Below are 72,089 nucleotides of genomic sequence, written 5' to 3' on the forward strand. Positions count from 1 at the left end.
TACCTCTAGGCGTCACTCTGTCTGACATGTATGTTTGTAATAGAATGGTCAGACCATATGTCTAGTGTCCAATTGCTTTTAGGCGCCACTCTGTCTGACATGTATGTTATTATGTCTATGTCTGCTCTGGTACCCCAATGGTGGAACAAACTCCCTCACGACGCCAGGTCAGCGGAGTCAATCACCACCTTCCGAAGACACCTGAAACCCCACCTCTCCAAGGAATACCCAGGATAGGACAAAGTAATCCTTCTAACCCCCCCCCCTTAAAAGAGTTAGATGCACCATTGTAAAATGGTTGTTCCACTGGATATCATAAGGTGAATACACCAATTTGTAAGTCACTCTGGATAAGAGCGTTTGCTAAATGACTCAAATGCAAATGTAATTATACTGTTCACCTATCTTATACCTCTATATGTTATCCATGTGTGTAATTGTACTCCTACAATGCACACTCTAACTGCGTGTTGGTAATGTAGTTGTGTTAGCAAGGAAACTATACTTTGGTCCTATCCTGGGTATTCCTTGGAGAGGTGGGGTTTCAGGTGTCTTCGGAAGGTGGTGATTGACTCCGCTGACCTGGCGTCGTGAGGGAGTTTGTTCCACCATTGGGGTACCAGAGCAGACATAGACATAATAACATACATGTCAGACAGAGTGGCGCCTAAAAGCAATTGGACACTAGACATATGGTCTGACCATTCTATTACAAACATACATGTCAGACAGAGTGACGCCTAGAGGTAATTGGACACACTGGGATAGAGGGTCCAGCCACTATTATAAACAAATTGAAAGCAGATGGTGGTGAATGACTTCATAGGGGATGGACAATACTATGTGTGTATAAATAGAGTGGCTGGAGTTCTGAGAAAGGGTGTGTTCCGCGGGGTGTGTTCCGCGGGGACATGCCAGTGGGCTGTACAGTTGTAATAAAGAGCATGTTTGATTTTAAAAGTTCTGGTAAGCGTTGTATTTGAAAATGATTTTCCACGACATATTTGGCGAGCTTGCCAGGAGGGACAGGGACTGAGGAATGGCGTTCAGGGCTGGAGATAGTTTCTTTGGACAATCTGGCAAACAAGGGTGGCCGCCCAACTAGACGGTAAGCAAGTTCTTACAATAGTTGAAATGTTTGTGTAAGATTGCTTCAGAGATACTGTCTCAGCGAGAGGAGCGCCACGTAAGTCTCTCTTTCAAATTTCCTAAAATGAAACCAGTAAATACAAAAGAACTTTTAAATTCAATGAATTTGCATGTATGTGTAATTTGGGGAATGGTATTAAATATAAATGTATGCGCATGTATAGAGACTGAGTGAATAGGTGTTGTGAACTTTGCTTGTGTTAGATGTAGAGTGAGCATGCATGCGCTCGTTCAGATCAGACCGTTCGAATGTGTAGCTTAAATGATGCGGTTGTTTGCGCATCTGGCTGAGATGGCTGGTTAACATTTTTGAAAAGGTCTGCTTGGGTGGGATATTCACGGCGCGGCAGAAGGGTCTGTTGGTGAATATTTAGTAGTTAAATTAATATTTCATGGTTACCGCTTTGAAAGAAGGACTGAACGGATGAAATATTTAGAAGGCAGGAAGAACGTTAGCCCGATTGTGCGACGTTCAACTGCAAAAGTAGCTTATACGGTCAAAGCATAAATCAGTAGGTTGTAGGAAAACGTTAGCCCGATTGTGCGACGTTCAACTGCAAAAGTAGCTTATACGGTCAAAGCATAAATCAGTAGGTTGTAGGAAAACGTTAGCCCGATTGTGCGGCGTTCAACTGCAAAAGTAACTCATACGGTCAAAGCATAAATCAGTAGGTTGTAGGAAAACGTTGGCCCGATTGTGCGGCGTTCAACTGCAAAAGTAACTTATACGGTCAAAACATAAATCAGTAGTTAAATAAATATTCATAGTTTCCGCTCTGAAAGGAGGACTGTATGAGTGAAGTAGTAGGTGCAGGAAAAACGTTGGCCCGATTGTGCGGCGTTCAAATGCAAAAGAAATCCTGCGAATAAAAAACCGCTCTGTCTAGCTACCAGGGTTTGGTAATTCAGTAGGTCACGCCACAATACTACTCTAATAATAGAAGAAAAGATAAGTATTGGGGGTTGAATAGAATATGAAGACAAGCTGATCCGATTAGACAGTAGTCTCGTCATATTGTAGAAGTCTAGGCTTATGTAGGTGGAAGTGAATTAAGTCAATAAGGAAAGACAAGTTGTGTGTGTGTGTAGGCAGAACGTCCAGGAGAGGGAGCGCGCAGCTCTCCTGTGATAGAGTAGAGTTGATGAAGGGTGTCGTTAACTGCTATTAGGCAGAGGGAAAGAAGTTAAGAAACATCGAAGTAAAATAAGTTATAAGCAAGGATAAAAACACTGATGTGATAAAGTAGTAAGCGACCATAGTAAAATTACTAAAAAGGTATCAAAATAAATAATGAATAAAAATAATTAAAGAGGAGTTAACCGAATAGTATAATATGAATAGAACAGTGTGGTAACAAAACAGAAAGTAGAATCGTTGATAAAATGAAATTGTACTATAAAGTTAAAAACGAATCTAGGTTAGTTAAGATAAATAGTGATAAATAGTGAAATTCAGGACAGATTAAGGATTCACGAACGGTGTAACAAAGGAAGAGGAAAAAACAGGCCGTTGATCACTCTGTGTCTACAGAAGCTACGGTCTAAAAATAGCCTGCAGGGTAGACAGCGGTGCAAAATCGAGTGGCCAGGATAAAAAGGACAACAGGGGTGACTTGACTCACTAGTAAATTGACCATAGGATCAAACAATAAGAATATGGAGAAGAGGTAAGAAAGTAGAGACAAAATAAATAAATAAAGGTAATAGTAAGACGTTAGATAGAGATCTTAACGGAGCGGGCAGTGGACCTGTGTGGCTCAGTTGGTAGAGCATGGTGTTTGCAACGCCTGGGTTGAGTGTTCAATTCCCACGGGGGGACCAGGATGAATATGTATGAACTTTCCAATTTGTAAGTCGCTCTGGATAAGAGAGTCTGCTAAATGACTTATATGTAATGTAAATGTAATCATAAAATTGATTAGAGCTATAAGAATAGAATAAACCAAACGGATAAAATGAATAAATAATGATATCTGTAAAGGGAAAAAAAAAAACAGTGATATTTGAAGTACTGTACTAGAATAAGACATTAAGTCATCTGTAGTATTCAGAAATAATGTATGTACTGTATAGAGTAGGCTTCGATAAAAGAAATTAAGTGATGTGACAAATGAATTATTAATTGGAAAGGAGATTGGCTCTACCTCGGAAAAATAGTAAATAAAAGGTGTAGAAATACATGGGAGTATTTAGGAAAAATAAATAAATAAATAGTCGCATGGGACCAAAATGTGAAGCTCGATTTGTAGGCGTTCTGATGTCAACATTCTATCATCAGAAAATACATTGCGATGAGGTTGTGTGTGTGGTTCCTTTAGTCCTCGCAGACGTGCGGGTGATTGGCAGAACTATTGACAAGATCTAAGAACCAATAAGAAAATAGCTCTCTGTTTTGAATATGGATATAGCGGGTTATGGGGAAAATTAGTGTAAGGTGACACTAGAACTTAGTGCGGTAGCAGGAAATGCCGATATACGAGAGTTTATTTCCTTGTCAAATTAACAAACAACTAATCGGTTTGAGGTTAGTGTGAATGGAATTTTTACTTGGCGGTGTATTGTCTCTGAGCGAACAATGAGTGGTTCATAGAGATTACAGTTTATATGTGGTCAAGAAGAAGTATTAGATCACGTTTGACTTGACATATAGTAGAGTACAGATGGAATTTTAATTGTTAGACATTCTATACCGTCATTCTCTGAAAAATGTTAAGACGTTTATGGAATAAAAACTATTTGCAGATTAAAAGCTGACGTTGTGAAATTAACGATATGTATACTTTCTTTTCCAGGAAAGAAAAAAAAAGGGTTTAATCTTCTCTGGTCAAAATATCATTGGAGTCTGCATTACTGTGGAAAGCAGTTAATTAAAGTCAGACGCTTTAAAAATAAAAATATCTGGATAAGGCTAATAAATAGAGTTCTGGATAAGTGAGTCCAGTCCCTGTGTGCTATTGGCTATGGTTTACTAGTAAGTGCACCATGTACTGGGAATGAATATACATTAGTAGATTTATTGGAAGGGCTTTTTCCACTTCAGTTTCAATTTGGGTATGCAGAATGATGGAATTATTTTTTGAAAAATGTATTTAAGTTGTTCCTAAAGAAAGGGGAGTGGAAACATTTTAATGGTGTCAAAATGCCCTGATTCCTAAGAATTTCCTGTGAAAGACTGATCACCTTTTACTAGAAATTGTTGGAACAGGTGGGATTTAATTTTTAAATGATTAAAAGACACAAGACTCTATTCAAACTGTATAATTACTTTGAAAATCTATTATGTCCCTGGGAAAATTATGAAGAGTTGTACCCTTAAATTGAATAAGTTATTCAAATAGGTTTATTTTAATTTTTATTTTCGATATAACATGGGTTCATAGGTAAAACTATCAGTTCTTTGGGGTTATGGTCTTTGGGGGAATACACAAATGTGTTTTGTTCATTATGCATATAAAAAGTGTTGAAAGTTATTCTAAAAGGGTTTATTGGAGTGTGGGTTTCTGTAAGGGTTTTGTTGATAACTACATCATCTGTAATTCATCTGAGAGATCACCAGTAGAATAAGGGAGTTATCATAAGAAGGTGACGTCAGAATGCTTTAAGGCATGGGAGAGAATATCACCACAAGTGGGTGTGGAGATCAAACCCACCCTAACCGACTGAACAGTGAGGGACAACTGTGTCTGATGACCTGTGAACTGTATCTAAAAAAAAGACATGCTGAAATTATGTTATATTTGTTGGGAGAATAATGACTTAAGGTTATTGGGGTACTGATTTTTTTATTATCAGGCCACTCATGAGAGAAACTGAGACAAAAGGGCTATTGGGAAAATAGATAGTACTGGTATTTAAAGTGTTTAGTATAAATGTTAATTATTAAAGGGATGATGTGTATTGAATAGATGAGGTCATATTTGAGTTAAAGGTAACACTAAGGACTGTTATCCTGAATATTGGATTGGGAAAAGTATTTCAAAAAGAACTGTTTAGTTATTTGGATATAGAACTGTTTAACGTTAATAGGCCTAGGGAAGCTCTGGAAACTAATCCTGAGACAAGGTGGTTGACAAAACTTACAGAATTTTAGATTAAAGGTTTTTTGTTTCTTTCGTTTTATAATGTCATTAGAATTGGAATGATAAAATGTAATGTTTAATTGAATAAAAAGGTAGTCTGTTGTGCGAAGATACCCATGAATGAAGAAGAAAGACACCAACAATAACTTGGGCATAGAATGACACGGATGGATGTTTTCTCCAGGTTTCATTTCTTTACAAATAGTGATAATATTGCACATGTGCAATAATTATTATAATTTTTTTTTTTTTTTTTTTTTCTCTTTTTCTCGTTTGGTCAATTTATTTTTGTTTTGAGGAACATAAGGTTGTGTATATGTTCCTGAGGAGGGACTGATATAAATGATATATAAATTGACTTAAGGATGTTTTAAGTATGTATCAAACAATGGCAGTTATGGGTTAGGGGACTTATAAATGAAGGTAATGGTAGTAAAGGGGTGTTATTTCTAGAAATATGTATAAAAATAGAGATAATTCACAGAAAAGGAAAGACAGCTGGCTGTGTAAAATATAGGGACAATTCTAAAAGTAAATAGAACAATTCACATATCTAAAGATATGGTAAAAAGAATAAGTGGTGGCATTTTGAACATTAGAGCAAAAGTTTAAGAAACTTATGACATAGTTTTGTTAGGATTGGATATTCTTCCAACTGGAAGACGCTTGACTGATTACATGTTATTTTACAGCAGTTGCCGTAGGGACCATCATTTAACTATCATTATGAATATTTCTGTGGCAGGAGGCCAGGTATTGAGGCAGAATGTTTACATAGGGCTGTTATTAAAAATTAAGATTTAGTGATCTTGCTATAAGAAGGAAGTCTGTTGTCAGGGAATAACCCATGTGTTAGTGTGTATGTCCTCAGGAAAAAACAGCCAGAAATGGAAGGGCTTGGGCTGCATTCTGGAGATTGAGTGTACATCAAGATACACCAGGCTGGTGGTATACTTCTTACAACACTGCAGTGGTAAAGTTCTTTATGTCTCTCTTTGGTGGGTGCATAAGTCTCACGAGAAGTAAGGTCCAGCTGAATAATGGGTGAGCTTGAAAACACCATGACAGAGGATGTGGAATCAGAGAGAGAAAGAGAGAGAGATTAGATTCCACTATAGACATACTGGGTTGAGTTTGGAGGCTACATGTTTTATTTTTAATACATCATGTGAAAGAGAATGGATGATAGGATATTATACTCTAAACAAACATGTTAAAGGGATTGATATGAAAGCATATACAGTGTTGAATTAATTCAAGAAGAGAGAATGTTAATTGTAGGTTATGCACATGATTATCAGTTGAAATGGAGTAGATGGGAAACTAAGTAAAAATGACATGATTTGGGAACACCTCTCAGAACCTGTGGCCGAAAGGGGAAGACTGGGTGGAAGCATGAGGAAGCTTTTTAGGGCTTTTATTTTTGTGGAGTCCAGCAGAAAAGTATCCTGGAGGCATAGAGTCAGGTAAAGAGAGAGTGGGAATTGTCATGGTCTCAGATTTCAGTTTGCATGAATATATTTATGCATAACACATAACATTGTCAATGCTGTTATGTTTTGTCTGTTGTTTTCCAAGTCTTATGTTTAGGAAACCAGAAGGAGAGGGGTTCGCCAGCTTCAGCTGGAATGTCTGTTTGTTGTGTGATGAGTGATGGAAGTAAGAGGATGTATGGTGCAATCTTAGAACAGAGGCCATAAGTCTCTAAGTATGAATGCTTCACAGAAAGTAGGCAGAAACCTGAACCAGGATGAGAGGTTCTGCGTCTGATGATCCAAGGGGACCAGAAGGACCTCTCTCAGTGGTACCAGGAGATCTAGTCCACGTTGGAGGGATCCGGAGGAAGTGGGATCAACCGAGGAGAGATGGACCCTATGAGGTGGCCAAAGCAACAAGAACGGCCGTCCAAGTGAAAAGAAGCCAGACGTGGTACCATCTGAACCACTGCAGCTGAGTCCCAACAGAGAGAAGGATACAACCACATAGAGATGAGGACACTGAGGATGCTGATTCACCAGGAGGGAGCCTGGAGGGAGCAGGAGCAGCGGAAACGATTGAGATGCCAGGGAGGAGCCAAGAAAACAGTAAATCAAGTGAAAGCCAAAATATGACACGTGCACCGACTAATGCACCCAGAAGAGGAGGAGAGGCCTCACAAGGAACAGAATAAGAACGTTTCTTTCCTAAAATTGAAACCCTTCCAGATGGAAGCTAAGTCCGGCCTGAGGAGGGAGCTTCAGGTGAAGAAAGAGGAGGAAAAGTCCCGCAAGCTGAAGAAAATGGGGATTACCCCACAATTGACTTTTAAACTTTTGAATGGCCTCCTTTACAGACAATTGATGTTAGAACAACAAAAGAATAATGACATTGACATAATAGAAGCAACAGTGAATGCTAGTATAGAAACAACAGACTAATGCACAATCAAGATGTATGGTGGGAGCAGGAAGAGAAGAATGGAATCAGCCGAACAATCCAAAAAGACTGACAAGGTTAGAATCTATGTTCCACCTCAATGTATAACAGAAGCAGGAGAACTGAAGTCTATCTCAATCATAAGGATCAAACCCTTATCGGAGATTGCACTCTGTGGATGGACACATCACCAAACAAAGGGAGAAGTCGTTTGGGACCCGAAAGGATGTGACCTGACATGAATCAAAGAAAAAGACGAGTAGGTGCTCATCATGAACAAGATTGAACCAGTGGAAGGTGAAGACCTACCCCTGCACCTGAACAGGAAGAACCTGTGACAACAACAAGGGTGGCGGCTGCTGTGACGACCACAGTAGCTACCACTAGATGACATCGACTGCCCTTACCAAGCAGACCACCGTGCCAACAAAGCAACCTGAGACATCAGTCAGGAGAGTTTTTACTGATATTTGAAACTTTCTGATAAACTCTAATGATCTACCTCAAGATAAGAACATTGAAAAAGCAACAGAATTAGATATATCAGAATCAGAACCACTCAAGGACACTACATGAGAAGAAGTAGTGAAGAAGGAGTGATACGAATGGGCTAAGTATATGGCAAACAGACACAGAATGGACAATTGTATTTTGTGAAGAAAATCACCTTTGTCTGATCTTTTAATAGTCTCTGAACCAGCATCATGTAAAAACTGTGTAAGTTGTAAAAATGACTATTGTACCAATAGAAAGTATTCTATTCCCTTGTGTGACATAAAATGTAGGATTGTTCTGGGTAAGTACTAGGGGTAAAACTATGTTGAATGAGACCATGCTGGGAGACAATGATTGTGTTGTCTATAATATTAGAACTGAATTAAATGTACCTCAATTAGACAGAGGTACTGTGGTTAAAGGAAAATATGAATGTTTTTACAGCCATGACACCGAAGGAATTGATGTAGGAAACACCACTGTAGAATGTGATACTATTTGGGTTTTAGAGAATGTGGGAGTTCGTAAAAATAATGATAAAGGGTTGTGTGGTCACATAACTCAGGTTGCGCCATCTCTTAATATGTTGAAAAATCAAGACAGAGGTATTGCTGATAGTTTCTGGATGTGTGGAAAAAACTAACTGTTGAATGTATTGCCTGATGGATGGATTGGTCTTTGTGCCTTAGTTAGAGCAATTAAATAGGTTACTATTATTGAATCACTCCATGATGACTATGTTAAAACCTAGAGTTAAAAGGGTTTATGATAAGGATCCTGAGGTATACCTTAATGCAATTGGACTGCTTAGAGGTCTACTTAGGGATTTCAAGGCCAGAGAGGAGGTTAAATCAGGATTTGAATCTATATTTCTGTGGATAACACCAAATATGAACTTAGAATGGATTAATTATATATGATATAATCAACAGGGATTCATTAACTATACTTAATTGGCTCTTAGTGGAGAAGGGTGGAGTTTGTGTCATGTTTGCTAGGATGACCATCATGTTGGGAGGAGGGTTGTTGGCTTTGGGTATTGCATTTTGTTGTGTTATACCCCTGGTAAAGTCAATTGTGGTTCAGACAGCAGTTAAATAGATGTCTGTAAGGAGAGATGACCCTCCTGTGGTGATTGATCCTGTACCGAGTAGCCCAGGCAAGTATACTAATAAGTATGGAAAGCCTTGTAATGCGGTCGGTGGACCTTTGGACTGCCCCTTTGGGAATCCAAACTGTCTATATAGAGTAGTTCCTGGAGGTGGTTATGCTTGCCATGATCTTTGTAAGGATGGTCTACCTGTATATGCTGTATTTCCAAATTCATGTCTGCAAGGAGGATCATGTTGAAATGCTTAAATTTAGAATGATGTTGTGTCAATTTTCTTTTGTAACTGCATGTTGGTCTTTGATTTTTTCCTTATTCATTTATTATGATACTCCTTGTATTATTTTGATTTTCCACATAACTGAGATAACCTCAGGCAAGGCTAAGTACTTGCACGCACATGCTTCATCAAATCTGTAATATTTTATCTTTCTTAATTTTTACACCTAATTAGATCTTTTACTCTTATGTAAACTGGAGATGTTTGGTCTAGTTAGGTTTTTATTAATTTTTACATCTAATTAGATCTTTTACTCTTATGTCAACTGGAGATGTTTGGTCTAGTTCGGTTTTTATTACTGTTTCTAATTGGATCTTGTACTCCTATTTTAGTTTTAATCATTTGAGAATGTTTGGTCTAGTTGGTTTATGTGCTTTCTTCTGTTTTTGTATTTTCTTGTATATCGTAGGTATTTTCATTTACTATCCCAAAGTCATGTTTCTATTATTTATGTGGCTAATTAGCCCCAGAGGTGGGATTGTAGGAGTACAATTACACACATGGATAACATATAGAGGTATAAGATAGGTGAACAGTATAATTACATTTGCATTTGGGTCATTTAGCAGACGCTCTTGTCCAGAGTGACTTACAACTTGGTGTATTCACCTTATGATATCCAGTGGAACAACCATTTTACAATGGTGCATCTAACTCTTTTAAGGGGGGGGGGGGTTAGAAGGATTACTTTGTCCTATCCTGGGTATTCCTTGGAGAGGTGGGGTTTCAGGTGTCTTCGGAAGGTGGTGATTGACTCCGCTGACCTGGCGTCGTGAGGGAGTTTGTTCCACCATTGGGGTACCAGAGCAGACATAGACATAATAACATACATGTCAGACAGAGTGGCGCCTAAAAGCAATTGGACACTAGACATATGGTCTGACCATTCTATTACAAACATACATGTCAGACAGAGTGACGCCTAGAGGTAATTGGACACACTGGGATAGAGGGTCCAGCCACTATTATAAACAAATTGAAAGCAGATGGTGGTGAATGACTTCATAGGGGATGGACAATACTATGTGTGTATAAATAGAGTGGCTGGAGTTCTGAGAAAGGGTGTGTTCCGCGGGGTGTGTTCCGAGGGGACATGCCAGTGGGCTGTACAGTTGTAATAAAGAGCATGTTTGATTTTAAAAGTTCTGGTAAGCGTTGTATTTGAAAATGATTTTCCACGACACATGTTAATAATTTGATATTGATGTTATCATATTTCAGGAGCATTTGACCCATTTCATTGTGTCTGGTGCATCAGGTGAGATGTGTATATTGTTTTTCAAGTTTGAGGACACGTGTTTTTTTCACATATTCACAGTGTATATATATATATATATTGTGTTGTTCTAGATGAGCCAAAGAAGCCTTTGGAGAAAGAGCCTGACAGTCAGAATACAACTGCAGGTGAGTGTTCCTCTGTAACACAGAGCAGATTATATTGAAGGAGAGCTGTTGCTTCCACTGGCTCTCTGTTGGGTAGTCATCAAATGATTCTCAGTTATAAATGTCATTAACTATGTCTTTCATTTTATTTATAAGATGATGTGAAGCAGGATGTCGACAACGAAAACCCCAACCATGACAACACTCACACATGGCTCTTCCCAGGTGAGTGAGTCCACGTGATCATTGTGTGGTACAGTAACACTCTGTTATTAAGCTTAAAAACATGAAATAATATCATAGCCAATATCAATGGGTAAAACTGTGTTCAACCATTACAAATATTTTTGCATCTCTGACAAGTGATTGTTGCAGTCAAATTCCACTTGACCGTTGAGTAGCCCACCTGGCTGGCATGACAATGAACTGTGCGAAATGTGTCCTCCATTTGCAATTCAAGTGTATAGTGTTTCTTACCATGCCCCTGTTCTGACAGGGGCATGATAATGGCCCATTCTAAATCACAAAACTAATTTAAAATATATATATATTATTTTGTTAATGTAAAGACAAGATTAAATTGAGAATAGTCTGATGGGAGAGAATAGTATCACTTGTGAATGATGCCCAGCGTGTGCAGTCTATAAGGCAAGAAAAGGTGCTTGAATTTTTTGGTGACTTTTTCAAATCAGAGTTACATGTATCATGTAGCCTATAACCCATATGTATGTTTTGATATGGTTTTCTCTTCTGGATGTATCGACCAACGGCCTGTAAGGTCCTGACAGATACAGTATATACATGTTTTGTCCAGTATTCAGCCCAACTAAAAAGCTTTGACTTCTGGAGAACACAGAATCCAGTAAATATCTATTTGAGGACCAACCATCCATCAAATCTTCAGTAAGAAGTACTTTCCCTGTATAATGCTGAATATTATTGTTGATACATTTCAAAGTTAAACAAATGACTTTACACATTAACACAATACATCAAGATCAAATCAGAATGGCTGCTTCAGTTCCACGTCTTCTCCAGCGATGTCTAGAAAAATGGGACCTGGAGAAAGGTTGTGGGACGAAATGCCTCATAGGTTTGACCTATTTATATCATGGAGAGAGAAATCCTGACAAAGGAGGAGGCCATAGCCAACACCATCAAGGAGGAGGAGCTCTACCACAGTCTCATACATGAAATTCATCCAAACCACATGCACTCTGGCATATATACCTTCTCAGTAAGGAAGCAAGGGGGAAGCTTCTGATCAGAGGAATAACAGTCAGATGAAAACATGTTGAGTTCAAAGAGAACAATCCTTTCAGTTTGAAGTCGTGCATGGCTGACCAGAACTCAATTCAAGTTACAATTAAAAAACCACCTGAATCAGCAGTTGATAGTGTTGTGACTGAGTTTCTGGCTGAAGCTGTATGCAAGGAGGTGGGGAGGGTGATGAGGCACATGATAAGATACAAGGGTCAACTCACAAACTGCTCCAATGGAGATTGTTTTGTTTATGTTGAAACAGCCCCCATCACTTCCATAACACAGCCTGAAAAGAATGGCCCTCATTTGATCAAAGTATTTTATGATGAACAATGCCCTGCTCGTAGACAGGACTGGCAGACACAAACCCACTGTAGAGGGGGTCAGGAGATGGTTGAGTACAGTCCCACTGTAGAGGTGGTCAGGAGATGGTTGAGTACAGTCCCACTGTAGAGGGGGTCAGGAGATGGTTGAGTACAGTCCCACTGTAGAGGGGGTCAGGAGATGGTTGAGTACAGTCCGACTGTAGAGGGGGTCAGGAGATGGTTGAGTACAGTCCCACTGTAGAGGGGGTCAGGAGATGGTTGAGTACAGTCCCACTGTAGAGGGAGTCAGGAGATGGTTGAGTACAGTCCCACTGTAGAGGGGGTCAGGAGATGGTTGAGTACAGTCCCACTGTAGAGGGGGTCAGGAGATGGTTGAGTACAGTCCCACTGTAGAGGGGGTCAGGAGATGGTTGAGTACAGTCCCACTGTAGAGGAGGTCAGGAGATGGTTGAATCTGGCAAAGTGGCTACTAAGCCGAGTGACAATCGGCACCAAATAAAAACAGGATAAGGGTCCCCGAAGGAAGTGCAACTCTCTGGGGAATACAATTGAAGACAGCCAAACATCAATGTTGGCCATCATTCAAACAATCCGGAACCAACAAACACCCAAGATGCCCAGAGTACCAAGCTCCCCATCAGACTGGAGGTAGAACACCTGCAGAAAAGAAGACTGATATGGAGGATGTCATTCAGGGAGAGGTGGAGAAAAGTCCCCCTAATGAGCCTCAATAATCATTGATAAATGGTGAAACATGAATGAATGAAATCATCTAGGTGTGAGTAGTTTATATTACCGGGTTCAGAGAAGGACATTCTGTGAATGTGAGTATAACCTCTGTCACTGACATGGCTTTTCAAGAGAATGTGCAATCTGCAGATAATCTCACCTTAATGCAAACTCTTGATACATGTCACAAACAAAACACGCCTTCAAGACAGAAACTCAGTTCCCTTAACCCAGTGATTAGAAAACATCGTACCGTGAACCGTTTTCAAACCGTTCATCAGGTTAACGTGCTCTGGGACCCATCGTTCCAAGCCTACAGAAAGTCAGTTGTAATGTGTACGCTTAGATTTGGGAAGCACATACAGGGAGAGCAAATAAATAGAACACAGTACAAAACAACAAACACGAAAAGTGTACTGACATGAAACAGAAAACGAGTCATTGGTGCTTGAGGAAAGAACCAAGAGGAGTGACAGATATAGGGGAGGTAATCAGGAAGGTGATTGCGTCTAGGTGAGTGTCATGTAGCGCAGGTGCTTGTAACGATGGTGGCAGGTGTGCATATTGATGAGACAACTGGCAAAGTCGAGCGCCGGGGAGGGGGAGCGGGAGTAAACGTGACAGTACCCCTTCCCTAACGTGCGGCTCCAGCCGCCGGACGACACCAACCAGAGGGATGGTCCCGAGGACCAGGAGCAGGCCGGTCGCTTCTGCAGAAGCGCGGGAACCTGTAGAGCCGGCTTTGGTGCGAGAACCTGTAAAATGTACAGTCGTGGCCAAAAGTTTTGAGAATGACACAAATATTAATTTTCACAAAGTCTGCTGCCTCAGTTTGTATGATGGACCGTCTCCTAAAGTTGATTCAGCTGCGGGATCGGGGCACCACCAGTACAGAGCTTGCTCAGGAATGGCAGCAGGCAGGTGTGAGTGCATCTGCACGCACAGTGAGGCGAAGACTTTTGGAGGATGGCCTGGTGTCAAGAAGGGCAGTAAATAAGCCACTTATCTCCTTTCTGAATGTTTGGGGCATCCGGAAAAAGCAAAGGGAGTAGGCCCACTCACAATTTTGCCTAAGAACACAGCCATGAATAAAGAATGGTACCAATACATCCTCTATGAGCAACTTCTCCCAACCATCCAGGAACAGTTTGGTGACGAACAATGCCTTTTCCAGCATGATGGAGCACCTTGCCATAAGGCAAAAGTGATAACTAAGTGGCTCGGGGAACAAAACATCGATATTTTGGGTCCATGGTCAGGAAACTCCCCAGACCTTAATCCCATTGAGAACTTGTGGTCAATTCTCAAGAGGCGGGTGGACAAACAAAAAACCCACAAATTCTGACAAACTCCAAGCATTGATTATGCAAGAATGGGCTGCCATCAGTCAGGATGTGGCCCAGAAGTTAATTGACAGCATGCCAGGGCGGATTGCAGAGGTCTTGAAAAAGAAGGGTCAACACTGCAAATATTGACTCTTTGCATCAACTTCATGTAATTGTCAATAAAAGCCTTTGACACTAATGAAATGCTTGTAATTATACTTCAGTATTCCATAGTAACATCTGACAAAACTATCTAAAGACACTGAAGCAGCAAACTTTGTGAAAATTTATATTTGTGTCATTCTCAAAACTTTTGGCCACGACTGTACATCATTTTCTTTAGGAATGTAGTGAAGTAAAAGTAATGTAAATTACAGATACCCCAAAAAACTACTTAAGTAGTACTTTCAAATATTTTTACTTAAGTACTTTACACCACTGGTCCTATATGAGTGCTAGTCCTCTTAGACAATCTTTATCTATTGTTATTGTTCAATGTATCTAGAACTCAAACCTCAAGACAGTTTATTTTATTTTGTTTCTGTCTAAAGGAATTTGTAAGTGGTTTTCGTAATAATGCACATAACGTTGTCCTAAATAAAACTTTCTTGACATCCTTAGCATGTACTTTGGTGAAAATGTCCTGTGGACAATTGAAGAGCAGGGATGGTAGATACGTGTATCCATACATTCCAGGGGTACTTGACATTGCGGTGTTCAACAAGAACGGGGTAAGTTCAAATCTGTGTTTTAGTTAAGCTATACAGGAAGTAACAACTGCAGGAGAGCAATGGATGCAATCCACACAGAATTACTTGAATTAAAATAATACCACTACATACAGTGCATTCGGAAAGTATTCAGACCCCTTGACTTTTTCCACATTTTGATACGTTACAGTCTCATTCTAAAATTAATTAAATAGTTGTTTACCCCTCATCAATCTACACACAATACCCCATAGTGACAAAGCAAAAAAACATTTTGAGAAATAAGAAATAAAAAATGGAAATATCACATTTACATAAGTATTCAGACCCATTACTCAGTACTTTGTTGAAGCACCTTTGGCAGCGATTACAGCCTCGAGTCTTCTTGGGTATAACCCTACACACCTGTATATGGAGGGTTTCTCCCATCCTTTCAAGCTCGGTCAGGTTGGATGGGGAGTAGCTACACAGCTATTTTCAGGTCTCTCTATGGATGTTCGATCGAGTTCAAGTCCAGGCTCTGGCTGGGCCACTCAAGGACATTCAGAGACTTGTCCCGAATCCACTCCTGCTTTGTCTTGGCTGTGTGCTTAGGGTCGTTATCCTGTTGGAAGGTGAACCTTCGCCCAAGTCTGAAGTCCTGAGCGCCCTGGAGCAGGTTTACATCAAGGATCCCGCTGTACTTTGCTCCGTTCATCTTTCCCTCGATCCTGACTAGTCTCCCAGTCCCTTCCGCTGAAAAACATCCCCACAGCAAGATGCTGCCACCACCATGCTTCACCGTAGGGATGGTGCCAGGTTTCCTCCAGACGTGATGCTTGGCATTCAGGCCAAAGAGTTCAATCTTGGTTTTATCAGACCAGAGAATCTTGTTTGTCATGGTCTGAGAGTCTTTTAGGTGCCTTTTGGCAAACTCCAAGCGGGCTGTCATGTTCCTTTTACTGAGGAGTGGCTTCTGTCTGGCCACTGTATCATAAATGCTTGATTGGTGGAGTGCTGCAGCAATGGCTGTCCTTCTGGAAGGTTCTCCCATCTCCACACAGGAACTCCAGAGCTCTATCAGAGTGATCATCAGGTTCTTGTCACCTCCCTGACCAACTCCCTTCTCCCCCGATTGCTCAGTTTGGCCAGGCGGCCAGCTCTAGGAAGAGTCTTGGTGGTTCTAAACTTCTGCCATTTAAGAATGATGGAGGCCATTATGTTCCTGGGGACCTTCAATGGTGTAGAAATGTTTTGGTATTTTTTTAACACAATCCTGTCTCGGGTGCTCTACGGACAATTCCTTCGACCTCATGCCTTGTGCACTGTGAACTGTGGGACCTTATACAGACAGGTGTGTGCCTTTCCAAATAATGTCCAATCAATAGAATTTTCCACAGGTGGAATCAAGTTATAGAAACATCTCAAGGATGATAGATGGAAACAGGATGCACTTGAGCTCAATTTTGAGTCTCATAGCAAAGAGTCTGAATACTTATGTAAAGAAGGTATTGCTGCTTTTTAAATTTGTTTTATACATTTGCTAACATTTCTAAAAACCTGTTTTCACTTTGTTATTGTGGGGTATTGTGTGTAGATTGATGAGGATTTTATTTGTTTAATCCATTTGAGAAAAATGGTGTAATGTAACAAAATGTGGAAAAAGTCAAGGGGTCTGAATACCTTCCGAATGCACTGTATATTCTGTATTGATCATTTGACTTGCCTTTTTCCAACTTTAAATAGCTTTTTGCCTTTCTTTCCCACAGACTGCCATTGCCAACAGTGGAGAGGACAAGCCAATGGAATTTGATAAGAATGAGGTGGTAATGATGAACAACAGTTCAATCACCCTCTATAAATGCCAAAATCTGAAAATGAACATAATTTACATTGATTCTACACAGGTGAGCTCTGTAATTTCACATTATTTAGAGGTTGATTATAACAACTTACACATTTGTCTTTTTATTTATGGGTTTAATCCCGTATTGTTAGGATGCAACTGATTAAACAATATCCCTCCCCATTCCCTCTCAGCAGAAGGCTGGAACTGAGTCTAATGGTGAAGAACCCTCAGTTAAGGAGAGATGTTCCCATTACATTGTCACAGGTAGATAGTTGACATTCCTCTTTTCCATCAATTTCAAGTATCTTTCAAGGGCACATAAAGAATAGCACTAAATCATATTCATTAATTTTGAATTCTGTACACCTTTTAACCTCTGTCTGGCCTTTGTAGAGATGAGGAATGAGGTTGTGACAACTGCACCTTTGAATTCAACCATCATCCCAGGTGAGTACTGAGATGGCTAATTTTCACGATGAACATTGAGAGACCAATGTCAATCCCTTGAGAATTCGTTTTTTGATGTTTTTATATTCTGGACGCCTGCTTGGAAATTAAATTCGGGGAAAGACTACATAACTACATTCAGTATTTTTATTGATTATGTCATGGAAATAACTTTATTCTCTCTAATACCACCATTATAGACGGAGACCATCCTGATACAAACCGTGGTGACACTGATTTGATCTGGAAAATCATTGGTGAGTGTTTACGCAAATCTATCACCACAGCCTCCTCTGTATGAGCAAATGACAAGTAAATCTGACCTCAAAACAATGCTACCAAGATCAACTACTGTTAGAAGGTTATTTTTAAACCTTTTCATTTGTGTGAATATGTCAACATATGATGACTACATTTTGTTTTTCAGTTGGTGTTGTTGCTGTTGCTGTCATTGCTGGTCTGCTCTTTTTTTGTGTGTATGAATCTTGGCGAGACAAACAGTGGTGAGTATCCTATATAACTGTTTTTATAACAGCTTTATAACTGTTTTTGTCTTTAAGTCAATTAGAATTGTTGCAGAGGGTATATGATAGTTATGAGACTAGTTCTCTCTGTCTTACTACTAGGGTTTAAAGTCAGACCAATGGGGTCCTTGCAGGTCACAAACAGGATGAGAACAGCCTGGAACTTGCAGGACACTTACAAACTACAGTCTTGTCGGACATTTTGTAAAGTTACTGTTGTTTATCAAACATTATCATAATTTCTTATTAATGTAATAATCTCATCTTTAGCAACCAAGGCCACAGAGACATGGAAGAGGTTCAGGGCAATCCAGAACCAAACTCCATTCCTCTGATGCAGAATGAGCAACGTTATTCCAGGTAAACCTTTATACATCACTTTGATGATCTGTATGATAGTCTCACTGTCTTCAGCTGTTGCTATGGGTCATATTAGTTTCTGTCTCTATAGAACAGGGCTCTCCAACCCTGATCCTGGAGAGCTACTGTCCTGTAGGATTTCCCTCCAACCCTTATCTAGCACACCTGATTCTAATAATTATCTCAGGGATGGGCAACTGGAGGCCTGCGGACCCCCGTTTTACTGTTGACAGCTAGAATACACAAGGTACAATTAAAAAATGTGGTTGTTCATCAGGAGTTTTCCTCTTGTCATGTCAGTCATTGAAAATCACTCAATCACTAAATTTTTTTGATTGGTAAATAAATCTCACCAGCTACGTAAACTTGTAGTAAACATCGTCAAATTGCTGACAGGGGGGGTGGGCATTGATTTTGTAAGTCACTGTCACTTAGATATCATATTGACATGCATACATTTCTCTCCACCCTAAGGCAAAAATAGTAGAATTGCATGCAATTAGTTATAAAATTGCAAATCTTCTCTCCTCCATATGGCAAAATGTGTAGAATTGCAGCAAACTTGCTTTAAATATCAAATCAAATTTTATTTGTCACATACACATGGTTAGCAGATGTTAATGCGAGTGTAGCGAAATGCTTGTGCTTCTAGTTCCGACAATGCAGTAATAACCAACGAGTAATCTAACCTAACAATTTCACAACAGCTACCTTATACACACAAGTGTAAAGAGATGAAGAATATGTACATAAAGATATATGAATGAGTGATGGTACAGAACGGCATAGGCAAGATGCAGTAGATGGTATCGAGTACAGTATATACATATGAGATGAGTAATGTAGGGTCTGTAAACATTATATTAAGTGGCATTGTTTAAAGTGGCTAGTGACACATTTTTTTTAATCAATTTTTCCATTTATTAAAGTGCCTGGAGTTGAGTCACTATGTTAGCAGCAGCCACTCAATGTTAGTGGTGACTGTTTAACAGTCTGATGGCCTTGAGATAGAAGCTGTTTTTCAGTCTCTCGGTCCCTGCTTTGATGCACCTGTACTGACCTCGCCTTCTGGATGATAGCGGGGTGAACAGGCAGTGGTTCGGGTGGTTGTTGTCCTTGATGATCTTTATGGCCTTCCTGTGACATCGGGTGGTGTAGGTGTCCTGGAGTGCAGGTAGTTTGCCCCCGGTGATGCATTGTGCAGACCTCACTACCCTCTGGAGAGCCTTGCGGTTGTAGGCGGAGCAGTTGCCGTACCAGGCGGTGATACAGCCTGACAGGATGCTCTCGATTGTGCATCTGTAAAAGTTTGTGAGTGCTTTTGGTGACAAGCCAAATTTCTTCAGCCTCCTGAGGTTGAAGAGGCGCTGCTGCGCCTTCTTCACAACGCTGTCTGTGTGGGTGGACCAATTCAGTTTGTCCGTGATGTGTACGCCGAGGAACTTAAAACTTTCTACCCTCTCCACTACTGTCCCGTCGATGTGGATATGGGGGTGCTCCCTCTGCTGTTTCCTGAAGTCCACGATCATCTCCTTTGTTTTGTTGACATTGAGTGTGAGGTTATTATCCTTTTCCTCTGCAAAATGTTCTCTAATCCCCATAGCAAAATGTTGCTTAGGGCCGGCTCTGACTGCATGTGTGAGTGTGAATGTGGGTACGCAGACCCACGAGCCACTGTGGTCCCTCATAATGAATTCAGATTTTTGTGGCCCCCTGTAACGAACGTCGTCGGGAGAAGGAGAAGAGGACCAAGGTGCAGCGTGGTAAGTATTCATAATACTTTTAATAAATACAAACACCTGAACAAAAACAACAAAACGACAGACGAACAGTTCTGCAAGGTGCAATACACAAAACAGAAAACAACTACCCACAAACACAGGTGGGAACAGGCTACCTAAGTATGGTTCTCAATCAGAGACAACGATTGACAGCTGCCTCTGATTGGGAACCATACCAGGCCAAACACATAGAAAAGGACAACATAGAACAAAACATAGAATGCCCACCCCAACTCACGCCCTGACCAAACCAAAATAGAGACATAAACAAGGACCTAAGGTCAGGGCGTGACAGTACCCCCCCCCCCCCCAAAAGGTGCGGACTCCGGCTACAAAACCTGAACCTATAGGGGAGGGTCTGGGCCTTTCACCGTGGTGGCGGCTCTGGTGCGGGATGTAGACCCCGCTCCACCTCTGGCTTGTCCCACTTAGGTGGCGCCTCTAGAGCGGGGACCCTCGCCACCGACCACGAACTGGGGACCCTAGCAGCGGGCCCCAGACAGGAGGGCGACTCTGGCAGCTCCGGACAGGAGGGCGACTCTGGCAACTCCGGACAGGAGGGCGACTCTGGCAACTCCGGACAGGAGGGCGACTCTGGCAGCTCCGGACAGGAGGGTGACTCTGGCAGCTCCGGACAGGAGGGCGAATCTGGCAGCTCCGGACAGGAGGGCGAATCTGGCAGCTCCGGACAGGAGGGCGACTGGCAGCTCCGGACAGGAGGGCGACTCTGGCTGCTCCGGACAGGAGGGCGACTCTGGCTGCTCCGGACAGGAGGGCGACTCTGGCTGCTCCGAACAGGAGGGCGAATCTGGCTGCTCCGGACAGGAGGGAGACTCTGGCTGCTCCGGACTAGAGAGCGTCGCTGGAGGCTCCGGACTAGAGGGCGTCGCTGGCGGCTCCGGACTAGAGGGCGACGCTGGAGGCTCCGGACTAGAGGGTGTCGCTGGAGGCCTCGTGCCATAACTCCTCACTGGAGGCTTCGTGCCATGGATCATCACTGGAGGCTTTGTGCCATGGATCATCACTGGAGGCTTCGTACCATGGATCACCACTGGAGGCTTCGTGCCATGGGTCATCACTGGAGGCTTCTTGCCATGGATCATCACTGGAGGCTTCGTGCCATAGATCATCACTGGAGGCTTCTTGCCATGGATCATCACTGGAGGCTTTGTGCCATGGATCATCACTGGAGGCTTCGTACCATGGATCACCACTGGAGGCTTCGTGCCATGGGTCATCACTGGAGGCTTCTTGCCATGGATCATCACTGGAGGCTTCGTGCCATAGATCATCACTGGAGGCTTCTTGCCATGGATCATCCCTGGAGGCTTCGTGCCATGGATCATCCCTGCAGGCTTCGTGCCATGGATCATCACTGGAGGCTTCTTGCCATGGATCATCACTGGAGGCTTCTTGCCATGGATCATCACTGGAGGCTTCGTGCCATGGATCATCACTGGAGGCTTCGTGACATGGATCATCACTGGAGGCTTCTTGCCATGGATCATCACTGGAGTGGAGAGACACACAGGAGGCCTGGCTCTGGGAGAAGGCACAGGCTGAGGATACATGCAGGAGGGTTAGGGCTTAGCACAGGCACAGGACTCACCAGGCTTGGGAGACATGCAGGAGGCCTTGTCCTTGGCCGAGGCACCGGATACACTGGGCCGTGGAGGCGCACTGGAGGCCTGGAGAGCAGGGCTGGCACACTCCGTCCTGGCTCGATGCCCACTCTCGCCCGGCCGATGCGAGGAGCTGCGATGTAAAGTACCGGGCTGTGAACGTGCACTGGAGACACCGTGCGCTCCACCGCATAACATGGTGCCTGACCAGTACGACGCTCCACCCGGTAAGCACGAGGAATTGGCTCAGGTCTCCTACCTGAATCCGCCAATCTCCCCGTGTTCCCCCCCCAAAAAAAATTCTGGGGCTGCCTCTCGTGCACTTTTCCTCGAGCCAACTCCTCGTAGCATCGCCGCTCCGCTTTGGCTGCCTCCAGCTCCTCTTTAGGACGGCGATACTCTCCCGGCTGTGCCCAGGGTCCCTTGCCGTCCAAGATTTCCTCCCATGTCCAGGAGTCCATTCTTCCACGCTGCTTGGTCCGTTGGTGGTGGGTAGTTCTGTAACGAACGTCGTCGGGAGAAGGAGAAGAGGACCAAGGTGCAGCGTGGTAAGTATTCATAATACTTTTAATAAATACGAACACTTGAACAAAAACAACAAAACGACAAACGAACAGTTCTGCAAGGTGCAATACACAAAACAGAAAACAACTACCCACAAACACAGGTGGGAACAGGCTACCTAAGTATGGTTCTCAATCAGAGACAACGATTGACAGCTGCCTCTGATTGGGAACCATACCAGGCCAAACACATAGAAAAGGACAACATAGAACAAAACATAGAATGCCCACCCCAACTCACGCCCTGACCAAACCAAAATAGAGACATAAACAAGGAACTAAGGTCAGGGCGTGACACCCCCATCAAAGTTGCTCATCCCTGAAAGCTGATTAAAAAGCTGCATCAGGTTAGTTACAACTGGGGTTGGAGAGAGAACCTACAGGAGGGTAGCGCTCCAGGAACAGGGTTGGAAAGCCCTGCTATAGAAGGCAAAGGAAGAATTACTCAATAGATCTGCATGGCATTTCTTTTATCTTTTTTTTTCTTTTTATAAATTTTACCCCCTTTTCTCCCCAATTTCGTGGTATCCAATTGTTACTAATTACTATCTTGTCTCATCGCTACAACTCCCGTACGGGCTCGGGAGAGACGGAGGTCGAAAGCCATGCGTCCTCCGAAACACAACCCAACCAAGCCAAGCCGCACTCCTTCTTAACACAGCGCGCCTCCAACCCGGAAGCCAGCCGCACCAATGTGTCGGAGGAAACACTGTGCACCTGGCTACCTTGGTTAGCAGGCACTGCGCCCGGCCCGCCACAGGAGTCGCTGGTGCGCGATGAGACAAGGATACCGGCCAAACCCTCCCTAACCCGGACAATTGTGCGTCGCCCCACGGACCTCCCGGTCACGGCCGGCTGCGACAGAGCCTGGGCGCGAACCCAGAGTCTCTGGTGGCACAGCTAGCGCTGCGATGCAGTGCCCTAGACCACTGCGCCACCCGGGAGGCCCTTGGTGGCATTTCTTAATACCGGTAATGTCTATTGGCAAGCAACAACTTTCACCAACAACCCTGCCTTTAGAGCCCTTTCCAGGCAAGACATAACATATTCAAGTCAGAAGGGCAACTGGTGTATTTTTGACTGGTGTAATGTATCGTAGATGATTCCACTTGTACCTGTGGGTATCTGACTGAACCTTTGGTACATGTTTTATCACAGAGACATCAGAAAGCCTGATGACGGTGAGACTGTTGAAGCTGTGGTTGTTCCCAGGTTAGTTAGAATACCTCTATTACTTATTTATACTCTATTCTGTCCTGGATCAGTTTGACTTGCTTATCCTTTCAGTCATGCTCATCATAATCTCACTTTCAGTGACCAAGGAGGTGAGCCAGGAGAGGAGAGCAGGCAGCCCATGGACAATGAAGAGACAGGCGCTGACAACCCTCTGCTGAATGGAGATGCCAGGTAAACTGTACCACATGACTAATCACCTGTCAGTCCTCTGTAATGTAGACTATGGAGAACATTTGTATCCTTCCCAGTCGAGATCCTTAAATCATCATCAATGTAATAATCTCAACTTTAGTGGCCAAGGAGAGGAAGGTGTTCTAGGAATGGAGGATGGAAAGCCGTCAGACAATGACAGAGCAGACACTGAAACCTGTCAGAAGACACATGCTGATTCCCCCACACTGAATATACCCAAGGTTGTTAGGTAAATTCTCCACATGAGGACTCCTTTGATAGATCTTCATTATCAATCTCATTTCTCCCTTCAGAATTGATCCCATGTATCATGTTAGTCTCTGCCTCTATGGAGGACAGTGTTGTTTGTGCTGGATCAAGAGTTTTAATCCTGATGATAGCCCTGTTATTGCTCCCACAGTGTTAACAGCCAGACTGATGACCCACAGCTTCTGGGTCAACCTCAGAGCAATGGACGCGTGCCATATAGAAGGTGAGAATGTGTATTTATCTGTGTGTAAAGTTGCATGGGATGGTAGAGGAGGTTAAATAACTGGTTGAGGTCATGTTTCCTGATCCAGTCTGTATCTTACTCCACAGGGAATCACACCTGACCAATGGGGCCCCAGGTCAGGGTGCTGGTGAGACTTCACCCCTCTGCAAGTGAGTCACTCCTCTGTCATTTAGGTCATGAACACGTAGACCATGTGTACCCCTCTCCAACAGATGCACCCCCAGGGGGGGGCAGGACCGAGTTTGAGAAACACTGTTATCTGTTATCTCTATAGGGGACAGTATTATGGTGGATCATGAATGTGAATGTTGATGTCTTATTTCTCCAACAGGGTTAACGATGAGACTGAGGAAGTGAATCCTGGTGCACAGAGTCCAGGACCTCCTCAGATGAATGAAGGACCTCCCATGTCTAACAGAGCTGCTGAGGAGACCACTGCTCTATTGGACAAACAGGCCATGGACAAGGACCAAGTCACCAAACCTCCTGAGTTAATAGTAAGTACTGTTAATGTCCTCTGACAACTGGTGAACTGTTTGGCTTGGTATCTAAAATGACGGGGCTCGTTGTCTTTTAGCTCCAACATATTTGTAACTCTTGTGTTTTTCCCAAGGACAAAGGACCTAATGACATGGAGGAGAACTGTAGCAAACGGTGGACGTTTGTGTAGCAAAAGAAAACCTAATAAGATACAGTAATATATGATATACAGTACTTATTATAAGATACAGTAATATATGATATACAGTACTTATTATAAGATACACATACATATGTGACTTGCTTCATCATAATCAGTCATGCCAACCCCAAGACACATTCTGACCAGTGTGTTTTACTGCACATTGATTTTCAGAAACCTCAACAATTTATTAAGTTAATTCTCTATGTGACAGGTATAATGTGGATTGGTTAGGAAATGTGTTCAAGTGAAATCAGTTAAAATTCCAAAACAGCCCAGGACTTGTAGATAACTAAAATTACAAAATTATTATAATCTGAAAATGAGTGTGATTTATGACTGATTATGATACAGCATGTCACATATTAGCTATACAACATTATAAAGATATGAAAGGATGGTATGATCATACTTACGCTAGTATTGTTTACTATACATACAAGCAAATATCAATCACATACACATGGGAAGATGCATAAAACATAAACCTCTTTTAGTAGAGACATTTCCAAGGTCCTGAGGTCTCAATGTCTTGTGGACATGTCAAATAGCTAAACATTGACCGGCGTTATTTACACTATATATACACAAAAGTATGTGGACACCCCTTCAAATGAGTGGATATGTCTATTTCAGCCACACCCGTTGCTGACAGGTGTATAAAATCGAGCACACAGCCATGCAATCTCCATCGACAAACATTAGCAGTAGAATGGCCTTACTGAAGAGCTCAGTGACTTTCAATGTGGCACCATCATAGGATGCTACCTTTCCTACAAGTCAGTTCATAAAATTTCTGCCCTGCTAGAGCTGCCCTGGCCACCTGTAAGGGCTGTTATTGTGGAGCATCATTGGCTCAGCCATGAAGTGGTAGGCCACACAAGCTCACAGAACGGGACCACCAGGTGCTGAAGCACGTATTGCATAAAAATAGTCTGTCCTCGGTTGCAACACTCACTACAGAGTTCCAAACTGCCTCTGGAAGCAACGTCAGCACAATTGTTCGTCATGAGCTTCATGAATTGGGTTTCCATGACCGAACAGCCGCACACAAGCCTAAGTTCACCATGCGCAATGCCAAGCGTCGGCTGAAGTGGTGTAAGGCTTGCCGCCATTGGACTCTGGAGCAGTGGAAACGCGTTCTTGCTTCACCATTTGTTAGTCCATCAGACGAATCTGGGTTTGGCAGATTCCAGGAAAACTACCTGCCCCAATGCATAGTGCCAACTGTAACGTTGGGTAGAGGAGGAATAGTGGTCTTGGGCTGTTTTTCATGGTTCGGGCTAGGCCCCTTAGTTCCAGTGAAGGGAAATCTTAACACTACAGCATACAATGACATTATAGATGATTCTGTGCTTCCAACTTTATGGCAACAGTTTGGGGAAGGCCCTTTCCTGTTTCAGCATGACAATGCCTCCATGGACAAAGCGAGGTACATACAAAATGATTTGTTGAGATCTGTGTGGAAGAACTTGATTGGCCTGCATAGCCCTGACCTCAACCCCGTCGACCACCTTTGGGATGAATTGGAACGCCAACTGCGAGCCAGGCCTAATCGCCCAACATCAGTGCCCGACCTCACTAATGCTCTTGTGGCTGAATGGTCCCTGCAGCAATGTTCCAACATCTAGAGGAAAGCCTTCTCAGAAGAGTGGAGACAATTATAGCAGCAAAGGGGGGACCAACTCCATATTAAAACCCATGATTTTGGAATGAGATGTTTGACGAGCAGGTGTCCACATACTTTTGGTCATGTAGTGTAGAAGAGACATCATTATCACAGGGCCCAGTCTAAGATGCTCTATTTTACTGAAGCATTTTTTCATTATTTGAGAGTTACAGCATGTTAGTTTTAAAATAACTTGCATAATTTGTCCCAACTTCACAGACATTTAACATAAACCGACACCTGTAATCCTACTTTCAGTAAAGAAAGTTGATGTTCCATTTTCCTTTAGAGACTAGAGTCCTCAAACTCAACTCTGGACCTCGAAACAAGTTCCACTGCATTTAGTCATTCTTCCCCTCTAATCAGGGACTGATTTAGACCTGTGACCCCAGTGTAGTGCAATTAATTATCAGGTATTACAGAAAACCAGCAGGCTCCGGACCTCGTAGGGTAAGAGTTGAGTACCCCTGCTCTAGAAGATACTACAACAGACTTTATTTAAACCACCGTTTTCATAGGAAATCATGATTGGTCAGTTTAAACAGGTAACACTTCATATGGATGTTCTCTTTATAATGCATTACAGGAGCATTAATAACACCTTCTATTCATAATGCATCAGGATGCACAACATAGGTGCTAATAACTGCTCATGAACATCTATAACTGCATAAAGCATTATCACCAGGATGTGTAATACCTTATGAAGCAAAGTATTACTATGCCAGATGCCATATTTGAAAAGCACATTAGGATCATTATATTATACATTCTGTGCTCATTAAGTGGTAGGCTATATTCTAATTTCACTGCATACCCTCTTACACCTATGTAACTCTGTCTTGCGTACTTAAAGGGATAGTCCACCCAAATTACAAAACTACATGTTGTTGTTCTTACCCTGTAAGCAGTCTATGGACAAGATAAGAAAGCAATCCATGCTTTGGTTTTGTTTACTGTACTTGGTTAGAAATATGCATTTTAGCATTTGTGGCACAAATCCAAGTCAATAACCCTGTTAAAATCCTTTTTTGAAAATCATCCTAAAGTGTCAACATTTGATTGTGTAGCTCAATTAAGTCATTTTAAGATGATTTTGAAATGAAGCATGAAAACAATGCAAGAAAGGGGATATTGGCCTCACATTACTTGACATGGGATTTGATCTAAAAACTTTGCATTTGAAGACAGTGGTCAGGTAAACAAAACCAAAGCATGGATTGCTGTCTGAGCTTTTCCATAGACTGCTTACGGTGTCACGTCGTGTATGTAGGTGGCAGGGAAGTCAAGCGCAGGAGAATTAAACTTGGTATAAATGGAGTATTTTAATAACTTAAAACATAAACTCCAAAACCAAAGTCCATAATAAAATAAATGTGGGTACAAGAACCCATCGCACACCAATCCATAGAACATGAACATAACAATAAACAATCTGACAAGGACATGAGGGGAAACAGAGGGTTAAATACATAACAATTAATGAATGGGATTGGAACCAGGTGTGTAAGAAGACCAAACAAAACCAATGGAAAATGAAACATAGATCAATGATGGCTAGAAGACTGGTGACATCGATCGCCGAGCACCGCTCGAACAAGGAGAGGCATTGACTTCGGCAGAAGTTGTGACATACGGGGTAAAGAAAGAAAATTATATTTTGTAATTTGGGTGAACTATCCCTTTAACAGGAGTGCGGAACTCCTACGTGAAGTCGTTACAGTATAGCCCTCTGACACAATTTCCTAAAGAGCATTTTGTGTAGGTCATACCACTTAGCTTCATAATCATAAGGCATTATGCTGCCTGCTTAAAATGCTGTAGGAATATATAGACATGTATTAGCAGCCATTAGTGCCTATTTCATGCAATATGATGTATAATGCATAGATTAGAAGGTGTTATAAATGCAATTATAACACATTATGAAGAGGGTATTCATAGGAAGTGTTATCCACAGGTCCTGCGGAAGGAACTGTACCCCACATCCCCACCTACTAGTGACATTGTGAAAAATAGCACACCTTTAGACAGTAATTGTGTAGCTATGTTGACATTTGTGTTCACCGTTTAATTAGAATGTTTATCACATTGAGAGTATCTGTCAGGTCAAATGACTTAGGCGAATGACAACCACATACATTGAGACCTTATAACCTTAGTGTCAGAAAAGGTTCATTTTCTTCACATTTGAATTATGGTTGTTTACTTACCTGTAATGTATTTGATATGTCATGTCTGTGGGTTGATCTCATATATTTATGAATGGCTTTCGCCTGATGCTTTTTATGGTTAGTTACCTTACACATGTATTTAGTTTCATTTCCTTATTACATTTTCATTACCATTTTATAGTACTATGCATTTTGACAGTTGGATTGATATGATCTGCTCATACATTGCCATACACGTGAGTGAGTTAAGACTATTGTTTAATGAACGACTCAGGTCTGATAGATACAATTGTCCCTCATACTCTCATGTATTATTTGTAACAAACGTTCTGCATGCATTTGTATGAGGAAACCTCCATTATTGTCATTTTCATATCTACTTTTTAGCCTGCAAGTTTAGGAAGACTATTCTGCAGAGTTTTGTGTTTTATATAATAGAAATGTAGAACCCAAGATTACTTCTTAGTATTATAATATGCGTTTAATTCCTTTTATCATTTAAACATTCCTTTCCAGCTTGTGGTCGTGTTTTCTTCAAATGAGACACTGGAGGAGAGGGAAAGATCAAACTGATGATTTATTTAGTCTTGTGTCACTCTTGTTTTTATTTTTTCAAGTTCATGCAGAGACACACACAGACACACACAGACACACACACACACACACACACACACACACACACACACACACACACACACACACACACACACACACACACACACACACACACACACACACACACACACACACACACACACACACACACACACGTGCCACACTAAGGCTCCTGGTTTCTACAGTAGCTACCGTAGCTAACGTAGACCCTCACAGATGTGATCATGTACACAACTGTACTGAGTCCAAAGTACTGTCTTTATTGGATGTCTGATGTGTTCACCCGTAACACACAGTAGACAATGATGGTATGGTACAGTATGTGGAAGATAATGAGTTTACTGATATGGACAATTCCCATACATTTTGTCTGTGGTAGTGATACATATTATGTACTCCACTTCTTCATACAGATGGACTGAAGGACAGACAGACAGGTGGGCTGAGTTTGCCTGTGTAGACGGTTGATAGATTGGTACATGATGCCTCTCCCTCAGTAGTTTCCCTGTGTAGGCGGTTGATAGATTGGTATATGATGCCTCTCCCTCAGTAGTTTCACTGTGTAGGCGGTTGATAGATTGGTACATGGTGCCTCTCCCTCAGTAGTTTGCCTGTGTAGACGGTTGATAGATTGGTACATGATGCCTCTCCCTCAGTTTCCCTGTGTAGACAGTTGATAGATTGGTACATGATGCCTCTCCCTCAGTTTCCCTGTGTAGACAGTTGATAGATTGGTGCATGATGCCTCTCCCTCAGTAGTTTCCCTGTGTAGACAGTTGATAGATTGGTACATGATGCCTCTCCCTCAGTTTCCCTGTGTAGACAGTTGATAGATTGGTGCATGATGCCTCTCCCTCAGTTTCCCTGTGTAGACAGTTGATAGATTGGTGCATGATGCCTCTCCCTCAGTTTCCCTGTGTAGACAGTTGATAGATTGGTGCATGATGCCTCTCCCTCAGTTTCCCTGTGTAGACAGTTGATAGATTGGTGCATGATGCCTCTCCCTCAGTTTCCCTGTGTAGACAGTTGATAGATTGGTGCATGATGCCTCTCCCTCAGTTTCCCTGTGTAGACAGTTGATAGATTGGTGCATGATGCCTCTCCCTCAGTTTCCCTGTGTAGACAGTTGATAGATTGGTGCATGATGCAAAAATATGAATGCAAAATGTAAAGTGTTGGTCTCATGGTTCATGAGCTGAAATAAAAAATCCCACAAAAGCTGATTTCTCAAAAATGTTGTGCACAAATTTGTTTACATCCCTATTAGTGAGCATTTCTCCTTTGCCAAGATAATCCATCCATCTGACAAATGTGGCATATCAAGAACCTGATTAAACAGCAGTGGTGGAAAACGTATCCAATTGTCATACTTGAGTGAAAGTATAGATACCTTAATAGAAAGTTACTGAAGTAAAAGTGAAAGTCAGCCAGTAAAATACTACTTGAGTAAAAGTCTAAATGTATTTGGCTTTAAATATACTTAAGTATCAAAAGTAAACATATTTGCTGAAAAAGTACTTCATTGTCAAAAGTAAAAGTATAAATCATTCAAAAGTTCTATTATTTAGCAAATCAGACAGAACAATTGTCTTGTTTTTTGAATTTTCAGATAGCCAGGGGCACACTCCAACACTCAGACATTATTTACAAAAGATGCATTTGTGTTTAGTGAGTCCACCAGACCAGAGGCAGTATGGATGACCGCGTGTTCTCTTGATAAGTGTGTGAATTTGACTATTTTCCTGTCCTGCTAAGCATTCAAAATGTAATGAGTACTTTTGGGTGTCATGGAAAATGTATGGAGTAAAAAGTACAATATTTTCTTTAGGACTGTAGTGAAGTAAAAGTAAAAGTTGTCAACTTTTATCAACAAAAAAATAATATTAAAGTAAAGTACAGATACAGATACAAATATTTTTTAAGTATATATTTTTTTACACCACTTTTAAACAGCATGATCATTACACAGGTGCACCTTGTGCTGGGGACAATAAAAGGCCACTCTAAAATGTGCAGTTTTGTAACACAACACAATGCCACAGATGTCCCAAGTTTTGAGGGAGAGTGCAATTGGCATGCTGACTGCAGGATTGTCCACCAGAGCTGTTGCCAGAGAATTTAATGTTAATTTCTCTACTCATAAGCCGACTCCAACATCGTTTTAGAGAATTTGGCAGTACATCCAACCGGCCTCACAACCGCAGACCATGTGTATGGCGTCATGTGGGCGAACAGTTTTCTGATGTCAATGTTGTGAACAGAGTGCCCCATGGTGGCGGTGGGGTTATGGTATGGGCAGGCATAAGCTACGGAATGAACACAATTGCATTTTATCAATGGCAATTTGAATGCACAGAGATACCCTGACGAGATCCTGAGGCCCATTGTCGTGCCATTCATCCGCAGCCATCACCTCATTTTTCAGAATTATAATGCACAGCCCCATGTCGCAAGAATCTGTACACAAATCATGGAAGCTGAAAATGTGCATACTCACCAGACATGTCACCCATTTACCATGTTTGGGATGCCATGGATCGACGTGTACAACAGCGTGTTCCAGTTCCCGCCAATATCCAGCAACTTAGCACAGTCATTGAAGAGGAGTGGGACAACATTCCACAGGCCACAATCAACAGCCTGATAAACTCTATGTGAAGGAGATGTGTTGCGCTGCATGAGGCAAATGGTGGCCACTTCAGATACTGACTGGTTTCTGATCCACGCCCCTCCCTTTTTTAAAGGTATCTGTGACCATCAAATGCACATCTGTATTTCCAGTCATGTTAAATCCATAGAATAGAATGAATTTATTTCAATTGACTGATTTCCTTCTATGAACTGTAACTCAATAAAATCTTAGAAATTGTTGTGTGTTGCATTTATATTTTTGTTCAGTATAAGAGACAGGGCATTGGGTGAGGGGTTATCCCACCCTGGAGCTCCAGTATTTCATTGGCTTGAGGGTGTAGATGTGTAAATCAAACCAGGGTTGCAATTGGAGTGATATGATTATAACTACAACTTCACACCAAGTCCTTTAAAATATTTAGCATGTTTGATTACCTATTCAAATCAAAATGTCCTTGTGCACGTAGTGTTCATCTAACTCCATGTCTTTATAAATCACAACTTTGAACACTTTGAGCAACGAGGCACAATAAATAAAGGTACAGCCCATATCAGTTACCTATTGAGAAAGTTATACCAAAGACAGTACAGTATGAAGATAGGCTAAAATTGCTTCTTCAACAGAAATCCCTGATCACACTTGAAGGTGATGTCATGGCGACGTTGGCTAGCTGAGCTCATGCACAGAAACACGTCATCGGGTCTAACGGTCGTCCCGCGCCATGTGCAGGCCGCCAAATCAAAGGCACTCTTTTGATATAAAGTCATTTTTTATGAAAATAGTTGGAGGAATAACATGTTGAAATACTTAAGACATTGGCTCAAATCTAGGTTGTGCATTTGAATTTCGAGAAAATGAACAGCTAAGGAAGAATTTTTCTCTTCTCTCATTGACTTCTCAAACCCGAATCCCCGGCCTGGTCTACTGATACCGCGATGTTGCGTATCAAGGTTTAGAAACTGTGGTGATACAGTCACTTATAACTCCTCCTGTTTTCTAAACGGAACTTACTGAAGCAGAAAGAAGAGAAGAAACTTGTTTTACAGAACCAGCAAGCAAGAGGCAGCTCTAAACAGACCACAGACTAAATGTATCCATTCAGCCGGGTTGTTTTTTTGGTGCTCCCGTATCAAGGTAAAGACTAAGTTGAAACAGTATTTGCACTTTAACATTGCTACATTGCTATAAAACTCCCTGAAGGCAGAACGTTCTCTTACTGTATTGTGTCACCTGGGCGAGGTCGGCTAGCAACCCGTTAGCCTCATACACAACCTGTTTGTACCTGTGATTTGTTTAACTGTATTAGGATCTCAAACATTGGAAGCTGCAGTCTATCTCTATTTCATTGTGTTTGTGTTTAAGGACGTTTGTTAGTAACATTAAAGTAATGTTACATAGAAAGTTGTACTAAATGAATGTCTTCTTCCGTAGCTTACTTAGCATGCTCTCCCATCAAGAAAATAGACAGGTGTGAAGATTTGAGGACAGGAAATGGATATCTGTACCTATATGAAACTCCGGCTGGATCTGAAATTGAGGTGTACTCAAACAATGTTAGTGGAGATCTTATAGGTTTATGCAGGATTTGTACTACAGACTTTGTCTTGACTTTGTCCAACTTCCCCCAAGTGCACACTTGCACACTTCCCGACATGGATTTCACAACGTTGGAAAGTCCCTGCAGCTAATGTTTACACCAATCCAATGCTTTTAACCATCCCTCGAAGTTTACACGTGTACACTTTGGGGAAAAGGGTGTAGAATCAGAACACAAACTGTATATGTTGGTATTTTTTGGGGATAATAAGTACTATGTTGTATGACAAAACAGGGCTTTTTGATTCAAACCTCAATTCCTTTCTTTCTTTTCTTATGTGATTTCCCACAGACTCTAATAGCCTACCGTGGCATGAACAAGCCTTTTGAAGCAAATTTTTCTGATAAGGTGATAAGAGTGAACAACAGTGCTGTCATCCTCTCTGAATGCCTGAACCTGTCATTCACATTCTTTCATGTTCTCCAGGTGAGTCCTGTTATTATTTCACACAATTGAGATGATTCGATTGTAGAAAATAATTTTAGAGATACTTACTTCCCCTGTGTCTTCTCTTAAGGGCATGGTTGAGGTGTGCCATTTGCATTACATTGTTGCAGGTAAAGAATGATTTTCCTATTTTCTTTCATTTGAAACTTCTTGCAGTTTCATATTGGTACACATATCCAGGTATCTTATAAGAGCCCATACAGACGCCCACATTATTATATTTATTTGTCTGTCCAGAAGAGGAATTAGTTTGTGACACCTCCACATTTTAATTTGACTGGCGTCAGGTAGCCTAGCGCTTAACAGCGCTGGACCAGTAACCAAAAGGATTCTGGTTCAAATCCCGAGCTGACTTGGCAAAACATCTGTTGATGTGCCCTTGAGCAAGGCAGTTAACTCTAATTTCTCTGGATAAGAGTGTCTGCTAAAATGTAAAAAATGTAGACTGACAATTCACCTGACATTTTAATTTACAATCCGACTGACACCCCGGGTGAGTACTCTAATATCAGCAAACTAATATCACCTCTTTGTCTGTAGAGAGGGAGCAGGAGGCTGTGACAACTATCAATCTGACTGACACCTCGGACGACACATCAGGTAAGTACTCTTAACTAATATAAAGACAGCTCATTACTGTCTATAGCATCTCCATCTGTAATAAAGTACATATTCAATTGAAATGACTTTACTCTCTGATTAAACTCAGGAAATGGAGACAAAGCCAAAGTCACTAGCCACACAAAGGAAATCACTGGTGAGTGTTTCCATATTGTTTCTTTTGTTTGACATTCTACTGTCACCACAGCTTCTTCTTCTTTTTCTTCTGAAGCCTATTATGGACAAATGCGATAAGACAAACAAACCCCTAACTAAATCAGCAAGAGTTTTTGAACACTCTGGGTTCAGAATGTGGACTAGTTGATGTCTGGCGTGAGATCAAACCTCAAGCCAAAGATGATACTTTTCTAATGTACCCAACTCATATTCCAGAATAGACTACTTATTTTTTCCCAAAAGCTATCTGCTGTAAACAGTTGCTCTATTGGTACGTTTGACTTATCCAATCATGCCAAAATATATTTATCTGTGAACCTGAGCAGCTTTGTTCCTCTATCCAGAAATTAGAAACGTAATACATCTCTAATGGCAGATTCAAATTTCAGAGCAGAAATGCATTGTGGGATTGTGAATTACATACAAGATAACAGTGACCCTACTGTATATTAAATGCTTCCCCTGTATGGGAGGCGGCAAAACCTACCCGAAGTGGTCAAATTATTTCATATGCCTCATTTAAGAAAAAGAACAGTGAGAAGTTGTGTGACATTAAGAAAGATGCAAACAATTGCACACAAGGTTTTCTACTGAGAATTGGAGGCAGGTAAGTCTTGAAGCAAACTAAATCTTTAACAAACTCGCCATATCAATGATAACATGTTCCATGTTAGACAAAAACATATGAAAATGATAACCAAGTAAGCTTCTTGCCTATCAATTAAAAAAGGAGCAACCAGAATACATGTTACACTCCCCTCTTTAGTAAAATTAAAGACCACATCCGTTGGTCCACTCTCCCATAACAATGATGGGAGGATAAACATAATAATGGTCAAATCTGAGTCTATGGGGTCTGGGTCTGGGTCTGCCCAATTTCCAACTTTACTATTGGTCAGCCCAAACTCACAAATTGTTGTCTGGGACTTTGGGCAGATATGACTCCCTATGGGTTCAGATTGAATATCAATCTCGCCATCCTTTACCTCTGAATCAGTTTCATCATATTTGTGATGACAGTAAGTACACATTAATGGCACTTGGGTATTTCAAACACGTTTTTTTTTATATGCTCCTATTTCTTGTTGCCCAATGTGTTCTTAAAAGTCGGCCTTCATGATTGGTGCCCGCTGGGTCATAGGAGGTTCGCAGACTTGTTCCATAGTGGATTAAAAACAATGAAGGGATTTATCCAAATCCATCCCGAATATAACATCCCTGGTACACATTTGTTTTCAGTGCCTTCAAATCAGAAATGTTATCTTTATATTTATCAAAGAATTAAAGCTGAGATCTCAGTTATCAGAAGTTAAGAATTAATAACCACATCTATATTAGCAAGTAATACTTGCTAAGATGTATTGTACATTATCCAAACATTATGAATCCTCCTTGGTTTCACTTCAAAGGATGTGGGGAAATGACTTAGGCACGGAATTTGATGAGAAGGTATGACTTGAGATCTGTAATAAGATCCACTTCCCATTCACTAGTCCCAATATTAAGGAGACTAACTACAAATGAATGTTCATGTGTTAGCTTACCCCTGTTGAATTAAACTGTATGTTCCCAGACACCAAATTGCTTAAAATGTAAGACAGAGAAAGTACTTTTTTCCATCTATTCTGGCATTGCAATAAGCTAATCGATTTCTGGTGCTCTATTCATACTCAGATCATTTAGATATGGCATTGGTACAATCCAGTGGCGGTTGGTGCTGTTTATGATGAGGGAGGACGATAAACATTTGTATTGGCCTTATTTCTATTACAGCATATTGGATGACTGTCATTCATATTCCATTCACCCAGCTCAATGTAACATTGATAGATTTAGGCTCCTACATGATACTCTAATTTTCCCTATAGCCTTTATGAATTTGCTACAACCTAGCATATGAATGAAAGTTTACAATGTAGGTGCACAGGTCAAGATACATTTTAGTAATCAAGATGACAGACAGTGACACATTCAATACCGCCGTGCACACTCTGGCCTGCATCTAGCTGATCTAGGGTGTAATCATTAGTCCAACAGTTGCAAACAAGAGTTTCTATTGGACAAATTCAGGTATGTTTATCCCAGTTTTGTTCCATTTGCTCCCGTTTAAGAAATATTTTTCAACAGAATCGGCTGAATGAATACACCCCGATCAAACGCAAAAACAGTTCACTTTCATAGGAGCCAGATCGTTGTATAATTCCTTCTCGCATCTATGCCCTCTCCATTTTATGCACTGCAGTGCTAGCTAGCTAGCTGTAGCTTTTTTCATCAGTACTAGATTAATTATCTGATCCTTTGATTGGGTGAGCAACATGTCAGTTCATGCTGCAAGAGCTCTAATAGGTTGGAGGATGTCTTCCGGAAGTTGTCATAGTTTCTGTGTAAGTCTATGGAAGTGGATGAGAACCACGAGCCTCCTAGGTTTAGTATTGAAGTCAGTGTTCCCAGAGGAGGAAGGACACTAGCTGTCCTCTGGCTACACCATGGTGCTACCTTACAGAGTGCTGTTGAGGCTACTGTAGACCTTCATTGCAAAACAGTGGATATATTTAGTATAGTTTTATCTAAAAAGGATCACTTTTTGAAGGTTACAATATTTTTATTAATATGAAATTATATCAAATCAAATCATGCTGAATACTGCGCTTGATTCAGACAAGATAAGGTTGCTGACAACTTACTTTGCAAATAAATGTATTCTTGTGTGTTGGAAAAATGACAACCCACCCACTTTTCATCTGTGGCTAAAACAAGTTGCAAACTTCTTGCCATTAGAAAAATGAATAATGGACTTACAGAACTGCAGATCCACATTCTTGAAAGTATAGTTTTTATTGAAAAAAGCTCTTAAAATAGTACTTCTATTTCATATTTTATCTACATTTATTGCACTAGTTGTTTGAAAATCTCTGAAAATGTGTCTGCATTAACAACACTAACAGTATTATGATATTACAGTATATCTGCTGCTATCAATAGCTAAGTTGTAATACTAACTGCTTTATTTAGTTTGTATGGAATGTATTTTCTGTTAGTCTTTATAATTGTTTATTTATTATACAGTTGAAGTTGGAAGTTTACATACACCATAGCCAAATACATTTAAACTGTGTTTTTCACAATTCCTGACATTTAAAAAATCCCCGTATTAGGTCAGTTAGGATCACCACAATATTTTAAGAATGTGAAATGTCCGAATAATAGTAGAGAGAATGATTTATTTCAGCTTTTATTTCTTTCATCACATTCCCAGTGGGTCAGAAGTTTACATACACTCAATTAGTATTTAGTAGCATTGCCTTTTGTCACGTTCCTGACCTTATTTCCTTTGTTTTGTCTTTGTTTAGTATGGTCAGGACGTGAGTTGGGGTGGGCATTCTATGTTATGTGTTTCTATGTTGGGTTCATTTTCAATTAGCCTGATATGGTTCTCAATCAGGGGCAGGTGTTTTACGTTTCCTCTGATTGAGAACCATATTAAGGTAGGCTGTTCTCACTGTTTGTTTGTGGGTGATTGTTCCTGTGTCAGTGTTTGTGCCACACGGGACTGTTTCGTTCGTTAGTGTGTTCCTTCCTGTTCGTGCGTTCTTGTTTTATGTTCTCAAGTACAGGTCTGTTCACGTCGTTTTGTTATTTTGTCAAGTGTTCTTCGTGTTCGTCTTTCACAAATAAATATACTATGGATACATACCACGCTGCATATTGGTCCGATCCTTGCTCATCCTCAGACGAGGAGGAGGACGAGCGTTACAGAATCACCCACCTACCAAGGACCAAGCAGCGGGGTAACAGGCAGCGGCAGCAGGAGCAGAGTCTGGATTACACTACGTGGGAGGAGATCGACAGGTGGGCGATCGACCCAAGGAGAATGCCGGAGGCCGCCTGGGATTCTCTGGAGCAGTGTGAGGAGGGATACCGGCGAATGGAGGCAGCACGACGACGCGGTAGGAAGCCTGTGAGTCAGCCCAAAATATTTCTTGGGGGGGGGGGGCCTACAAGGGAGTGTGGCGAAGTCAGGTAGGAGACCTGTGCCAACTCCCCGAGCTTACCATGGAGAGCGAAAGTACGGGCAGACACCGTGTTATGCGGTAAAGCGCACGGTGTCTCCTGTACGTGTGCTTAGCCCGGTGCGGGTTATTCCACCTCCCCGCACTGGCCGGGCTAGATTGAGCATTGAGCCAGGTGCCATGAAGCCGGCTCAACGCATCTGGTCTCCAGTGCGTCTCCTCGGGCCGGCATACATGGCACCAGCCTTACGCATGGTGTCCCCGGTTCGCCAACACAGCCCAGTGCGGGTTATTCCACCTCCCCGCACTGGTCGGGCTACGGGGAGCATTCAACCAGGTAAGGTTGGGCAGGCTCGGTGCTCAAGGGAGCCAGTACGCCTGCACGGTCCGGTATATCCGGCGCCACCTCCTCGCCCCAGCCCAGTACCACCAGTGCCAACACCACGCACCAGGCTTCCTGTGCGTCTCCAGAGCCCTGTTCCTCCTCCACGCACTCTCCCTGTGGTGCGTGTCTCCAGCCCAGTACCTCCAGTTCCGGCACCACGCACCAAGCTTCCTGTGCGTTTCCAGAGCCCTGTGCGCCCTGTTGCTGCTCCCCGCACTAGCCTTAAGGTGCGTGTCCTTAGCCCGGTACCACCAGTTCCGGCACCACGCACCAGGCCTACTGTGCGCCTCAGCCGGCCAGAGTCTGCCGTCTGCCCAGTTCCGCCTGCATTGCCCGTCTGCCCAGAGCCGCCTGCACTGCCCGTCTGCCCAGAGCCGCCTGCACTGCCCGTCTGCCCAGTGCCGTCTGCGCTATCCGTCTGCCCAGCGCCGTCTGAACCGCCCGTCTGTCCTGAGCCTTCAAAGCCGCCCGTCTGTCCTGAGCCTTCAAAGCCGCCCGTCTGTCCTGAGCCTTCAGAGCCGTCCGTCAGTCAGGAGCCGCTAGAGCTGTTCGCCAGACAGGAGCGGCCAGAGCCGCCCGCCAGACAGGAGTGGCCAGAGCCGCCCGCCAGACAGGAGCGGCCAGAGCCGCCCGCCGGCCATGACCTGCCAGTGCCGTCAGCCGGCCATGACCTGCCAGAGCCGTCACTCAGTCCGGTGCTGCCCCTCAGTCCGGTGCTGCCCCTTAATCCAGTGGGTTAATATGGTGGGTAGCCATTAGGAGGAGGCCACGGAAGCGGGGATTAACTATGGTGGGGTGGGGACCACGTCCAGAGCCAGAGCCGCCACCGTGGACAGATGCCCACCCAAACCCTCCCCTATAGGTTCAGTTTTGCGGCCGGAGTCCGCACCTTGGGGGGGAGGGGGGGGGGGGGGGGGGGTACTGTCACGTTCCTGACCTTATTTCCTTTGTTTTGTCTTTGTTTAGTATGGTCAGGACGTGAGTTGGGGTGGGCATTCTATGTTATGTGTTTCTATGTTGGGTTCATTTTCAATTAGCCTGATATGGTTCTCAATCAGGGGCAGGTGTTTTACGTTTCCTCTGATTGAGAACCATATTAAGGTAGGCTGTTCTCACTGTTTGTTTGTGGGTGATTGTTCCTGTGTCAGTGTTTGTGCCACACGGGACTGTTTCGTTCGTTAGTGTGTTCCTTCCTGTTCGTGCGTTCTTGTTTTATGTTCTCAAGTACAGGTCTGTTCACGTCGTTTTGTTATTTTGTCAAGTGTTCTTCGTGTTCGTCTTTCACAAATAAATATACTATGGATACATACCACGCTGCATATTGGTCCGATCCTTGCTCATCCTCAGACGAGGAGGGGGACGAGCGTTACACCTTTAAATTGTTTAGCTTGGGTCAAACGTTTCGGGTAGCCTTCCATAAGCTTCCCACAATAAGTTGGGTGAATTTTGGCCCATTCCTCCTGACACCTGAGTCAGGTGTGTAGGCCTCCTTGCTCGCACATGCTTTTTCAGTTCTGCCCACAAATATTCTATAGGATTGAGGTCAGGGCTTTGTGATGGCCACTCCAATACCTTGACTTTGTTGTCCTTAAGCCATTTTGCCTCAACTTGTGAAGTATGCTTGGGGTCATTGTCCATTTGGAAGACCCATTTGCGACCAAGCTTTAACTTCCTGACTGATGTCTTGAGATGTTGCTTCAATATATCTACATCATTTTCTGCCTCATGATGCCATCTATTTTGTGACGTGCACCAGTCCCTCCTGCAGCAAAGCACCCCCACAACATGATGCTGCCACCCCCGTGCTTCACGGTTGGGATGGTGTTCTTCGGCTTGCAAGCCTCCCCCCTTTTTCCTCCAAACATAAGGATGGTCATTATGGCCAAACAGTTCTATTTTTGTTTCATCAGACCAGAGGACATTTCTCCAAAAAGTACGATCTTTGTCCCCATATGCAGTTGCCAACCGTAGTCTGGATTTTTTTATGGCGGTTTTGGAACACTGGCTTCTTCCTTGCTGAGCGGCCTTTCAGGTTATGTCGATATAGGACTCGTTTTACTGTGGATATAGATACTTTTGTACCTGTTTCCTCCAGCATTTTCACAAGGTCCTTTGCTGTTGTTCTGGGATTGATTTGCACTTTTCGCACCAAAGTACATTCATCTCTAGGAGACAGAACGCGTCTCCTTCCTGAGCGGTATGACGGCTGCGTGGTCCCATGGTGTTTATACTTGCGTACTATTGTTTGTACAGATGAACGTGGTACCTTCAGGCATTTGGAAATTGCTCCCAAGGATGAACCAGACTTGTGGAGGTCTACAATTTATTTTCTGAGGTCTTGGCTGATTTCTTTTGATTTTCCCATGATGTCAAGCAAAGAGGCACTGAGTTTGAAGGTAGGCCTTGACATACATCCACAGGTACACCTCCAATTGACTCAAATTATGTCAATTAGCCTATCAGAAGCTTCTAAAGCCATGACATAATTTTCTGGAATTTTCCAAGCTGTTTAAAGGCACAGTCAACTTAGTGTATGTAAACTTCTGACCCACTGGAATTGTGATACAGTGAAATAATCTGTCTGTAAACAATTGTTGGAAAAATTACTTGTGTCATGCACAAAGTAGATGTCCTAACCGACTTGTTAACAAGAAATTTGTGGAGTGGTTGAAAAACAAGTTTTAATGACTCCAACCTAAGTGCATGTAAACTTCCGACTTCAACTGTATATATATATATATATATATATATATATATATATATATATATATATATATATATATATATATATATACATACACACACACACAGTATGTGTCATGTTTTGTTCCTTTACATGATACTTCTATAGCACAGTTTAACAGGATCTCAACAACTGACGTAGACAGCTTTTTGTTTTTCAGCTGGTGTTCTGGTTTTCTTGGTTCTGCTGCTGGGCATTGCTGGTTTCTTAGCGTACAGATATGGCTACATTCCTTGGAGAAACAAACATCCGTGAGTACCTTTCATGACCTGCAGCAACAATAGTGCTCAGAGTGTACAGCCAGTCAGCTGAGCTGTCCAAAGTTAATTCAGAGAGGATAAACTTATGATTTAGGACTGAACGCAACATTTCCTTTGTTCATCACACACCACATCAGATTTCCTCTTGCACAGCTAGCTCGGCTGGGTCGGGACTACCTTAACACCAACAGGGAAAACCAGAGGTGAGTCAGACTGACTGAGGACATTTTTAGTAGTTACGTGGTTTAATGTGCTGAAGTGTTTCATGATACATTACTAAATATCAGTTATCATGCCAGACAACAGCTTAGAGCAGCAAGAAGTAAGACGTGTTGTTGTTTTAACTTCTCTAAGGGACAACGGAGATCCTGATGATCCAGCTGCTGAGGACGCTGAGTCTCTCCGATCTGCGCTTGTCGTTGGCAGGTTAGACAGCCTATCTATTGAATGTCATGTTTATGCTCCTACTATACTTCATGTCTTCCTCAATCTATAACTGCATTTGTCCCTTTGAACCATCAGGGACCAGGGGGATGGGGTGGAAGAGGAGAGGGGGCCACCACACAGTCAGGAGACACATGTTGAGTCCTCTCTGCTGAATGGGCATCTTGTGAACAGGTTAACCTTTCTCTGAGAAAGACCCTCATTACTTCATTACCGGTTGGGTCTCATTATCCTCAGTCAGTGCTGATCCCATGAGTCATTGATCCCACAGGTTTAATAGAAGGACCAGTTTGTTTAACACATGATCCTTATATTCTAATACCTGTAATACCTAATGAGCATGGTAAATGCTCATGCATGTTAAAAAAATGTTTAGCAGTCAAGGAGAGAGAGGTGAGCCAAGCGAGAGGTTCGTTCAGCCAATGGGCAGTGAGGGAACAGATACTGAATTCTCTCAGAAGAGACATGCTGGATTTCCTCTGGTCAATGGAAACCATAAGGCCAGGTAAACTTTACCACATGATGAATACCTTGATAGATCTTCATTGAATGATACAGATGTAGTATCTTAATTTGAGCCAGTTTGCTACAGCAGGAAAATAATCCTGCAGCAACAGGAAATGTGAATTGTTATGTGGGTTGATACATTTTTCATGAGGGCAAATCAAATCAATTTTAAAGTGGAAATTACCAACTTTAGAAGCAAACAAAAGAGTGATCAAATTAAGATCGTACCTCTGTAATCTCACAATGGGTCATTTAATAACGTTTGTCTTGTGGTGGATCAATGATGATGTCAGGTAAACTTGACTACATATTGATACATCCACAACTCATTGGGTATAATGTCACCAACCCCATTTTCCCACTGTTCATGTTAGCCTCTTTCTCTTTAGGGGACAGTATTATGGTGGATCATGAATGTGAATGTTGATGTCTTATTTCTCCAACAGGGTTAACGATGAGACTAAGGAAGTGACTCCTGGTGCACAGAGTCCAGGACCTCCTCAGATGAATGGAGGACCTCCCATGTCTGACAGGTGATATTGTAACTATTGCTAAAGTAACACTGTTCTGAGATTTTTCTCCACTGTATTTTAATTGTAGGTACAGGATTGTATAATAGCCATGTTTCCTGATCCAGCCTGTCTTACTGTGTTCTGTGTCTAAGGTTGGAGAACAACCATGTTGGTCAGCGGACGAAGAAAACTGCTCTGGTGAACAAGCAGGACCAGGACTGGTTAACAATGGCATGAAGCCAGTTGAAAATATATAGCATATAAGATGAAACTAAGTGAAAATATAACATGATATACACTGTAATATAGAACAGTATAATATAATATGACATTATATAATATCGTAACACTTACTTGAAGCTGCTTCTTGTATAGTGTTATATATTCTAATGAATGCATTCTTAACAACATGAATGATGCATTAATGCATACATAGGACATAACTGTATAGTAAAATGTTAGTATAATACTGTGCTGGTAAGCTGCTAGCTGTGGGGTTGCCCCCAGCTGTGGTTTCTATTATTCAGAGAATCTACGCTCAACTGTGGTTCAAATCCATAGTTTTTAGCTTAGTTGTTACCGTAAACTAGCACTTCTTAGAGACAAAGTTATGGAAAATGCTGTATGAATCTACTTACCATTCTGAAGTGTAACAGTCAGGTTTTTATGTAACAATTGTTAATCCCTTTTTAAATGTTTATTTATATATTTGTTTGATTTTATTGAATTAGTATGACTAATGCTTCAATGACCATGCATTATTTTACACTCCCGTATAGAGGGATATTATTTTACCCTCCCGTATAGAGGGATATTATTTTACACTCCCGTATAGAGGGATATTATTTTACCCGACCGTATAGAGGGATATTATTTTACCCGACCGTATAAAGGGATATTATTTTACACTCCCGTATAGAGGGATATTATTTTACCCGACCGTGTAGAGGGATATTATTTTACCCGACCGTATAGAGGGATATTATTTTACCCGACCGTATAAAGGGATATTATTTTACCCGACCGTATAGAGGGATATTATTTTACCCGACCGTATAGAGGGATATTATTTTACACTCCCGTATAGAGGGATATTATTTTACCCTCCCGTATAAAGGGATATTATTTTACCCGACCGTATAGAGGGATATTATTTTACCCTCCCATATAGAGGGATATTATTTTACCCTCCCGTATAAAGGGATATTATTTTACCCTCCCGTAAAAAGGGATATTATTTTACCCTCCCGTGTAGAGGGATATTATTTTACCCGACCGTATAAAGGGATATTATTTTACCCGACCGTATAGAGGGATATTATTTTACCCTCCCATATAGAGGGATATTATTTTACCCTCCCGTATAAAGGGATATTATTTTACCCTCCCGTAAAAAGGGATATTATTTTACCCGACCGTATAGAGGAATATTATTTTACCCTCCCGTATAGAGGGATATTATTTTACCCTCCTGTATAGAGGGATATTATTTTACACTCCCGTATAGAGGGATATTATTTTACCCTCCCGTATAGAGGGATATTATTTTACCCTCCCGTATAAAGGGATATTATTTTACCCGACCGTGTAGAGGGATATTATTTTACCCTCCCGTATAGAGGGATATTATTTTACCCTCCCGTATAAAGGGATATTATTTTACCCTCCCGAATAGAGGGATATTATTTTACCCTCCCGTATAAAGGGATATTATTTTACCCTCCCGAATAGAGGGATATTATTTTACCCTCCCGTATAGAGGGATATTATTTTACCCGACCGTATAGAGGGATATTATTTTACCCGACCGTATAGAGGGATATTATTTTACCCGACCGTATAGAGGGATATTATTTTACACTCCCGTATAGAGGGATATTATTTTACCCGACCGTATAGAGGGATATTATTTTACCCGACCGTATAGAGGGATATTATTTTACCCTCCCGTATAGAGGGATATTATTTTACCCTCCCGTATAAAGGGATATTATTTTACCCTCCCGTATAGAGGGATATTATTTTACCCTCCCGTATAGAGGGATATTATTTGACCCTCCTGTATAGAGGGATATTATTTTACCCTCCCGTATAAAGGGATATTATTTTACCCGACCGTATAGAGGGATATTATTTTACCCTCCCGTATAGAGGGATATTATTTTACCCTCCCGTATAGAGGGATATTATTTTACCCGACCGTATAGAGGGATATTATTTTACCCGACCGTATAGAGGGATATTATTTTACCCGACCGTATAGAGGGATATTATTTTACACTCCCGTATAGAGGGATATTATTTTACCCGACCGTATAGAGGGATATTATTTTACCCGACCGTATAGAGGGATATTATTTTACCCTCCCGTATAGAGGGATATTATTTTACCCTCCCGTATAAAGGGATATTATTTTACCCTCCCGTATAGAGGGATATTATTTTACCCTCCCGTATAGAGGGATATTATTTGACCCTCCTGTATAGAGGGATATTATTTTACCCTCCCGTATAAAGGGATATTATTTTACCCGACCGTATAGAGGGATATTATTTTACCCTCCCGTATAGAGGGATATTATTTTACCCTCCCGTATAGAGGGATATTATTTTACCCTCCCGTATAGAGGGATATTATTTTACCCTCCCGTATAAAGGGATATTATTTTACCCTCCCGAATAGAGGGATATTATTTTACCCTCCCGTATAAAGGGATATTATTTTACCCTCCCGTATAAAGGGATATTATTTTACCCTCCCGTATAGAGGGATATTATTTTACCCTCCCGTATAAAGGGATATTATTTTACCCTCCCGAATAGAGGGATATTATTTTACCCTCCCGTATAAAGGGATATTATTTTACCCTCCCGAATAGAGGGATATTATTTTACCCTCCCGTATAAAGGGATATTATTTTACCCTCCTGTATAGAGGGATATTATTTTACCCGACCGTATAGAGGGATATTATTTTACCCTCCCGTATAAAGGGATATTATTTTACCCTCCCGAATAGAGGGATATTATTTTACCCGACCGTATAATAGGATATTATTTTACCCGACCGTATAGAGGGATATTATTTTACCCTCCTGTATAGAGGGATATTATTTTACCCTCCCATATAGAGGGATATTATTTTACCCGACCGTATAGAGGGATATTATTTTACCCTCCTGTATAGAGGGATATTATTTTACCCTCCCATATAGAGGGATATTATTTTACCCGACCGTATAGAGGGATATTATTTTACCCGACCGTATAGAGGGATATTATTTTACCCAACCGTATAGAGGGATATTATTTTACCCGACCGTGTAGAGGGATATTATTTTACCCGACCGTATAGAGGGATATTATTTTACCCGACCGTGTAGAGGGATATTATTTTACCCGACCGTATAGAGGGATATTATTTTACCCGACCGTATAGAGGGATATTATTTTACCCTCCTGTATAGAGGGATATTATTTTACCCTCCCGTGTAGAGGGATATTATTTTACCCGACCATGTAGAGGGATATTATTTTACCCGACCGTATAGAGGGATATTATTTTACCCGACCGTATAGAGGGATATTATTTTACCCTCCCGTATAGAGGGATATTATTTTACCCTCCCGTGTAGAGGGATATTATTTTACCCTCCTGTATAAAGGGATATTATTTTACCCTCCCATATAGAGGGATATTATTTTACCCGACCGTATAGAGGGATATTATTTTACCCGACCGTATAGAGGGATATTATTTTACCCTCCTGTATAAAGGGATATTATTTTACCCTCCCATATAGAGGGATATTATTTTACCCGACCGTATAGAGGGATATTATTTTACCCTCCTGTATAGAGGGATATTATTTTACCCTCCCGTGTAGAGGGATATTATTTTACCCGACCATGTAGAGGGATATTATTTTACCCGACCGTATAGAGGGATATTATTTTACCCGACCGTATAGAGGGATATTATTTTACCCTCCCGTATAGAGGGATATTATTTTACCCTCCCGTATAAAGGGATATTATTTTACCCGACCTTGTAGAGGGATATTATTTTACCCTCCTGTATAGAGGGATATTATTTTACCCTCCCATATAGAGGGATATTATTTTACACTCCCGTATAGAGGGATATTATTTTACCCTCCCATATAGAGTTATATTATTTTACCCTCCCGTATAGAGGGATATTATTTTACCCTCCTGTATAGAGGGATATTATTTTACCCTCCCGTATAGAGGGATATTATTTTACCCTCCTGTATAGAGGGATATTATTTTACCCTCCCGTATAGAGGGATATTATTTTACCCTCCCGTATAGAGGGATATTATTTTACCCTCCCATATAGAGGGATATTATTTTACCCTCCCGTATAGAGGGATATTATTTTACCCTCCTGTATAGAGGGATATTATTTTACCCTCCCGTATAGAGGGATATTATTTTACCCTCCCGTATAGAGGGATATTATTTTACCCTCCTGTATAGAGGGATATTATTTTACCCTCCCGTATAGAGGGATATTATTTTACCCTCCCATATAGAGGGATATTATTTTACCCTCCCGTATAGAGGGATATTATTTTACCCTCCTGTATAGAGGGATATTATTTTACCCTCCCGTATAGAGGGATATTATTTTACCCTCCCGTATAGAGGGATATTATTTTACACTCCCGTATAGAGGGATATTCTTTTAGTGACTAAAACATTTTCCATTATTTGTATCCAAAATATATTTAATTAAAACATATAATTTTCTTCTCATAGCGCATGCTGTATTTTCTTCAAATTTAATTGGAGCACAGAGACACCCTTTAGGAGCGGAAGACAATCTGCTCATCTCTAATATCCTACTTGGATGAGAAAGGTAATGCAGAGAGGTGTGAAACAGAGGACACTACTCTGTAGCAAACACTAACAGAGAGGAGAGAACACTGTGGTGCCGAGATGGGGGGGGGGGGGTAAAGGATAATCATAGCCTACTATCACTACCTTGACACATACTGTATAATAGAGGAACACAGCTAAATCCAAACACTTGAGGGCAGTAAAGAACCAGGAAGAACCCAGTGACATCACCAGTGCTGGTTCAGTCTGAGTTTAATAGCTGACTGTCTATTATTACAGCGATGTTAGGTTCTGTGGGTGATGTGTACTACTCATGCCATCTCAGAGTGCCCAAAATGGCCACTAACCTTGGCAAGGGCTATTTTTACCTTTCTGCTGAGATGGCCTCACCTCTGTGGCTGTGTGAGTGCTGGGGAGTGGAGGAGGGTATCTGGGGTGTCACGGAGGCTGTGTGAATGATGCAGATTCCCCCTCTATCTGTCTGCCTAGTAGGCCCTAGGCGTGTGTTTACGTGTGTCTTTTATTGTAACAGTGCTGAAGTGTGGGGTGACTGGGTGGTCAAGGCTGGAGAGCTCCCCCACAGGGACTACCACTGAGGGGGGCACAGTAGGGGCCAGGAGAGGGAGGAGTGTGTGTATCATACATGTACTACAATGTATGAAACACACACATTATATTTTGTATGAAACACACACACACACACACACACACACACACACACACACACACACACACACACACACACACACACACACACACACACACACACACACACACACACACACACACACACACACACACACACACACACACACACACACACACACACACCAAGCGGACAGAGCAAAGGAGCAGAGGGACAGGATTGATGATGATGGTAGTAGGAAGCAATATAATTAGGAATTAAGACGCTCTGATGCACATAATAATTAGCTAAGAGCTAATTAGCTAACGATCAGATTCTACAATGGCCAGGATTATGAGCCATCAAGGAAACGAACCCCTCCAGGAGACACTTATCAAACACTGATGACACACTATCAGTAACAAGGAGCTTTCAAGGGAGGCTGGATACTGTACTACAAACCTCTTCACTTCAATGTAGGGCCCTCACATCACAAACTATAAGTTAAGGGGAAGTGATCACTACAGAAACATTCATGCTTGTAGTTTGTTGTTGCCATGGCAAACTCACTAATGTAGTTTCACTTCCTGTGAATGGCCGGCTTTCTGCTATGAAACATCCAAAATGGTGGTTGTACAGTACTGCACCATACTGCTATCCATGTGATCTGCAGTTTGCATTATCATACGGCTCACTAAGTCTACGGTATACCTAAGCAGCTCTTCACATGTTTTAAGTAATCTGCCCAGCCCTGACTGAAACCACCCACCTCTGTTCTCAATGTCTGCCACTGGTGCTCAGGACCAGTGGTTATGAACAACCGTTGATTTCTCAGCATGAACTAACCCTCCTCACCTCCTCAACATAGAATAACCTTGTTGGTCGTCTTCCAATCATGGTGGGCGTACAGGACCAGTCGCTAACCAACCAACCCTGAGTGGGAGTGAGAGCATGACTCGTATAGAAACAACGTCTCCTTTCTCTCGCCTTTCTTTGATTGTTTTGTTTGTTTGAAGGCCTTGGATTGAAGACAAGAAAAATAATCAACCCACCCACAGTTATATCTGCATGTGGTTGAGAAGAGAGCTTACTCAGAGCAAGGCAGAGGCAGGGAGTCTTGTACTCCTGTTGGTACGAGGCTGAGGTTTAATACACCACCATACTCAGATCCCATCACCCTGCAGGCCAAACCATGAATAAATCATTAGCACTTAAAGACACCTTTTCATTTTCAGCTTGAAAGAGACCCACACAGCATTAGAATGAATGCACATGGAAAGATTGTAGGGAAACTCTAGTCCATTATTGACACAAGGTAGTTCGATTTTAAATAGTTTTTTATTAATATGTGCTGATACAGGGTCGCGCTGACCTGCGATGACGCAAACGCTCACAGAAAACCACCACCCCTTTGGCCCAGATAGACAGACAGCTGTCAAAGCAATGACGTGAGAAAAGAATCACACATCAGTCCTCAAATAAAAAAAGAACAAAACTGAATCAAGGTTTTACATCAACCTGTCTTTAGAAAGGATTCAGCAGTACAGAATAAATGAATGGAGAAAAACCCGTCAAATCTAAGAGAAGTACTCTAAATGGAGATGTACACATTATCATCACCCCAATGGCACACGATCAGTACTCAGTCCTCAAAGTTCCTACTGATGTTGAACCTCCCAAACTGAGCCCTTCCATCCATACACCCAGCAACAGTTCTACCAGTCGTCACTCATCTCTTACCAACACTTCTCTGCCTTAGACTGTCTACCTGTCTGCTCATTCCTAATGTCTAATACTGTCTGGCTGGGTCTGACCAATGAACATACTGACCTGCTACTAACAGCATCACAGCCCCTCCTACAGTATAGAGCCCAGAACACCTCATGCACATTTCCCAGACCCTGCCCTTGTACACTTACAGCCATGCAGAACACTCACCAATAGACCTTGATAGGTGGCTGGCCACTTAGACCAGCATCTCTAGCCTACAGTGACCAGTCAGCCTCGTGGGGAGTATGTGTGTCCCATGGAGCTGCTCACTACAGAGATGGTTCATCAGTGTCCCATAGCGTTAGTCATCCACACATGCAGAGTTTCAGACACAGTTTAGATCAGAGTCACACAGTCAGAGGAGCCAGAGTACTGGGATGTGTGTTTAGAAATAGAAAAACATGCCTACAAAAATGAATAGGTCAACGTCAGCCTGCTCCTAGCTCCTACGGTTACGTGGATCGACTTTGAACATGTAAACGGTAAATCCCTTATGATCTTTTATGATCTCTAGCGCCACTTCACTGTACACAGTAGTTTAAACTACCTAACCTGACTGGACATGAATGTGTGTTACTATGCGTGTAGTGTGTGTGTGTGTGTGTGTGTGTGTGTGTGTGTGTGTGTGTGTGTGTGTGTGTGTGTGTGTGTGTGTGTGTGTGTGTGTGTGTGTGTGTGTGTGTGTGTGTGTGTTGATTTTGGACCAGAGGTTCCGGGTGTAGAGTACCCAGCCTACCCTACCCAGAAATCCATCTGTTGTAGTCCCACCCTGTGTATAGAAGATGGCCGCCGCTTTGAGCCATAACTCAGCTCCATGGACGGACATTTACCCAACACAAAAATAAACAGCACAATCCTTGTCACTGCATTTGTGTAATCATACTCCTACATATTCTTAAAACTATGATATATGTACTGTATATAGTCATGTGGACACGTAACAAGAGACCAATAACAAAATAGTACTAATTTATTATTCTCTATAGGAAAGCCTGTTGCATTCCTTATCACTCTGAAAATCTCCCTTGTCCAGTAGATGTGGCAGTTGATTCCTATTATATCTCAATAATTTCACTACACAGACAGAGACCTCTGTGTTACTGTTACAATGGGTTTGTGAGGCCAGTGGAGTTGATCTAATGCGCCTGGTTAGTTGATCAACTGGAACCTCCTGACTCCTCACCACGGCAACAGTAAGGCATCTAGAACAATAAATCACATCCTTATCTCTGCTTCCTGTATAACCTTGCACGAACACACAGACACACTGACACTCTTCCCCCCACACACACTCTGTCCCTGGCTAACTGTGACATCACATGTCCTGACACCGCTCCCTTTATGGCAGTTCCCTGGGGATAGACTACATGACCCAGTGCTCTCCTCTCCTCCGCTCCGCTGCAGAGGAACCACTGACATGTTTTCACACTAACGCAGAGGTCACAGGATATGGGCATCACAAATCTGGGAGAGAAACAGTCCATCTGAGAAGGTCAGCAGCAGGGCAACGTTACTGTCAGATCACAGTGTCCTCCACTGTCTATTGGAACACTGAGAGATGACTGTTCTACCGGGGTAGAGCTGCAGGGGCCGCAGACTGAAGGGACAGACTGACTCCAACTCTATCCTATAAGAACCTTCAATCCACCTGCCTGCACACATGGAGGTAGGGGCTAGATGCACGGGCAGGGAGTGGTGGGCTGGAAGTGGGTGAGAGAGTGAGGGGGAGGGAGGGAGGGAGAGAGTGTGTTTGTGTGTGTGTGTGTGTGTGTGTGTGTGTGTGTGTGTGTGTGTGTGTGTGTGTGTATGTGTGTGTATAGAGGTCTCTCTCTCTGTGGTCTCAGCCCAGTAAATGATTAGCCAGTGTTATTATCCTAATCAGAGGTAACATAGGGATTTAGATGGGGGTGAAACTCCCATTGAGCAGGACTCTGGGTCCTACAGTGCTTTCTGCTGTATAATCACTAGCATTACCACAATACAGTGCGGCTCCACTGTTTATTGAGATATCAATCTGGTGTAAACAAAGCTTTAGACAAACAAATGAACTCCAAACAAAACTCTGGGATTAATGCTGGGCTAAAAGAGAGCCCATTGGTGGAATAAGATGGGATGGAGTGAGAGAGGTGAGGGAAGAGAGAGAGAGAGAGAGAGAGAGAGAGAGAGATAGCCTACACAGGAGATGGTGATGCAGGTTCTTCCCCTCCTGGTGAGTCTGTCGGTACACAGTGTCTGTCCCTGTGAGGTTACCAGCTAAAGGTAAACTTTGTAGATCACATCAATAAAGGTGTAGGAGGTGATGATGATAATGATGGCGGTCAATGTAGGGCATTCATTCACTTTTCTTTATTCCTTCTAATCAAAATACATTCAATTGTCCATTGCTGACCGGTCAATGCTCCTATTGAATTAACTATGAGCTGCATGGCCAATGTTTAATTCATATTTCCAGTAACAAGCAAAAGAAAATGTGCATAATTATCGGATCCTTCTGTAAACACAGACATACACAGCGGTCCAGTGGTAGGCATATAGTAACACTACCCAACCAGGCAGTTTCCAATGTTAAACCAAGTCAGACACACCAGCACAGTATTGCACACATGCCTCCTGTAGATTACCTGGGATGCTGATGACAGGGCCTCCTATCTGAGTCTGAACTAAGAGAGATTCCTCTACCAAGAAGAAATGGAGGAAAAAACGAATATATTCTTAATTCTATACCGGCTCTCAATCCTTCTCTTTCTCCCCCAAGAGCCACAACTAAAGTCAATGTGCCCTTTAGGACTCTTTAGGAAGAAGTGGGACACCCAGGCCCTAACCAAATGTCACCCTGAAGTGGACGCTGGAGAATCCATCTACTTGCCTAAATGTACTGCACATTTAAATGGGCTTATTTCAGCATTCGCATTGCACAGCTCAGCTCAGCTATGTACAGACAGAGATCTTGAAAAATAAAAAATAAAGCATGAATAAATGAACATAGAAATAAATATTCCAAATACATAAATAAATATAGAGATAAATAAAGCATTAGGAAAATACATAAATAAAGAGCTTTTTAAGGTTGGGACAGACTTTAGGGGGAAGGAACCTCATGAATACGTCTCTGGTTTGATGGATGGTTTCTCTCTGGAATCGCTTTCATACGGCAACGCAACATTCTGACGTTCTGGTCCGATTGGTCAACTCTGCCTGTCATTCTGACTGGATGGTTCCATTGGTCAACTCTGCCTGTCATTCTGACTGGATGGTTCCATTGGTCAACTCTGCCTGTCATTCTGACTGGATGGTCCCATTGGTCAACTCTGCCTGTCATTCTGACTGGATGGTCCCATTGGTCAACTCTGCCTGTCATTCTGACTGGATGGTCCCATTGGTCAACTCTGCCTGTCATTCTGACTGGATGGTCCCATTGGTCAACTCTGCTTGTCATTCTGACTGGATGGTCCCATTGGTCAACTCTGCCTGTCATTCTGACTGTACTGTCTGTGTCTGAAATGGCACCCTATTCCCTACATAGTGGACAACTTTTGCCCTGGTGAAAAGTTGTGCACTATGGTTCCATTTTGAACACAGCATGCGTCTTTGTTCCAAGTTCTGTCTTTGTTCGCATAGGGCTCTGGTCAATAGTAGTTCACTACATAGGGCTCTGGTCAATAGTAGTTCACTACATAGGGCTCTGGTCAATAGTAGTTCACTACATAGGGCTCTGGTCAATAGTAGTTCACTACATAGGGCTCTGGTCAATAGTAGTTCACTGCACAGGGCTCTGGTCAATAGTAGTTCATTACATAGGGCTCTGGTCAATAGTAGTTCACTCCATAGGGCTCTGGTCAATAGTAGTTCACTACATAGGGCTCTGGTCAATAGTAGTTCACTACATAGGGCTCTGGTCAATAGTAGTTCACTACATAGGGCTCTGGTCAATAGTAGTTCACTACATAGGGCTCTGGTCAATAGTAGTTCACTACATAGGGCTCTGGTCAATAGTAGTTCACTGCATAGGGCTCTGGTCAATAGTAGTTCACTACATAGGGCTCTGGTCAATAGTAGTTCACTACATAGGGCTCTGGTCAATAGTAGTTCACTACATAGGGCTCTGGTCAATAGTAGTTCACTACATAGGGCTCTGGTCAATAGTAGTTCACTGCACAGGGCTCTGGTCAATAGTAGTTCACTCCATAGGGCTCTGGTCAATAGTAGTTCACTACATAGGGCTCTGGTCAATAGTAGTTCACTACATAGGGCTCTGGTCAAAAGTAGTTCACTGCACAGGGCTCTGGTCAATAGTAGTTCACTACATAGGGCTCTGGTCAATAGTAGTTCACTCCATAGGGCTCTGGTCAATAGTAGTTCACTACATAGGGCTCTGGTCAATAGTAGTTCACTACATAGGGCTCTGGTCAATAGTAGTTCACTCCATAGGGCTCTGGTCAATAGTAGTTCACTACATAGGGCTCTGGTCAATAGTAGTTCACTACATAGGGCTCTGGTCAATAATAGTTCACTACATAGGGCTCTGGTCAATAGTAGTTCACTGCATAGGGCTCTGGTCAATAGTAGTTCACTACATAGGGCTCTGGTCAATAGTAGTTCACTACATAGGGCTCTGGTCAATAGTAGTTCACTACATAGGGCTCTGGTCAATAGTAGTTCACTCCATAGGGAGGCCCTGGTCAATAGTAGTTCACTACATAGGGCTCTGGTCAATAGTAGTTCACTCCATAGGGAGGCTCTGGTCAATAGTAGTTCACTCCATAGGGAGGCCCTGGTCAATAGTAGTTCACTACATAGGGCTCTGGTCAGTAGTAGTTCACTACATAGGGCTCTGGTCAATAGTAGTTCACTCCATAGGGCTCTGGTCAATAGTAGTTCACTCCATAGGGAGGCCCTGGTCAATAGTAGTTCACTCCATAGGGAGGCCCTGGTCAATAGTAGTTCACTCCATAGGGAGGCCCTGGTCAATAGTAGTTCACTCCATAGGGCTCTGGTCAATAGTAGTTCACTCCATAGGGAGGCCCTGGTCAATAGTAGTTCACTCCATATGGAGGCCCTGGTCAGTAGTAGTTCACTCCACAGGGAGGCCCTGGTCAATAGTAGTTCACTACATAGGGAGGCCCTGGTCAGTACTAGTTCACTACATAGGGAAGCCCTGGTCAGTACTAGTTCACTCCATAGGGAGGCCCTGGTCAGTAGTAGTTCACTCCACAGGGAGGCCCTGGTCAGTAGTAGTTCACTCCATAGGGAGGCCCTGGTCAGTAGTAGTTCACTCCATAGGGAGGCTCTGGTCAGTAGTAGTTCACTCCATAGGGAGGCCCTGGTCATTAGTAGTTCACTACATAGGGAGGCCCTGGTCAGTACTAGTTCACTCCATAGGGAGGCCCTGGTCAGTAGTAGTTCACTCCACAGGGAGGCCCTGGTCAGTAGTAGTTCACTGCATAGGGAGGCCCTGGTCAGTAGTAGTTCACTACATAGGGAGGCCCTGGTCAGTAGTAGTTCACTCCACAGGGAGGCCCTGGTCAGTAGTAGTTCACTACATAGGGAGGCCCTGGTCAGTAGTAGTTCACTCCACAGGGAGGCCCTGGTCAGTAGTAGTTCACTCCATAGGGAGGCCCTGGTCAGTAGTAGTTCACTCCATAGGGAGGCCCTGGTCAGTAGTAGTTCACTCCTTAGGGAGGCCCTGGTCAGTAGTAGTTCACTCCTTAGGGAGGCCCTGGTCAGTAGTAGTTCACTCCATAGGGAGGCTCTGGTCAGTAGTAGTTCACTCCATAGGGAGGCTCTGGTCAATAGTAGTTCACTCCATAGGGAGGCCCTGGTCAGTAGTAGTTCACTCCATAGGGAGGCCCTGGTCATTAGTAGTTCACTACATAGGGAGGCCCTGGTAAGTAGTAGTTCACTCCATAGGGAGGCCCTGGTCAGTAGTAGTTCACTCCACAGGGAGGCCCTGGTCAGTAGTAGTTCACTGCATAGGGAGGCCATGGTCAATAGTAGTTCACTCCACAGGGAGGCCCTGGTCAGTAGTAGTTCACTCCATAGGGAGGCCCTGGTCAGTAGTAGTTCACTACATAGGGAGGCCCTGGTCAGTAGTAGTTCACTCCATAGGGAGTAGTTCACTACATAGGGAGGCCCTGGTCAGTAGTAGTTCACTCCACAGGGAGGCCCTGGTCAGTAGTAGTTCACTCCATAGGGAGGCCCTGGTCAGTAGTAGTTCACTACATAGGGAGGCCCTGGTCAGTAGTAGTTCACTCCACAGGGAGGCCCTGGTCAATAGTAGTTCACTACATAGGGAGGCCCTGGTCAGTAGTAGTTCACTACATAGGGAGGCCCTGGTCATTAGTAGTTCACTACATAGGGAGGCCCTGGTCAGTAGTAGTTCACTCCATAGGGAGGCCCTGGTCAGTAGTAGTTCACTCCATAGGGAGGCCCTGGTCAGTAGTAGTTCACTCCACAGGGAGGCCCTGGTCAGTAGTAGTTCACTCCACAGGGAGGCCCTGGTCAGTAGTAGTTCACTGCATAGGGAGGCCCTGGTCAATAGTAGTTCACTCCACAGGGAGGCCCTGGTCAGTAGTAGTTCACTCCATAGGGAGGCCCTGGTCAGTAGTAGTTCACTACATAGGGAGGCCCTGGTCAATAGTAGTTCACTCCATAGGGAGGCCCTGGTCAGTAGTAGTTCACAACATAGGGAGGCCCTGGTCAGTAGTAGTTCACTCCATAGGGAGGCCCTGGTCAGTAGTAGTTCACTCCATAGGGAGGCCCTGGTCAGTAGTAGTTTACTACATAGGGAGGCCCTGGTCAGTAGTAGTTCACTCCACAGGGAGGCTCTGGTCAATAGTAGTTCACTACATAGGGAGGCCCTGGTCAATAGTAGTTCACTACATAGGGCTCTGGTCAATAGTAGTTCACTACATAGGGCTCTGGTCAATAGTAGTTCACTACATAGGGAGGCCCTGGTCAATAGTAGTTCACTACATAGGGCTCTGGTCAATAGTAGTTCACTACATAGGGCTCTGGTCAATAGTAGTTCACTACATAGGGCTCTGGTCAATAGTAGTTCACTACATAGGGCTCTGGTCAATAGTAGTTCACTACATAGGGCTCTGGTCAATAGTAGTTCACTCCATAGGGCTCTGGTCAATAGTAGTTCACTACATATGGCTCTGGTCAATAGTAGTTCACTACATAGGGCTCTGGTCAATAGTAGTTCACTACATAGGGCTCTGGTCAATAGTAGTTCACTACATAGGGCTCTGGTCAATAGTAGTTCACTCCATAGGGAGGCCCTGGTCAATAGTAGTTCACTCCATAGGGCTCTGGTCAATAGTAGTTCACTACATGGGGAGGCCCTGGTCAATAGTAGTTCACTCCATAGGGAGGCCATGGTCAATAGTAGTTCACTCCATAGGGAGGCCCTGGTCAATAGTAGTTCACTCCATAGGGAGGCCCTGGTCAATAGTAGTTCACTCCATAGGGAGGCCCTGGTCAATAGTAGTTCACTACATAGGGCTCTGGTCAGTAGTAGTTCACTACATAGGGCTCTGGTCAATAGTAGTTCACTCCATAGGGCTCTATTCAATAGTAGTTCACTCCATAGGGAGGCCCTGGTCAATAGTAGTTCACTCCATAGGGAGGCCCTGGTCAATAGTAGTTCACTCCATAGGGAGGCCCTGGTCAATAGTAGTTCACTCCATAGGGCTCTGGTCAATAGTAGTTCACTACATAGGGAGGCCCTGGTCAATAGTAGTTCACTCCATAGGGAGGCCCTGGTCAATAGTAGTTCACTACATAGGGCTCTGGTCAATAGTAGTTCACTCCATAGGGCTCTGGTCAATAGTAGTTCACTCCATAGGGAGGCCCTGGTCAATAGTAGTTCACTCCATAGGGAGGCCCTGGTCAATAGTAGTTCACTCCATAGGGAGGCCCTGGTCAATAGTAGTTCACTCCATAGGGAGGCCCTGGTCAATAGTAGTTCACTCCATAGGGAGGCCCTGGTCAATAGTAGTTCACTACATAGGGCTCTGGTCAATAGTAGTTCACTACATAGGGCTCTGGTCAATAGTAGTTCACTACATAGGGCTCTGGTCAATAGTAGTTCACTACATAGGGCTCTGGTCAATAGTAGTTCACTCCATAGGGCTCTGGTCAATAGTAGTTCACTACATAGGGCTCTGGTCAATAGTAGTTCACTACATAGGGCTCTGGTCAATAGTAGTTCACTACATAGGGCTCTGGTCAATAGTAGTTCACTACATAGGGCTCTGGTCAATAGTAGTTCACTCCATAGGGAGGCCCTGGTCAATAGTAGTTCACTCCATAGGGCTCTGGTCAATAGTAGTTCACTACATAGGGAGGCCCTGGTCAATAGTAGTTCACTCCATAGGGCTCTGGTCAATAGTAGTTCACTACATAGGGCTCTGGTCAATAGTAGTTCACTACATAGGGCTCTGGTCAATAGTAGTTCACTACATAGGGCTCTGGTCAGTAGTAGTTCACTCCATAGGGAGGCCCTGGTCAATAGTAGTTCACTACATAGGGCTCTGGTCAATAGTAGTTCACTCCATAGGGAGGCTCTGGTCAATAGTAGTTCACTCCATAGGGAGGCCCTGGTCAATAGTAGTTCACTACATAGGGCTCTGGTCAGTAGTAGTTCACTACATAGGGCTCTGGTCAATAGTAGTTCACTCCATAGGGCTCTAGTCAATAGTAGTTCACTCCATAGGGAGGCCCTGGTCAATAGTAGTTCACTCCATAGGGAGGCCCTGGTCAATAGTAGTTCACTACATAGGGCTCTGGTCAGTAGTAGTTCACTACATAGGGCTCTGGTCAATAGTAGTTCACTCCATAGGGCTCTAGTCAATAGTAGTTCACTCCATAGGGAGGCCCTGGTCAATAGTAGTTCACTCCATAGGGAGGCCCTGGTCAATAGTAGTTCACTCCATAGGGAGGCCCTGGTCAATAGTAGTTCACTCCATAGGGCTCTGGTCAATAGTAGTTCACTACATAGGGAGGCCCTGGTCAATAGTAGTTCACTCCATAGGGAGGCCCTGGTCAATAGTAGTTCACTACATAGGGCTCTGGTCAATAGTAGTTCACTCCATAGGGCTCTGGTCAATAGTAGTTCACTCCATAGGGAGGCCCTGGTCAATAGTAGTTCACTCCATAGGGAGGCCATGGTCAATAGTAGTTCACTCCATAGGGAGGCCCTGGTCAATAGTAGTTCACTCCATAGGGAGGCCCTGGTCAATAGTAGTTCACTCCATAGGGAGGCCCTGGTCAATAGTAGTTCACTCCATAGGGAGGCCCTGGTCAATAGTAGTTCACTCCAAAGGGCTCTGGTCAATAGTAGTTCACTCCATAGGGCTCTGGTCAATAGTAGTTCACTCCATAGGGAGGCCCTGGTCAATAGTAGTTCACTCCATAGGGCTCTGGTCAATAGTAGTTCACTCCATAGGGAGGCCCTGGTCAATAGTAGTTCACTCCATATGGAAGCCCTGGTCAGGAGTAGTTCACTCCACAGGGAGGCCCTGGTCAGTAGTAGTTTACTACATAGGGAGGCCCTGGTCAGTAGTAGTTCACTCCACAGGGAGGCTCTGGTCAATAGTAGTTCACTACATAGGGAGGCCCTGGTCAATAGTAGTTCACTACATAGGGCTCTGGTCAATAGTAGTTCACTACATAGGGCTCTGGTCAATAGTAGTTCACTACATAGGGAGGCCCTGGTCAATAGTAGTTCACTACATAGGGCTCTGGTCAATAGTAGTTCACTACATAGGGCTCTGGCCAATAGTAGTTCACTACATAGGGCTCTGGTCAATAGTAGTTCACTACATAGGGCTCTGGTCAATAGTAGTTCACTACATAGGGCTCTGGTCAATAGTAGTTCACTCCATAGGGCTCTGGTCAATAGTAGTTCACTACATAGGGCTCTGGTCAATAGTAGTTCACTACATAGGGCTCTGGTCAATAGTAGTTCACTACATAGGGCTCTGGTCAATAGTAGTTCACTACATAGGGCTCTGGTCAATAGTAGTTCACTCCATAGGGAGGCCCTGGTCAATAGTAGTTCACTCCATAGGGCTCTGGTCAATAGTAGTTCACTACATAGGGAGGCCCTGGTCAATAGTAGTTCACTCCATAGGGCTCTGGTCAATAGTAGTTCACTACATAGGGCTCTGGTCAATAGTAGTTCACTACATAGGGCTCTGGTCAATAGTAGTTCACTACATAGGGCTCTGGTCAGTAGTAGTTCACTCCATAGGGAGGCCCTGGTCAATAGTAGTTCACTACATAGGGCTCTGGTCAATAGTAGTTCACTCCATAGGGAGGCTCTGGTCAATAGTAGTTCACTCCATAGGGAGGCCCTGGTCAATAGTAGTTCACTACATAGGGCTCTGGTCAGTAGTAGTTCACTACATAGGGAGGCCCTGGTCAATAGTAGTTCACTCCATAGGGCTCTAGTCAATAGTAGTTCACTCCATAGGGAGGCCCTGGTCAATAGTAGTTCACTCCATAGGGAGGCCCTGGTCAATAGTAGTTCACTCCATAGGGAGGCCCTGGTCAATAGTAGTTCACTCCATAGGGCTCTGGTCAATAGTAGTTCACTACATAGGGAGGCCCTGGTCAATAGTAGTTCACTCCATAGGGAGGCCCTGGTCAATAGTAGTTCACTACACAGGGCTCTGGTCAATAGTAGTTCACTCCATAGGGCTCTGGTCAATAGTAGTTCACTCCATAGGGAGGCCCTGGTCAATAGTAGTTCACTCCATAGGGAGGCCATGGTCAATAGTAGTTCACTCCATAGGGAGGCCCTGGTCAATAGTAGTTCACTCCATAGGGAGGCCCTGGTCAATAGTAGTTCACTCCATAGGGAGGCCCTGGTCAATAGTAGTTCACTCCATAGGGAGGCCCTGGTCAATAGTAGTTCACTCCAAAGGGCTCTGGTCAATAGTAGTTCACTCCATAGGGCTCTGGTCAATAGTAGTTCACTCCATAGGGAGGCCCTGGTCAATAGTAGTTCACTCCATAGGGCTCTGGTCAATAGTAGTTCACTCCATAGGGAGGCCCTGGTCAATAGTAGTTCACTCCATATGGAGGCCCTGGTCAGTAGTAGTTCACTCCACAGGGAGGCCCTGGTCAATAGTAGTTCACTCCATAGGGAGGCCCTGGTCAATAGTAGTTCACTCCATAGGGCTCTGGTCAATAGTAGTTCACTCCATAGGGCTCTGGTCAATAGTAGTTCACTCCATAGGGAGGCCCTGGTCAGTAGTAGTTCACTACATATGGAGGCCCTGGTCAGTAGTAGTTCACTCCACAGGGAGGCCCTGGTCAATAGTAGTTCACTACATAGGGAGGCCCTGGTCAATAGTAGTTCACTCCATATGGAGGCCCTGGTCAGTAGTAGTTCACTCCACAGGGAGGCCCTGGTCATTAGTAGTTCACTACATAGGGAGGCCCTGGTCAGTACTAGTTCACTCCATAGGGAGGCCCTGGTCAGTAGTAGTTCACTCCACAGGGAGGCCCTGGTCAGTAGTAGTTCACTGCATAGGGAGGCCCTGGTCAGTAGTAGTTCACTCCACAGGGAGGCCCTGGTCAGTAGTAGTTCATTCCATAGGGAGGCCCTGGTCAGTAGTAGTTCACTCCATAGGGAGGCCCTGGTCGGCAGTAGTTCACTCCACAGGGAGGCCCTGGTCAGTAGTAGTTCACTCCATAGGGAGGCCCTGGTCAGTAGTAGTTCACTCCATAGGGAGGCCCTGGTCAGTAGTAGTTCACTCCTTCCTTAGGGAGGCCCTGGTCAGTAGTAGTTCACTCCTTAGGGAGGCCCTGGTCAGTAGTAGTTCACTCCATAGGGAGGCTCTGGTCAGTAGTAGTTCACTCCATAGGGAGGCTCTGGTCAATAGTAGTTCACTCCATAGGGAGGCCCTGGTCAGTAGTAGTTCACTCCATAGGGAGGCCCTGGTCATTAGTAGTTCACTACATAGGGAGGCCCTGGTCAGTACTAGTTCACTCCATAGGGAGGCCCTGGTCAGTAGTAGTTCACTCCACAGGGAGGCCCTGGTCAGTAGTAGTTCACTGCATAGGGAGGCCCTGGTCAATAGTAGTTCACTCCACAGGGAGGCCCTGGTCAGTAGTAGTTCACTCCATAGGGAGGCCCTGGTCAGTATTAGTTCACTACATAGGGAGGCCCTGGTCAGTAGTAGTTCACTCCATAGGGAGGCCCTGGTCAGTAGTAGTTCACTCCATAGGGAGGCCCTGGTCAGTAGTAGTTCACTCCATAGGGAGGCCCTGGTCAGTAGTAGTTCACTCCATAGGGAGGCCCTGGTCAGTAGTAGTTCACTCCATAGGGAGGCCCTGGTCAGTAGTAGTTCACTACATAGGGAGGCCCTGGTCAGTAGTAGTTCACTCCACAGGGAGGCCCTGGTCAATAGTAGTTCACTACATAGGGAGGCCCTGGTCAGTAGTAGTTCACTACATAGGGAGGCCCTGGTCATTAGTTGTTCACTACATAGGGAGGCCCTGGTCAGTAGTAGTTCACTCCATAGGGAGGCCCTGGTCAGTAGTAGTTCACTCCACAGGGAGGCCCTGGTCAGTAGTAGTTCACTGCATAGGGAGGCCCTGGTCAATAGTAGTTCACTCCACAGGGAGGCCCTGGTCAGTAGTAGTTCACTCCACAGGGAGGCCCTGGTCAGTAGTAGTTCACTACATAGGGAGGCCCTGGTCAGTAGTAGTTCACTCCATAGGGAGGCCCTGGTCAGTAGTAGTTCACTCCATAGGGAGGCCCTGGTCAGTAGTAGTTCACTACATAGGGAGGCCCTGGTCAGTAGTAGTTCACTCCATAGGGAGGCCCTGGTCAGTAGTAGTTCACTCCATAGGGAGGCCCTGGTCAGTAGTAGTTCACTACATAGGGAGGCCCTGGTCAGTAGTAGTTCACTCCACAGCGAAGCCCTGGTCAATAGTAGTTCACTACATAGGGAGGCCCTGGTCAGTAGTAGTTCACTCCACAGGGAGGCCCTGGTCAATAGTAGTTCACTCCACAGGGAGGCCCTGGTCAGTAGTAGTTCACTCCATAGGGAGGCCCTGGTCAATAGTAGTTCACTACATAGGGAGGCCCTGGTCAGTAGTAGTTCACTCCACATGGAGGCCCTGGTCAATAGTAGTTCACTCCACAGGGAGGCCCTGGTCAGTACTGCACTACATATGAAATAGGGTGCCATTTCGAACAAACCCTGTCATTGTTCCTTGCTCAAGATCCTGTGAGGCAGCCTGAAGTGTCCCAGTTTTACGTTGGTACCTGAACCCTCAGGAACAGCCACACAGACGCAGCTGGCTACCCTTGTCTTTGAGATGGAAGCTAATAGAATAAAAGGCTTTCTCCTAGATATATAATTACTGTCCCCTTCCTCTGATGTGCATTCAATTCACCCAACAAAAATAGCTTTTTGAATGTACACACTTACAAAATTCCCACGAATATGGTACGTATGCTTGAGCATATCACACACCCACATGTACACACACACTCTCCTGCACTAGTACGCACACGCTCTCTCTCACACACACGCTCTCTCTCTCACACACACACACGCTCTCTCTCTCTCACACACACACACACACACACACACACACACACACACACACACACACACACACACACACACACACACACACACACACACACACACACACACACACACACACACACACACACACACACACACACACACACACACACACACACACACACACAGGGAATTCATTGTCACATTAGGCTCTGGAATAATGCTGAAACTATTTGTTAGAAACAGCAAAATGAAAGACATTTTGATAGAAAACAAATGCTATATGACATGCTAAAACCCATCATATTAAAATGATATCATTTAGTTATATCTAGGATATAACCTTTCAAACAATAAATTACTGACCAAAATCACATTATGGCTGCTGTCCTTGAACCACAATGCATTGGAACGCCCGTGATGAGGCACAGTATGACATGTTATTATGACATCTATCCCCCCTCCCCCCGCCCACACTGAGCACTTCCTGTCTGGGAATGTCAAAGGTCAAACATTAACAACATGTAATGGATTATATTACATAAAATTGTGCCAGAACTTTTTTTTAAACGTTTTTATTTGTATGCAAAATCTACCACCCATCATACTCTTTCTCTCTCTCTGTTTTTCTGTTCGAGAGATTTTCACTGAATGGCACAGCACTAGTTATGACTCAAGAGAACGACAGTGAGAGAGCAAGATAAAGAATGACGGGCAGAGAGATAGAGTGCATCATTCAGGTCACAAACTCCAAAACATTTTCTTTTTTTCTTTTGTTGTTTTGTTGCAGTACAAGAACTCAGTTTTTAGTATTTCTTACTTTTTTGTTGCTTTTCTTCATCTGGTTTCTCTATTTACACGGTAGGAGTAGAGTAAGTACTGTAGTTTGTGTGGTTCATATGTACAGGGTTAGACTTGCGTAACGGCTGAAGTGGTTCCAACATTTAGAGTCCATTCTGTCACAACCACACACAGGTGACGATTACACATCCATTGAAGAGGGCATCCATTCTTAAAGGGTGCACAATCTGTCCCTTAATAACCCTCCGGGTGATGCAACAGAAAGTCACCAAGATAACATATTCTTCTCCAAAGTTAGTAAAGCAGTCTTTTACTTTTCAAATGTCTGAAGAATATAACAAAAAATCCCCCCCCCCCACCCAAAAAAAGTCCTTGTCCGTTCCTCGAGTCCTAAAGATCTATCTCTTGACCCCTGACCCCTCAAACAGCCTTCCTGTCCTGTGGTGTACTTCCTACTTCCTCAGTCTCTCCTCTAGTTCTGTACATAAGAGTCAGTTCATAGCAAGATAAAATAAAGGCAACTACTCTTAGGCAGCTCCAACTGCCTTGTCTGAACAATTGTTCTGGCTTCTTTTTACTCAGATGGAGGGTTGTGTCTGATGTTCAGAAACAAGCACTTCTGTGAGTGTGTGTGTGTGTGTGTGTATGTCTGTGTGTGTGCGAATGCTCCAGCTTCTGTTCTGGCTGGGAAAATGTATTTTTGGCAACACTGAAGTAGCTTTCAGAGATTTTTTTCCTATGGTATAATAGGCTACTACAGTATATCCCCTGTCTCCACAGCTAACTACACCGAGCAAATGATGAGTGAACAAAAAGAGAGATGGAACATGAAAAAGGGAAAGAGAAAAGGGAACTAGAAAATGAGAACCATTTCTCTAGAGGAATGTTTGTAGAAATTCTGTGAAATTAAATAACATTGACTTTGAACAAAGTTAAGTTGAGAAATATCTGTAGCTCTGTAAGGTATAAGGGGTTTGTTGGATTGGTACATTCAGAGTGCTGGACTTGGCATCTGTCTGCTGCGTGCCAAGAGAAAGGGGGATGTTGAAGAGAGAGAAGGAGAGAGCGGGTGAATGTTCCAGAGAAGAACAACTCAGCCATCATTCATCTCCACCAGACAGCGGAGGTTCTCTAGGATAAGACTGTTGCCGTGGAGACAGCTAAAACTCTCCTTAAATGTAAATTTGTTCGCTCATCTTTCAATACAAATAAAGAGGGAAAAAAAGGCAACCAATCAAGCAGGAAGTGGAGAGGAACGAGAGAAAGAGAGAGAGGCGGGTTCTGAGGAGGCAACCAGCCAGCCTTCATCCTCATCCTCATCATCTTGGTCCCCGTCCGCATCCTCCCGGTTCCAGTCACAGGCTGGTGACCAGCTGCATCTGTCCATCTCCCTCGCTGTGGGTGGGCTCCTGGCCGGGATGCCCCTCCCCCTCCCTGCTGGGCCTCCTGGGGGGCGGGGCCTGGTAGAAGGTCTGCATGGGTGCTCCTCGAGACCCCAGGGCGGGCCTCCCAGAGCTGTAATAGAGCTCCTCAGGGGGCTGGGCCGAGCGGGGCACCACCTCCAGGGGCTCGGGGCTACTGTCTGGGTAGGGCGAGTCTCGCAGGTTGGTGATGCTGGTGTACAGGGAGTCCCTGGCGGGAGAGTCGGGCCCCTGTCCCCCAGACCCCTGGCCTCCGGCGCTGTGCCCACTGTGGCCGCTGTGGCCCAGGCTCTCTGTGAGGTCGGCCGTGTAGCTCTCTGACTCCTCGGGGTCAGACTGGTAAAGGACAGACTGGGCTCTCTGCAGCAGCAGCGGCTCCTCCAGGGCTTTGTAGAGCAGCTCCATGTCCTGCGGCGTCCTCTGGTGTCCGCCTTCTCTGGACAGGAAGTCCTCGTCGTCGTCTAGGCTGATGCTCGGCTCTGGCACAGCTACTCCCGTGCCTCGGCCTACTCCGCCGTGAGGAGGGCCCCTCGCCAGACTACCACAGACCCTATCCCCGCCCCCAGCTCCTCCCCCACGCAGGTTGTTGTGCACCAGCTCAGAGATGATCATCTTCTCGAAGGCAGCTGCGTCAGACAGGTTGCGCCGTATTCCGTCACCGCCCAGGGTCTCAGACCCGCGGGGGTTGAGGAGGGGAGGGGGGGTGTCTGCACACCCCATGCCCCCGCCCAGGAAGTCACAGCTGCCCCCGCCGCCGCCCACCGGCCCCACGCTGCGGAGGGAGTAGCTGTTGTTGAAGTTACCATTGAGGGGCAGGGTGTCCATACCACATGGTTCACGGGCCTTACACAGAGTGTTCTCTGCACAAAAACACAGCACACACAACACATAGGGGTTATTAAATATAATTATGACTTAAACATTATTATTTGGAGAAAATATAATATTTGTGTAAACACTATAATACACACTGATAGTAACATAAAGGTTTATAGACGTGGACATACTTGGGTCACGGAAGGTTCCTGTAGATCCATGGAGAAGTCACAAAGAAAGGAAGGAAAAATACTGGTGAGTGAGTCACTTTTACTCCTCCTCTCTCTCTCTCTTTCATCACTCTCTCTCTCTGTCGCTCTATTTTGCTCTCCCTCTCTCACCCCCCCTCTCTACAATCAATAGCTTTTATTGCTATGATAAAGACTAACAAGAGAACACATCAGCCAATAATACCCACAACAAAAGTCAAACCACTCAAACAAATATACAAGCCAATGTATTAGCCAGTAAGAGGCTTTGAAGCCACCGGTCAGCCATATTGGCACTCCTCAGAAGAAGCAGTCCTTCATAGGAATTAATGGAATTATACAGTATGTTAATTCAATGTTTCAGGAACACAATGACATGTATTTTGATGTTGTAGTGGGGACAGTAATGTTAGAACCAAAAATGATATATCTTTTTTTATTTGATGTTTAGCTCTATAATATAATAAACGTGGCAAAAACAAATGTAGACATTAATAAATGCTTTTCCATAGCTTCCCCCCCAAAATTTTACAACTGTGAGGGTGTGACAAGATGGAGGAGTAGTGGCTTCAAAACACTAGTCATCTAGTGTAAATCATCTATAAATCATTGATAAAACACAGGCACGCAAACACACACGGCCTCATAAACAAACACACAACATGTAGTTTTGACATGATAATCCACCATAATTTACACACACACACACACACACACACACACACACACACACACACACACACACACACACACACACACACACACACACACACACACACACACACACACACACACACACACACACACACACACACACACACAGACACACAAACCACTGGGGTATATTCTGCTGTCTGCGAGCCTGTGATTCAGTGCATCCATAATGCATGCACCACCATCTCATAAAGTAGCAGTAATGCTTATTCTACGACGCGCCTTCAACACACCAAAAAATGTTGTGATTTTCCTCCCAAATTGCCATCATCAGAGTGATCGCATCGAAATGAGAGGCATGGCGAGGCATGGCTTCCCTAAGCAAATCCGCGTTAGACTGCGGTTCGGTGTGGATTTAATTTTTAATGCGTGGTATGATTTTAATCAAGACTCGTCGGTGGTTGCTATGGCGGTGGTGGAAGGGCTAATTAGACATTCTAATGAAGTACACTTCCTACTTCCTCTCCTCTCAGGGTTCTAAAAATGTCCCTGCCGCTGCTGAGCCGGACCCCGTGGCCGTCAGGCTGCCTGACGCATTGTGCAGAGAGTGTTTAAAATATTAAACAGAGATGCTGTCTACAATTTCAGGCCTCTACGACGACACAACTTGCTGCTACTATAGTAATTCTCTACTGGCTGGCACACTCCCACTCAGTCAGGCAGGGAGCACACAGATAGAGAAGAGAGAGAGGAGGGAGCACAGAGCAAGTACTCTGGATAGCTCTACTACTTAAGACCTACAGTACTATGAGAGTACTCTGGATAGCTCTACTACTTAAGACCTACAGTATTATGAGAGTACTATGGATAGCTCTACTACTTAAGACCTACAGTATTATGAGAGTACTCTGGATAGCGCCTCTACTTAAGACCTACAGTATTATGAGAGTACTATGGATAGCTCTACTACTTAAGACCTACAGTATTATGAGAGTACTATGGATAGCTCTACTGTAAGAATAGGGAATACAAAGTAGGACTACTACCTAAGGGCTACTGCCAGAGGATCTATCTAGTATACTACAATTGAAGTTGGAAGTTTACATACACATTAGCCAAATACATTTAAACTCAGTTTTTCACAATTCCTGACATTTAATCATAGTAAAATTCCCTGTTTTAGGTCAGTTAGGATCACCACATTATTTTAAGAATGTGAAATGTGTATTTGGTAGCATTGCCTTTAAATTGTTTAACTTGGGTCAAACGTTTCAGGTAGCCTTCCATAACCTTCCCACAATAAGTTGGGTGAATTTTGGCCCATTCCTCCTGACAGAGCTGGTGTAACTGAGTCAGGATTGTAGGCCTCCTTGCTCGCACATGCTTTTTCAGGTCTGCCCACACATTTTCTATAGGATTGAGGTCAGGGCTTTGTGATGGCCACTCCAATACCTTGACTTTGTTGTCCTTAAGCCATTTTGCCATAACTTTGGAAGTATGCTTGAGGTCATTGTCCATTTGGAAGACCCATTTGCGACCAAGCTTTAACTTCCTGACTGATGTCTTGAGATGTTGCTTCAATATATCCACATAATTTTCCTACCTCATGATGCCATCTATTTTGTTGAGTGCACCAGTCCCTCCTGCAGCAAAGCACCCCCACAACATGATGCTGCCACCCCCGTGCTTCACAGTTGGGATGGTGTTCTGTGGCTTGCAAGCGTTCCCCTTTTTCCTCCAAACATAACGATGGTCATTATGGCCAAACAGTTCTATTTTTGTATCATCAGACCAGAGGACATTTCTCCAAAAATTACGATCTTTGTCCCCATGTGCAGTTGCCAACCGTGGTCTGGCTTCTTTTTTATGGCGGTTTTGGAGCAGTGGCTTCTTCCTTGCTGAGCGGCCTTTCAGGTGATGTCGATATAAGACTTATTTTACTGTGGATATAGATACTTTTGTACCTGTTTCCTCCAGCATCTTCACAAGGTCCTTTGCTGTTGTTCTGGGATTGCGTACATGGTGTTTATACTTCCGTACTGTTGTTTGTACAGATGAACGTGGTACCTTCAGGTATTTGGAAATTGCTCCCAAGGATGAACCAGACTTGTTGAGGGCTACAATTTCTTTTCTGAGGTCTTGGTTGATTTCTTTTGATTTTCCCATGATGTCAAGCAAAGAGGCACTGAGTTTGAAGGTAGGCCTTGAAATACATCCTCAGGTACACCTCCAATTGACTCAAATGATGTCAATTAGCCTACCAGAAGCTTCTAAAGCCATGACATAATTTTCTGGAATTTTCCAAGCTGTTTAAAGGCACAGTCAACTTAGTGTATGTAAATGTCTGACCCACTGGAATTGTGACACAGTGAATTATAAGTGAAATAATCTGTCTGTAAACAATTGTTGGAAAAATTACTTGTGTCATGCACATTTCCAAAACTATAGTTTGTTAACAAGAAATTTGTGGAGTGGTTGAAAAATTGGTTTTTATGACTCCAACCTAAGTGTATGTAAACTTCCGACTTCAACAGTATATACACTGAGTGTACAAAACATTAAGGACACATTCCTAATATTGAGTTCCAAACCGATGCGCCTGGCACCTACTACCATACCCCATTCAAAGGCACCTAAATCATTTGTCTTGCCCATTCACCCTCTGAATGGCACACATACATAATCCATGTCTCAATTGTCTCAAGGCTTAAAAATCCTTCTTTAACCTGTCTCCACCCCTTCATCTACACTGATTGAAGTGGATTTAACAGGTGACATCAATAAGGGATCATAGCTTTCACCTGGTCAGTCTATGTCATGGAAAGAGCAGGTGTTCTTAATGTTTTGTACACTCAGTGTATTTATAGTATTTAAATCCTACAATCAAAATGCTCCATAAACCCGAACAAATCAGATACATGAATCTGAATGGAGTCCACTGTCCCAATCACTCTAGCCACCGCTGTCTTCTGCTGTTCTCAGTGAATTATCATAGCATTATGTGACACATTTACTCTGGGGAGAGTCTGAGAGGGGAAGCTGTCCCCAAGATTTCTCCTTCAGTCACAGATGAAGCTTTACTTCTAATCAATTTCTGCTTCTTCATATCAACAAGGCAGGATTAGAGACCTGGCCAGATGGCTAGGCTCTCTCTCTCTCTACTGCTGAATCCGTCTGACAGATACATACACTCACCGCCAGTGAAACACACACACACTTTTTCCATCCTCCACACAATGAGGCATAAAAAGACTAACAGACTAAAAAGACTAAAATATTGAGACGCAAAAAAACAAGAAAATATATTTGCATAATATGCAGAAGCACACGCACTACGGACGTACACACACACACACACACACACACACACACACACACACACACACACACACACACACACACACACACACACACACACACACACACACACACACATACTAAGGTTTACTTACCGGTGGAGTTGAAGACCCCAGGAGAAGGGGGAGTGAAGCTCTCAGCCAGTAGGGTGTTGTAGGGAGAGGTGCCGGTACGGGTCTGTAACACTGGGTTGGTCAGGAGGTGGTTTCCCATGGTGGCTAAGAGAAAGAGACATAACATCATAAAACATAA

General features: G+C 43.4%; 3 protein-coding genes across 5 annotated transcripts in view; 2 read left to right on the forward strand and 1 right to left on the reverse strand.

Annotated features, from left to right (window-relative positions):
• Window positions 1-517: 517 nt before the first annotated feature.
• Window positions 518-30,671, forward strand: LOC139574173 (uncharacterized). 2 transcript variants are annotated; one of them, XM_071398440.1, is made up of 17 exons: window positions 518-10,784; window positions 10,877-10,930; window positions 11,066-11,134; window positions 15,174-15,283; window positions 17,011-17,148; window positions 17,282-17,354; window positions 17,484-17,537; window positions 17,738-17,794; window positions 17,965-18,040; window positions 18,332-18,421; window positions 23,546-23,599; window positions 23,702-23,794; window positions 23,916-24,044; window positions 24,216-24,287; window positions 24,395-24,457; window positions 24,640-24,805; window positions 24,922-30,671. In XM_071398440.1, the coding sequence occupies exons 4-17, from the start codon at window positions 15,191-15,193 to the stop codon at window positions 24,976-24,978; spliced, it is 1,215 nt and encodes a 404-aa protein (XP_071254541.1). In that variant the 5' UTR covers window positions 518-10,784; window positions 10,877-10,930; window positions 11,066-11,134; window positions 15,174-15,190; the 3' UTR covers window positions 24,979-30,671. The 2 variants fall into 2 exon arrangements, with proteins under 2 accessions (XP_071254541.1, XP_071254551.1); XM_071398450.1 differs by having other exon boundaries at window positions 17,285-17,354.
• A 1,806-nt stretch (window positions 30,672-32,477) lies between these two features.
• Window positions 32,478-44,470, forward strand: LOC139574177 (uncharacterized). Of its 2 annotated transcripts, none has more exons than XM_071398477.1 (13): window positions 32,478-33,214; window positions 33,512-33,633; window positions 33,969-34,103; window positions 34,195-34,234; window positions 34,665-34,724; window positions 34,834-34,881; window positions 42,200-42,290; window positions 42,437-42,502; window positions 42,654-42,725; window positions 42,822-42,917; window positions 43,123-43,248; window positions 43,697-43,783; window positions 43,915-44,470. In XM_071398477.1, the coding sequence occupies exons 1-13, from the start codon at window positions 33,169-33,171 to the stop codon at window positions 43,997-43,999; spliced, it is 1,074 nt and encodes a 357-aa protein (XP_071254578.1). In that variant the 5' UTR covers window positions 32,478-33,168; the 3' UTR covers window positions 44,000-44,470. The 2 variants fall into 2 exon arrangements, with proteins under 2 accessions (XP_071254578.1, XP_071254567.1); XM_071398466.1 differs by having other exon boundaries at window positions 32,481-33,214; window positions 43,120-43,248.
• A 20,098-nt stretch (window positions 44,471-64,568) lies between these two features.
• The window catches only part of LOC139574178 (adhesion G protein-coupled receptor L1-like), a 15,456-nt gene continuing 7,935 nt past the window's right edge, over window positions 64,569-72,089 (reverse strand). Inside the window, exons 8-10 of the mRNA XM_071398495.1 lie at window positions 71,933-72,055; window positions 67,809-67,826; window positions 64,569-67,661 (exon numbers count right to left, since the gene is read on the reverse strand). Coding sequence (XP_071254596.1) covers window positions 66,736-67,661; window positions 67,809-67,826; window positions 71,933-72,055 — 1,067 coding nt within the window. The 3' untranslated portion in view covers window positions 64,569-66,735. The remainder of the gene's footprint in view (window positions 67,662-67,808; window positions 67,827-71,932; window positions 72,056-72,089) is intronic.

The sequence above is a fragment of the Salvelinus alpinus genome, chromosome 1, assembly GCF_045679555.1.
Source record: "Salvelinus alpinus chromosome 1, SLU_Salpinus.1, whole genome shotgun sequence".
In the NCBI taxonomy this organism is placed as follows: Eukaryota; Metazoa; Chordata; class Actinopteri; order Salmoniformes; family Salmonidae; genus Salvelinus; species Salvelinus alpinus.

Bases quoted from the DNA above. Each gene is read 5' to 3' on its own strand.
- LOC139574173 (XM_071398440.1), top strand. From the start codon at position 15,191: ATGTCCTGTGGACAATTGAAGAGCAGGGATGGTAGATACGTGTATCCA. The intron at 18,041-18,331 runs GTGAGTATCCTA...TCTCATCTTTAG, and splicing joins TCTTGGCGAGACAAACAGTG to CAACCAAGGCCACAGAGACA. The intron at 23,600-23,701 runs GTTAGTTAGAAT...TCTCACTTTCAG, and splicing joins GAAGCTGTGGTTGTTCCCAG to TGACCAAGGAGGTGAGCCAG.
- LOC139574177 (XM_071398466.1), top strand. From the start codon at position 33,169: ATGTATCCATTCAGCCGGGTTGTTTTTTTGGTGCTCCCGTATCAAG. The intron at 34,104-34,194 runs GTGAGTCCTGTT...TCTTCTCTTAAG, and splicing joins CATTCTTTCATGTTCTCCAG to GGCATGGTTGAGGTGTGCCA. The intron at 42,918-43,119 runs GTTAACCTTTCT...AAAAATGTTTAG, and splicing joins AATGGGCATCTTGTGAACAG to CAGTCAAGGAGAGAGAGGTG.